Raw genomic sequence first — 69819 nt, 5'->3', positions numbered from 1 at the left:
CCTGAATGGGTGAATGAGTGAACAAGTGCATAAAAGGCCAAAGTAGGGCCATCTGTTTTAAACACAAAGGTTGTGGGTTCTGTCCCTGATTGTGCCAAAGAGCTTTATTCCTTTCCAGAATTAAATCTGTGCTCTGTGGCCCCATGAGGGGCTCTCTCTGTTGCTCATTCATTCATTCAGCAAATATTCATTGACCCCCACCCCCGACCATGGACCAGGCTCTGAGCTCTTAGAAGGGGCAGGACGCACCCGCCCAGCCCGTCACCACTATGGGAGATGGGGTTCCAGCACCAGAAGGCTGTTGGTGGCGAAGCAGCGTCCATGGTAGTGACAGCTGTCTTCTTGCTTTGAAAATCATTAATGGCCTGGTGTTTGCTCCCAGATGGCATTTTGAGTCTTGCCCAGTTGTGATGTTCTCAGTCTTGGATTGGATTTCTGGCAATTTCAAAATCTCCAGGATTGACTGATCAATCTATTCCTTCATCAACCGTTTGTGAACGGGGCTGTGGCTCCAAGCATTACTCAAATTCTTGCTGGAACACAACCCGGCCCCACACTTTCTCCACCCAGTGCCAGGCCTGCCGGGTGAACCCCAGATATTGTTGGGCTCTGCTGACGTCGTGGAAAATCTTAGCAGCTCATGCATAGGACGCGCACTTGTCAATTAGCTGGAGAGCTGGCTGCCGAAAGAAAAAGGTTTGCGGTTTCACGGTTTCACATTGTCCTTCCAAGAGAAAAAGGGTCCTCTCCTCTGGCCTCGGAGGAGCATTTTCCCAAGCGGGGCACTAGATAACCCGAGGCCAGGGCTGTACCAGGCGAGCCCCTGCCCCTCCCTGTTCCGATGTGGGAGGTGGAGGTCAGGGAGATGCGTCTATTCGTTCTGGGCACCTGGGCCCGGGCTGAGCTACCTGGGTTGGAGGGAGGGCCGGGGAAGCTCTCGCGGGCTTGGCTTGCTCACTCGTAGGGAGTAGAAATGACAAATGGCTCCCGCTGGGCACCCTGCCGGCCTTCCTGCCGGATCGTTTATCTCGGCGGCGAGTGATTTGCATACTGACGGGGTGGGAACTGCCTCTCTCGGCGCCCCTCCCCTGCTCACCCCTCCCCTCTCCTCCCCTGCTCCCACTCCAGCACAACTCAGGGCGAGCCGCCTGCCCCACGGCCACCTTGAGGGGCGCCCTAAAGCCCTCGATCGCCTGCTCGATTGGCACTGCCCGAGACCATCATTGTGTCTCCGAAAGGCTCCCGTTAAAACAGTCAAAGCTGCCTCTGAGGGGCAAGCAAGACCTTTCCCTGTTGTAGCGGCAGGGAACAGGGGCTCGTGATGAATGACACCGAGCCCTACCATTTGGGTGTCCTGATAAAAATTTGGTCAGGAGGAGGAAAGGGGAAGGCGAGGCCAGGTGCCCCCTCTGAACCCTTCCAGTCGCACGCTCTCAGCAGCTCTGAGCATTCCAGTCCCAGTTATGGGGGAGGCCTTGCCTGGGCAGACAGCCCGAGAGAGGCAGCATTTGAATCCAGGTCTGCTGACTCCAAAGCCCACAGGTCACAAGGAGCTACCTGTACCCAAGGGGCATCAGGGGAGACGGGGGTGGGGGGGCGTGGTGACCAGGGACTCACCACCATGTCAGCTCCGGAGGCAGTGACCAGGTGGGGGGCTGGCTGCAGGAGCTGGGCAGGGTGGCTGAGATCCAGGCCCCTTCCTTCCTCCCTCTGCTTCTCTTCTGCTTCCCCATGAGCCCATCCCTTCACCAGCGGGGCACACCACATGCCCAGAGACTTCCAGATCCTCCCAATTTGCAGGGCCAGTCACGCTGGGGGTGGTAACAGTCACGGGCCAGCCGTGTGGGGGAGTTCCTGATTGACAGTGTCCCTCTGGGGTAAGGCCGGTGTGGGGAGCTTCGAGGGGCTGGGGAGGGCTGTGCAGGGCTCTCTGGGAGGCCAGGCTCGGTGGGGCTGGGGTGGTCCAGGACAGAAGTTCCCCAAATCAGAGATGAGGCTGAACAGGGGATCCGGTTGGTACATAGGCCCGTTCTCTCAAGGTTGGTCTTTCCTGCAAATCCCTTGCAAGCCTTATCACAATGGGAAGCCTCCTTCTGCCCCATTGTCAGTAAGGGTTTCGGGGTGTTTTGTGGACCTTCTCCCCGGGTCCTCTGCCCTCAGGCTCTTTCTGAGACCACACACTACCCTGGGTGTATGGCTCAGCCCCCCTGGAATGGGGTGGGTGGGGGGAACTGGGTTGTCCAAGGAAGGCTTGGCTTTCCCTTTTCCTGGACGGTGAGCAATAGTGTGGGATCCAGGGCAGGTGGTGGGAACGGTCTGGTCCACGTGTGGCCAATGAGGACATGCAGCATCTGTAGGAATGTAAAAACAACAATAAAACCAGCAAAAGTTGGTCTGCTTTCTAGTCTGCCTTTTTTTTGGGGAGGGGGGGCCTGCTTTTTGTCAACATCATGCACTCGCAATTCCCAACAATGTCCCTGAAAAATGTTTTTGTTGGTCTCAGTTCTAAACAAAAAATGCTGTTTGCTGTTGGATTTTAATAACATGTATGTAAGCTTCAAATTAGCACGTTTTTATTACTTAACCTTTGATAAACCTCGCATTCTTTGTGGGAGTCAGTTTGGAAAACCCCCGTTGTGCTGCTGGCTGCCAGCACAGGGACGGCCACTTGGGTTCATTTGGGGAGGTAGCTGTGGTTCCTAAGGGTCCCGCATCATTCACGATGGTTCTAGGGGCAGTTTGTGGGTCCAGCACCCCCCCCCCCCAGAATGGCTTCATACAGCATTTGAACAGCAAGTTTGGAATAAACCATTGGCGGCCCTGGGTTTGCAGGGACGATGAGACAGAACTTGACTCAGAACTGACTTGACTCAGTCCTTCTGTGTGACTCCGTATGGTTTTTGTTTGTGTTTAAAATTTAAAACAGTGACACAGGGGCACCTGGGTGGCTCAGTTGGCGAAGCGTCTGCCTTCGGCTCAGGTCATGATCCCAGGGTCCTGGGATCGAGCCCAGTGAAGGGCTCTCTGCTCAGTGAGGAGCCTGCTTCTCTCTCTTCCTCTGCCTCTGCCGCTCCCCCTGCTTATGCTCTCTCTCGCTCTCTCTCTGTCAAATAAATAAATAAAATCTTAAAAAAAATAAAACAGTAACACAGTATGAACTGTGACGAGAAGTTATTTACGTTTGGCAAGTACCCGTTTCAGTTCACACGTGAGATACTGTACTGAATGTGAATGATCTTTTTAAGGTGAAAATTTATTCTTCTTTTAAAACACTTGTTTTAAATCACAAATCAGGAAAAGAATGACTAGTACATATTTTATTCCTGTATGAGTTTCCTGCAGCTGCTTTAACAAATTGCCCAATATCTCGTGGCTTACTACAATACACACCTGTTATCTTAGGGCTCTGGAAGCTGAGTCTGAAGTGGGCGTTCTCACCTGGTCAAAACCAGATGTTAGCTGGGCTGAGCTCCCTGCAGAGGCTTCAGAGGAGGGCCCCTTGCCTTAACCTTTTTCCCAGTTTCTAGGGGCTGCTGCATGCCTTGGCCCCTTCCTGCATCTTCAAAGCACTTAACTCTACTTTGTTCTTATAGTCTCCTCTCTCAAATCTGGGTCTGCCTCCCTCTTAGAAGGACCCAGGCAATTACTTTTAGGGCTCACCTGGATGATCCAGGATAATCTCCCCATTGTCACAAGATCCTTGACTTAATCACATTTGCAAACCCCCTCTTGCCATTTAAGGTAACATTTACAGATTCTAGGGATTAGGGTATATGGGGGGCTGTTTTTCAGCCTACCACAATTACCAAAAATCATTTTGTCGCAAGGCGTGGGGGTTAAAACATCACTCACTCTGCGTGTGAATCGAAGCCGGAGGCCTGACGTTGCTGAAAATGCTTGTGGAGGACAGGTTTTGTCATAGGTGTTGAGGGGGATGGAGATTGTATTTTGACACAAGTCAGGGATGTGTGTGTGTGTGTTTGTGTGCGTGTGCGCACCTGTTTAGGTGTGGATGGTCCACCGGCTTGATTGATTGGATGGTATGTGAAGGGCAAGTGCGGGGCTGTTTGCAGGGCTATGTCCATCCCACTCCAGGGTCAAGGATATTTGAGCTCAGCCCCTGTAGGACCTTTATGATTTATTCTGAGGAAGCGTTCTTCATGGTGTGTGGTATTTGCCGCCTGGCGTACGTAACATACTCAGCACTCTGATCCATGATTCAGCAACGAACACACAGACAATCCCTGTGCTTCCGGACTTTCTATCACACCTGTACGTGTTGGTTTAGTATCTGTCTCACCCACAGAAGGCAGGCTCCTTGAGGGCAGGCACTTTTGCTGGTAATTAGATACTGCCCAGGAAGACGGCCCAGCACGTGGCAGGCCTCGGCGAACAGTGATGAAACCAGCTCAGGTCCTGTTGGGTGCATCTCTGAGAGGCAAGAATTTGGAGTTATGGCTCTCCGAGTAAAAATGTCCCAGCAGATGACAGAAGTGGATTTCCTCCTTTCCATGTTTTTTTTTTATCGTGGTGATGCCATTGTTTTGCCTTCACTGTTTGCGTGAAGTCTTGGAATTCAGTGTCTGTTGTGGATCCAAGTTGAATTTCTGAACAACTACATATGGGAGGTGTCAAGATGATCCTTCGATGGTCATTCACCATTTGGCTGAGACACTTATTAGGTACCATGAAATCTAACAGGACAGAAACCTGCCCTGAGAAGGACTTTCCCCCAAATCACTGGATAAGAAAACCTTCCATTTGGCCCTCAATGTTTACCCTGCCTTCCGATGCCTCCCTTTCCCTAAGCCCTCGACAGGGCATGCTGCTCTGGCCCCCTTGGATCCCACCCAGCCCTGTTCTCCGTAGGGACAGGGAGGCAAGGGAACCAGAGAGGCAGACACTCAGCCTTACAGAGAACAGCATCTCCATCTTCAGGCAGACCCTGGTCCCCGGCAGAGTCAGCCTGCTGCTTGAGATTAGTTTGGACCTGGTTCTCTTCCTGGTTCTCCTTCGACCCTGCCGAAAGGCGTGGGGGCTTCATACTTTACTCCAGCTTTCTTGATTCAGTTCGGAATCTCAGAGCCAGCGCATCATGCCCCTTTAGGGAGGCGGACAATCTAGGTACTCCGCATACGGTTCCAGCCGCCCTCCAGTGGAACGCAAAGGAGGAGAGGCCCAGACGGAACGCCCGGGTTCCCGAAAGACAAGCCCGAGACAAGAGACAGCTGAAAGAAAATGATGTGAAGTAACCCACCCCCCACCCCGCCCCGAAATGGACATAAATTCAGGCTGAGATCGCATCCTGGTGTTCTGATGACGTGAACCACAAGAACAAAGCTGAGGGAGATTTTTAAATGTCATCACCAGGCTCCTCTGTGGAATTGCAGCTTTGTTATTTATTACGTACCGCCGGGAACATATCATTCCTTCTGTTCCGTGGTGCCGGAGCACTTGCAGCCCGGCCGCCCCGCTGGGCTCCTCCCCACGCCACCGTGTGAGTCCTGCCTCGTGGAGGTGCCAGCCGAGCGAGGAGAATTTTTTTTTTTGTTTTTAATCGATGTCATGTAGGAGCATGCCAGATCAGGAAGACAGAGGCAGGAAGGCTGAGGTGCGGGGGAGCGTGCGTGGTGCCAGCCCCTGTCTGCTGAGATCAGGATTTGGGGAGCCACGGCCCGTCCACAAGTGGCAGGGTGGGAATCTGCTTGTGTATTTGCGAACTAAACAAAACTCCCCAAACCCAAAAAACCAGAGTCCCAGTGTGTGCGGCCAGTTGGCGGAGGCTCCAGGCTCTCGCCGCCTCCCTGAGCCCAGCGTCCCTGAGCCCCCAGCTGCTCCTCCAAGTCCTTGGGGAAGAGAGGCGAGCGCGCGTTGCTGGCCCATCTGGGCAGCCACCGCCCGGCCATATTTCACCTTTACGCCTGCTGAGTTGCCTTCTGCTTTCAGAAAAGGGAAATCCAGACAACGGTATGAGCTCTCCAAGAAGTTTCAGTTCCACGTTTTCAGCCCGCGAGGCGGCACGCTGACAGATTTCACCCAGATGATGACATTTAGGGGATGAGTGAGGCCTCCTAAGGCCACCGCTTTCTAGCAAGGCTGTCGTGCCCGGCCACGGTTTCGGGGTTTCAGCTGGGGGCTCCTGCTTTTCCCAGAGAATCCTTTCTTCTTTCAAATTCGACCTTTTATTTTTTATTAAAAAAATTTTTTTTAATTATAAATTTTTTTTTTTTTAACAATTCGACCTTTTAAACAAAGCTTTGGCCCTTGGTCACACGAAGGCAGCCCTTACAGAGAAGCCTCACCACCATGTTACGTTGCACACCAAAGATGATGGAGCAGCCATGCAAACTCAATTCTGTAAGAAATATTCTGTTTAATTGATTTTCTAAAAAAATCTATTATGTTTCTGTGGGCCTGTCTATTGATCTGCAGCCCCGCAGAAGTAATGAAGAAGCTTTGTGATCAATAAGGCCAAAGTGTATCTTACCCTGAATCTGCTCTGCCCGCCCGCTGGGGATGCGACCGGCCGGATTCCCCAGACGGGCGTCCCGACGAGTGTGAGCAGCCTTCTCCATGACTGCTGAAATTTATTTCTATTGGCATCAACATAACAAATGAAACCCTGATGACTTTCCTTGCTCTGAAAGCCAAGAATATATCACACCAGACGTCGTGAAACACACAAGAACACAATTTGCAAAAAGAAAAAAGAAAAGAAAAACCCGGCATCTTTAACCTTAGCGCCTTAGCTCCTCCCCCACACTTAATTAGGATAATATTTTACTCCTCAGCTCTTAAGCTGGTTTTCTCTCGTATTCGCCGCCCGCCCTCCCCAGCCCCTTCGGATTGGTTTTATGAGTCTTAGAAGGTTTTTCTGTGTCCGTCGTGAATGCCAAGTTCAGGTAGGTGCAATTGCAGACTGATCATTCTGGGTAGAGCTGACATTGCTATCTTACCCTCTAAAAAATAATAATGTTGAAAGAAGACAAGGCACCTGCAGTAACTTACACACGAGCGGCGGTCGGTCGGAAATGCTGCAGACACCATCAGGCAATATTTTGCTACAGAAACAAGAGCTTCCTGAACCTGATAAGTAATCTTGGTTGCTGTTAATTTCAGAGTTTATCATTTGCATTTTGCCCTTAAAGCAGAGGACACTGCCTGAGGCAGATTCTGATCAGATGCTGTGCAAACTCAACCGACCGCTTTGAGTGGATTTAGGAATGGGCTCTCCTCAGGGCTAGCACTGTGCTTCCTGACCACCGCCCCCTCCAGAGAAGCTGGCAGGTGCAGCCGGATGGGGCGTTACGTGGTGCAAAAGCGATGCTATCAAGGTCAGCAGGGACCACATCATGAAGGGCTTTGCCCAGGGGCACTGGGGAGCCATGGAGAGATTATTATAAGGGGAGAGAAGTGACCAGATGTGTAACTTTACAGCCATTACCCGCTACAGGGCAGAATGGCTGTTCTCAGCCCCCTTCTGTGTGCACACACTGAATGAGGACGGTAATGATCATAGCTAGCACTTACAATGGACCAAGCTCTGCTCCCAGTTTTATATGTAGCCACTCATTTCACACAGCAACCCTCTCAGGGAGATACTGTTATTCTCTCACTTTACAGATAAAGACACAGACATACGCGGAGGGTCCCACACGACAGGTGAGCATCTCATGAACCACACCGCCCTGGTCAGGTGTGGCGTGGTATCCCTGCTCTCTCAGCTCCCCAGGAATGCCTGCTGGATAGGAAGCACCTGAGGGAGGATGCCTTTCATGGAGGGATCATAACCCTCACTTGGTTCAAATTTGGATTCAAAAAGCAAGTCATTTGGGGGAATGCAATTATTAGTAAATGATTGCATAAGCACATCTTCCAGCAGGTTAAGATGAACCAGTGTGTTCTGGCTCCAAAGCCCAGCTAGGAGCATGGCCCAGTGGAGGAGGAGGGTGTAGCCATCACGGGAGGGACAGCGCCTGCCTTGCGGTGGTGAGGGAGAGGGAGGAGCGGGGGGCTGTGCCCAGGGGTCCAGCCAGAGTGACCTGGGGGTTGGCAATGCCTCGCAGAGGCGGATGCCTGCCCGTGTGCAGGTACGTGTGTGTGCCGTCACCCCACACGTTCGCTGGGTGCCTCCTCTGCATTACACTCCTCTGTGCGAGGCACCGGGACATTGCAGTGACAGGCTGGGGACATGGCTTTCACAGCTGACATGCCAGTGGGGAGCTCACGTGTCCACAGCGGGGGACAGAGAAAGAGGAGCTGAGATGAGCAGAGCAGGAGGGATGATGATGATGAGTTCAAAGAGAAATCCTGCGGCTTCTCGCGGGCGCTCTGCGCACCCACACACGCCACGCATGGAAAGGCACGCACGTGAAGGACAGAAGGCCTTCTGCACCAAGCGCTGAGTAACCCTTACAACCAGCACAAGGGGAGGCACCCTTGGAGGCTGGCCAGTCCCCACTGGCCATTCAGACAGCTCCCGGGTTGGGACAAGTAGCTTTGAACGCCTGCGGGAGGGAGGGAAGAGCCTGGAATGGACGTGCGGACGGAAGGAAGGGCAGGTGTCTTCTCCCTTGCACACCTGCCTGGGTGTTGAGGTGACTTCTCAGGCAGGAGGCCTCTGCCCTCCAGCATCCCCCAGCTCTGCTCCAAGCCATGGAAAGGCCCGCAGTTCATCCCTGCTTCTGTCCAGATGACAAGGCTTGGGAGGTAATTTGTTAACACGGTAGCCCTAAGTGGCCCTAAGTGGCCTTCGGGGCCAGAGGTTATCACTGGCCAGTGCGGTACAATGCCCCCGGATGCTTTAAAACCACAGAAGGGAAGCTGGGCCAACCCAGACGTGCGAGGTCAGGGTCTGTAGGTGAGGCCTGGGTCTAGTTTGCAACCCCCACTCCCCCACCCGGCAGCTCTCCTGTGCGGCCGGAGCTGAGGCCCTGGGGTGAACGCTTCCCTGTGCTTTGAAGCCATGGTCCTCAGGTTTGGTTGGCAGCTCTCAGAACCAAAATGGAGGAGGCAGGTGGGAAGGTCAGGGAGAGAGAGGCAAGAGGGTTGGGGGCGGACACCTCAGGGACAAATTCTCTTTCCTTCCACTTTGGTGACAGAGGGCCACAGGCTGGGGACCTTTGGTGGATGAGAACCCTGTGTGTGCCTGGGCACAGGGAAGGTGCTCAGTGACTGTGTCGAGCGAGTGAGGACGGGTGGACAGGGGGTGGGAGGTGGGGACGGGACTGGTGGTTGGGAGGTGGATCGGGGGAGGGGTGGGGGTAGGGGTGGGGGAGGGGGGTTGGCTTCTTAGGCTCCTTCTGGGTGCTGCTTTCACGCGGTGTGTTTGTGTGGTGGAGGTGGCGCTGAGGAAGTGGGGTCTCATGTTCGCTTTGGCCCTGGTTTCACAGGAAATGCTCAAGAAAAATGAAGACCATGTCGGTATAAAATTAGAGTTTTGACGGAGAGCCAGCCTTGAACACAATTTGTCTCAGGTTCTTTAACTGAGAAGTTGAAAGGATCTCAGTGTCCAGAGGGAATCTTTAAGAGTTTCCTGTTCAGCTTTCCGGGTGAAATCCTATCCAAGCGTGGCTGGGCCCCAGCTCTTGAGTTCGGCTTTCTCCCCTGTGGGCTTCCTGGTCAGGACCCCCCGCATCTCCTTGGTCTTGGTCTTGGCCTCCGCGTGGGAACCCGGGGTGTCCTGCTCTGATGGTGAGCCCCTGCCCCCCACTTCCTTCCTCCTTTCCTGGCCGGGCCCCTTCCTCCTGAAAGCCCTCCTAGTCCACTGTCTGAATGCTGGTTCTCGAAGGCGGGAAAAGGAAGACAATACCGACAGAGTTCTGAGTTTTTCAAAATGCTGCAAGTAGCCCCTTTAAAGAGCCACCATCTATTCTGGGATTATATCCTTCCCACCTTTTGGGGTTAAGAAGTCCCTTATTTTATAAAATGACTGTGACGTGGGCTGGCACGTGCTTTAAATGTTGTGCTTACTCAGAGCATAACTTGGCCATCCATAGTCATTCCCTACTTTCCTGTCCTGAAATTTTGCCACATGGAGCCATCAGGGTCCAGGTGAGGATGCCACAGAGTGGGGCTTCCAGGCCAAGGGACAGAATTAGGGGGGAGGGCCAGAGAACCCCAGGAACCCTTTCTACCCGTCTGGGGCATGAGGAGGGCATTCGTTCGACAAATGTTGCTTGAGCACCTGCTGTATGAGAGACAGCGGGTGGGGTTCCGGGGAGATCAAGATAAATGACGTGGTCCCTGCCCTCAGGTGTGTGGGCGCAGCTGAGACGAAAAGTTACCAAGTGCCTTCAGAGGGTGGGCACTGCTCACATCACATGTCCCGCCAGCCAAGTCACGGTGTCGTTGGCTTAGTAACTGGAGCTCCTTTCTGCTAAATGGGACAACCCCTGGCTAGTTTCATTGGCCAGGACGGATATACGACTGTGTGGGTGTGTGTATATTTTACAGGTAAACCCAGATCACGAACATTTTAACCGTTTTGTCTGTGTGTGTGTTAGCTGCACGCCGGTGGTGAAGAACAGGCACGTAATGCTGCTCAGACGTGGGAATAGGTATGTCATTTTGCATCTTTAGGATTGGCAGCCATCCTGGTTTTTTTCTTATGGCTGGTCCTTGTGTGTGCATATCTGTGGATGTGTGTGGGGGGGAGGGAGTGAGGGGAGAATGGAGAGCCCCCCCGGGATAGAAAACACTTCCTAGCCGGGTCATATGATCCGTTCCCTTTTGGCCTGAGTTTCTAGCGAGAGCAGCCAAAAGAAAAATTAGAATAAAAGAGGGTTTCCTGGTAGAAAAGGAAACCATTTTTGGGACATGTCATGAAGTTTAAGGTTTGGTGCCCTGGGGCGCCTGGGTGGCTCAGTCGGTGAAACGTCCAACCCTTGATCTCAGCTCAGGTCTTCTTCTTCTTCTTCTTCTTCTTTTTTTTTTTTAAGATTTTATTCATTTATTTGGCACAGAGAGAGAAGCACAAGGAGGCAGAGGGAGAAACAGGCTCCTGGCTGAGCAAGGAGCCCAATGTGGAACTCGATCCCAGGACCCTGGGATCACGACCTGAGCCGAAGGCAGAGGCTAAATGACTGAGCCACCCAGGTGCCCCCTCAGCTCAGGTCTTGATCTCAGGGTTGTGGGTTCAAGCCCCGAGCTGGGCTCCAGGCTGGGTGTGGAGCCTACTTTAAAAAAAAAAAAAAAAAAAAGGAAGATTTGGTGCCCTGGTCCTGAGGTGGGATGAGGTTTGGGGTCTGGGCCCGCACACGTGGCGGTTGCTAGGTCACACGCTGGGGCGGAGGACACGGCTCTCCTGGGAGCTTGGGTGGGTGGGGGAGTGGATGTTGCCCAGCATTTCTGCTGCAGGGGTGTACTACACCATACTGACGGAGCCGCCACATCTGCCCCCCCTCCTGTGCCTGGTGGGCTCCGGCTCACCCTTTAGCTCTTGGCCTTCCCTGGCCCCCACAGCGGGAAGCCTGTCCTCCTTACCCTTGTCTGCGGCATCCCCTGTCCCCTTTGTGGCGCTTGTCACGATTCATTCCTCCGTACTTGTCAGTTTACTGGTTCGCCGACCCTCTCCTCAGCTGGACCGTGCGCCCACAGGCTGGCGTGTCGTAGGTGCTCAATAAATACTTCCCGAGTCAGTCCTTTCAGGGTCCTAGAAATGGTGACGAGTTTAGTTGCATCTTGCAGGTGAGGCAACAGACGTCAGGGGGGCCTGAGCCACCCGCCCGCGGCCACCCACGTGGGATGTGGTGGAGCTGGTACTTGACCCTGCATCTGCCTCGCTGCAAAACCTATGCTGTGCATGCAATGTCCTGACCCCACACATACGCCTCTCTCCTCTGACCTGGGGACACAGAGGGGTGCTGCAGAACAACCTGGACAACCCCCTACCTAGTCCCAAATACCGCCGGCCCAGCAGAGAAGATGCCCAGAGAGAGACTGCCAGAGCATCGAGCCCACTGCAGACAGCACCCCTTCAGCGACCCACCCAGCCAGAGGAGGACATGACTCTTCACTGTCTGTCCTGGCCACTAGCAGGATGGAACGAGCCAGGTCTTGCCCTGGAGACTCCCCTGGCTGCCTGCTGTCCCCTTCCTCCTTTGGCACAGTGGCCTGACCAGGTGGTCCTTGCCTTGCAGACTGGTGTCCACTTGAAGGGTCTCCTTATTTTGTGCTTAACGAGGACTCAGATGGCCCTTCAGCAGCACGGGTCTGGAGGCCTGAACTCCCGGCTGGGAGGGGACTGCTCGTCTCCAGAGGTTGTCCTTGTATTAACACAGAGCCTCTAGGGGCACCTGGTGGCTCAGTCGGTTAAGCGATTGCCTTCGGCTCAGGAGAATCCGGGGTCCTGGGACGGAGCCCCACCTCTGGCTCCCTGCCTGCTTCTCCCTCTCCTCCCTGCTCATGCTCTCTCTCTGTTGCTATCTCTGTCTCTCTCTCTCTCTCTGAAATAAATAAATAAAATCTTAAAACAAAAACAAACACAGAGCCTCTATTAGCAGGTGGGGCACAGCCCAGTCAGGGTGATTAAATCGCGCTCCTTGGGTCGGGGGGGGGGGGGGGGCTGCCCGGGTGGCACAGCTGGTTGTCAAGACTCTGTTTTCAGCTCAGGTCAGGATCTCAGGGTCCTGAGATCAAGCCCCATGTCCTCGGGCTCTGTGCTCAGCAGGGAGTCTGCTTGAGAGGATTTCTCTTCCTCTGCTTCTGCCCCTCCCCCCACTCGTGCGCGCATGCGTTCGCGCTCTCTCTCTGTCTCTCTCTCTCTGTCTCTCAAATAAATAAATAAATCTTTAAAAACAAAAAGCCCTCTCCCGGTTGCTGCCAGTGCCCTCCAGGTGGCAACCGGGGGACAAGAGCCCCCAGCCTCTCAACCACCTCTTTCTGGCGTCCCCAAGCCCAGCATCATTATTTCTGCGCCTGCAGGGAGACCCAGGGTTGTGGGGTTTAGGACTTGGGGGGGCGGGGGCGGGGGAAGGCATATGAGGAGCTCTGGGTGGCTGCTGGGTCCCAGGCACACATGTTAAAAAGAAAACAGTCTATGGGAAAACAGCGACAGAGCACAGAGGGGAAAGCCTTTGGCTGCCCAGGGGGGACCTGCCCCAGGACAACTTTGGGGGTGAGGCTCTGGGTGAGGAGAGATGAGGGAGGTCTTTTCAAGTCAACGGCCAAGAGCTGTCTCCATCCCAAGTCTCTGAGTGGTGCTGGGGGTGAGACCCGGGTGTGCGTGTTGGTTGTGTGGTCCCTGCCTCTGCTCCTGGTGTCCAGCTGCCCATTCAGGCCCGTGATGGTGTGAGAGCCTAGCGGCCAGGCTAGGGGCTATTGCTCTATGTATTTGATCTCATTTCAGCTTATCTCTGCACTTCATTTACACTCGGGTACCAGATGCTCAGAGAGGTTAAGACGCTTGCTTGGGGATGCACAGCTGGGGTTTGTACCCAGTTCTGTTCGCCTCCTGGGCTCCTGACTCTGTGCGGGATATTCCACGGCTGACCACATCAGCCCCCCAGTCTGCCGGCCTTGCTTCAAATTTTCATTCCTCCACTTACGAGAGCTGTGACTTAGGATCTCCCAGCATCCATCTTCAGCTCCAAAAAACAAGGGAAATACCAGCCAATTCTTCTTGAGGTTGTAGTGAGGATCAAAGATACAAACATACGTGAAAACCACGGTGGAGGGCACGCTTTTATCGGTCCAGCTGTTTGGGTTTGGGAATGAGTTCCCCATCAAAATTTTCTTTAAATAGAGGGGAGAGATCCAGACAAACATGAGCATCATCACTCCCTACTCATGCACACACATTCCCATCTATTCACACACATATACACATATTTATATACACGCATATTTATAGCCACCTACATATGTATGCATTCACACACATATCTAGTCACATCTATTTATACACATATATGCATATGTATATTCCTATCTATCTATGTATACACACACACATACACACATTCCTTTCGCTTTGCTTTTCTTGGCTGGAAAGTCGGAGGTTCCTTCCTCCTCCCTAGCAATGATGGCATCATAATGATTCCTGAAGCTACATTTTCCGTGAAGAGAAGGCAGCACGGTCCCTCCTGGTGCGAGAGGTGGCCTCTCTCCTCTGTTGTCACGAGCCAGTGGCTGATAGGAGCCTGGTCAGTCCACAGCCCCGGGCTCATCTTCCTTTCCTCCAGGAAGCAAAACAAATGCTTGATCTCTGACACCTCAAACCAGCAAATGCGGGGGGGGGGGGGGGCGGGCGGGGCTGGGAGACCCCCGATCCTGACCCTTACCTATAAGGCTTAAAAATATGGAAATGCAATTAGCAGCCTCTGCAGCCTAATGAGGCCTCTCTAAAATGCTGATAAAATACTACTCAAGGAAAATGCTTGAGAGCCTCTTCAAACTTTCCAAAATGTGAAGTGCGTCCTTATGGAGAAAACGCCAATCTAGTCTCCTTTCTTCAAGGTTCAAGATTAATTAGGGGCTTATTTAGTGCATGAATGACGAAACAAATGAACTCTTGGATCACAAAGCATTGAAACCAATTTTTTAATCATTTTTTTTTTTTACAATTACATTCCTATCATAAAAGTCTTCATTAGACGTTGTCACCGGCATGTATTGTGCTAGGGGAAGTATTATCACCATGGGCTTTTGACAAGACTGTGTTTCCTTCCCATTAAAAGAGGGCTCTTAGAACAAAAGCCTTTTCTTTCTTCCTAACAGCTAAGGGCTGTGACTTGGAAGGCTAGTCTAAGCTCCAGGGGAAATTCAACTCCCTGTGTGTTCTCCTCAACCTGAGTGCACCTGCTTTTTCTGTAGACAAGGCTTCTTCCCAAATAGGATGGACCAACAAGGTGCAGGGTACGCGTGCCTGGCTCCCCGGACTGTGTGTCCATTTACACAGCCCTTTGTGAAGACAAGACAGGCATGGAGAGCCAAGTGAATCCTGCATCCCTCTCTCTCCTCCTCCCTACAAACCTTTGAGTGGAAGCCAATCTGGACAGCCACCTGTTACCACCAACCCATCGGTTCCTTTCATTTGGTAAATGGTTATGGTGCACCTACCAGCGCTGTGCCCTGTTAGGGGCTGGGGATACAGCAGTGAGTCCTGGATGCCGCTTTGCCTGCCTCTCTCCGGTGGGGCCCCCAGCTCAACCGGCAGGGGCCAGCTGGCCGACTGGGTGCAGAGCCCTGGATGTGCGTCCTTGGTCTGCCACGTGGGGCTTTCCGGCCCTGGCCAGCTCTGAGCTGGATGACGCAGACACGAAACCAACAAAAGAAGTCTGAACCACACTCCCCACTGCCTTGAGTGCATGCCCCACCCAGGGCAGCTGCTGGAGATCCCGCCAACTCGACATGTTGGCTCAGAGAAGGCCACGACTGCCACCATTATAAACAGGTGGGGTGTGGGAGCCTGCTCAAGGGAGCACATAACTGTCAGCAGTTGGGACATGGTCCTTTGCCTAGCTCTGTGACCTTGAACTTGTTCCTTAACCTCTCTGGACTTCTGTATCCTCATTTGTAAGGTAGGAAAAGTACTTTGCAGCTCTGTCGTGTGGATTACATCTTTATTTATGCAAGCAGAGCTGTGTTTTATTGTGCACTTGCCATGGACAAAGCATTTGGTTAGATACTCTCATATCCAGGGCTTCATTTATTCATCCCAGGAGGAAAGGGAAGGGGGACTACCTTTACCTCTATTTTATATATGAGGAGGCTCTTGTTGAAGGTGGAGCATTTGTCCAGTATCATGCAGCCAACCGGTCCCGCTGGATTCAGACCCAGGTGTTTTGACTCCCGACCCCGTACTCATAATGACTGCCGTCCTTGCTGTTCAACACCTGGAACAGCGGCGGGTACATAGAAGGCTCTCAACAAGGTGTGGCTGCTGTCGATCCCAAGTGCTGATGCCGTAGATGAAGGTGATGTCGGCTGTGGAACCCGCCACAGGCCGACCATGACCAGAAACGATCCAGGTAACTTGCAGCTATCACGGCCATCAACCTTGGTCGAGAGCTCCGTGAGTGGGACGATGTGAGACCTTCCTCAGCAGGTCCCAGGTGCCCTGGGCCTGGGAACAGATGACAGATGGGGGCTGAGTGCACAGCCTCAGCTGGACTGACGTGTGGCTTTGAGGCGCATTCCCGGAGGAGCAGAGGTGCTCCCCCATTCCATTCTCTTCCTTGGGGCAGGGAGCAGTCCTAAGGCTGCTCCAAACTCAAGAGAATTCACCTTCGATACTGTACCCACCTTCAACCACTACCCCTTGCAGCTAAAGGCGGGGGGCATTCCGGCCTCACTGCACACTCAGGATGGGGCACTCCCTGGGCTTTGGGGGGGGGCGCATCTTTGGGCACCACCCTGGAACTGGAAAGGCTGGCTATGGAGAAGGAAGTAGCTGTGGCCTGAGCCCCAGGACACGTGGCAGCCCAAGGGTTGGTCAGGCCTGTTGTGGGTGGGCCGCCCCCTGCCTTCTGCAGAGCCCTACTTGCTGCCCCATCGCCAGAGCACCCTGTCCTTGATGGACATGAAGGCGACGTGGTCTTCAGAGCGCCTGGAGGGCTGCAGGGGCTCAGCTACCAGATGACCACAGGAGATGCGGAGAGAGCTCGGATTTGCAACCACTTTACACCTCATTTGCGTAGGACCACATCCTGCCAAGCCCATACCTCTTGCTCATCCTCTTGTGGGGGTGACGGTGGGGCGGCAGGCAGGGAGGAGGACAGGGCCCCTGCCCGGGGCTGCAGTGGCAGGATCGGCTGTCCTGAGGCCCAGCGTTCCCTGCAAGACCTGCCAGTGGGCAGGAAGTTCTTCCTTTTCTGGGGGAGAGCGGGTCATTTCTCTCTTAGCCAAGAGCTCACTGGGCTAGGCGAGTGGCCCTTGTGGCTTTTTTTTTTTTTTTAAGATTTTATTTATTTATTTGACAGAGAGAGACACAGCGAGAGAGGGAACACAAGCAGGGGGAGTGGGAGAGGGAGAAGCAGGCCTCCCGCTGAGCAGGGAGCCCGATGCCGGGCTCGATCCCAGGACCCCGGGATCATGACCTGGGCCGAAGGCAGACGCCTAACGACTGAGCCACCCAGGCGCCCCGCCCTTGTGGCTTAACGTCTATTTGGGTCACTTGGTTGCTGCTGCTGTCGGTAGCACGGTGGTCTGAGTGCTGTAGAAAAGGGGGAAATGCATTGTCCTAGGTTTGAATGAAATTCTTCCTTCTACAGAAAATTCTTTCATTACCGTCACCTCAGGTGACCGAAGGCTCTGCCGGGCCCCTTCCTGGGCCAGGCTGGCGGGCCTGCCCACACCCTCCCCGTGGCATGCCAGGCCAAACACTGGGTCTGGGGGCTTTGGGGAGCCCCCTGGAACCTACCCCAGAGGGTCTGAGGCCTTTACCCCTTCCAGGTTTGGAAGGCAGAGGGACTGGGACAGAACACAGGTCTGGTTTGACTGTGCCCACCCTGGGCCCCCACCCTGACACCGAATTCCAGAAGGTGGGAAATGACCATGGAAGCAGTAACTGTGCACGTCACCTCTCTTTCCTCCTTTGGAAACGGACAGTAACTAACCAGGATTATGACACAGGGCTTTTCTACCCAGCGGACCACAGTCCCTGCCGGGAGCTCCGTGGTCCTGGAAACCATGCTGGACAAGATCAAATCCCAACTCTGCCTCTTGTCCTGTGTGACTCTGGGCTAGTGCTGAACCCCTCTGCGTCTCAGCTTCCTGCTGCCTCCTAATCACGACACCATCCTGAAACTCATACATATGAGCAAATCTGAGGTCCAGGGGTCGGTGGCATCTGCCCTCCATGACCGGGATTCTCAGGGCATACACCTGCCCTTCCCCACCCCTCCTCGGTTTCACGGGTTCAGCTTTTAGGGTGAAGATCAGCCCTCACCCAGAGGCTCCAGCGGAGGTGGGTCCTAGGATCTGACCTCAGGGCGTGCCTGTCACTCATTCTCCCCCTGCTCTGCCCAAGGGGGAGGCCAGCCTGGGGCCTCAGCCATGCCTGGCACACCGCTACCGTACTGACGGCTCCGAAGGAGCCCACCCCACCGTCTTCTTCCCCACACCCGGGGAGGGAAGGAGGGCTGGGTTGGGGCGGGGGGACCGGGACCCGGGAAACACCAAGCAATAAAGGACTTTAAAATAGATTCACTTTAATTATATACTTCGGTAATTTGCTGCAGCTTCCCGTCCCTATTATTAAATTACACCAGTAACTCATCTAATGGATTTTCACTGAGAAAACATTCATTTTATTTTATTATGTTTTTGTGCTACGGTCTATAATGAAGGCAACAGGGTCTGGCCTTGTACCTGGCACGGGCTGGCTGGGGGTGCCGGGCGGGGAGGGGGCTCTGGGGGGCGGGGGGGGGCAGTTAGGATGCTGCCTGCTGGCTTGGGGCAGGTGAGCGGGGTGCTGTCAGCCCGGAGAAGTTGACGGTGGAAGGCTGGGGGCGGTGGGGTCTCTGCGGGAGGAGGCCTGGGGTTGGGGTATCCAGGAATCGGGGTGGGAGTGGGAGAAACGGGCTGCTGGGGATGGGTGAGGATGGGGGAATGGACAAGACAGACAGAACGGGGTCCCAGCTTCCCTCTGGGTCTGAACAGGCGCGGGCAGCCGGGAGGACTGGACTGATTCTCTCCCCCCTCTGCTTGCTGCTCCTTGGGGACGGGACAGGAGGAGAGGGTGTGGGAAAGAGCCCAGGAGCAGCCACAGGAGTCCCGAGCGCCTCGTTTTCTTTGGCACGGAAGGAGAGTCTCTGAAGAAATTCAGGGCCGCCTGCTCTGGCTCCGTCACCCTGAAGTCCAGTCCCGTGCTCAAGAGTGTGGCCGCCAGGGCCAGCGCTGGTGTGAAGCTCTCTCCCACAGGTGCGCTGAGAGTTTAGAACATTCCGGGCTTGGTGGGGCCATCCTTGCTTCTTCGCCTCTCTCTTCCCCGGACCCTCTGATCTGGAGCCTCAGCTGTCCCTCTGCCTGAATATCAAAAGAGAGAGCGAGAGGGTACGTACGTGCGTTGTCCCCACGCTCCTGAGAGGCATGGATTGGAGGTAAGCCACTGGTAATCGTCATCATCACCATCATCATCATCATCATCATCATCAAAACACGTTTTGAGCATTTGCTATTTGCTTGGGCTGTGTTCAGCACTTTCTAAGTACTTTGTTAAAATTATGGCTCTTGTGAGGTATCTGTCGTTCGTTATTAGTCCTCATCGACATACGAGGAAACTGAGGCAGAGGTCAGCTTATTAGACGTATTAGCGCTGAGTGCCTGGCGGAGAACTTGCCTAGACGTGACCCCGAAGCTCAGGCTGGTCACAGCTGGCTCTCAGAGGCTAGAGCACCAGGGCCACCCGGACAGGCCCCGTGTCTGGACGTTGGGAGGGCTGGGCTGGCGGCGGCGGGAACGGACTCTTTACAACGAGCGTCTCCGGTGGCCCCGTGCCCTCCCTGGCAGCTCCCCGTTACGCCTCGAGGCCTCGCGCTGTCCCACCCTGCTCCGGCTTCTTCCTCTCCTGCTCGGCCCCCTCTCTCCAGGCCTAGGCTTCTGGTGACCCGGCCAGGCCCTGCCCCCTCGGGGATGGGGACCTGGCCCAGACTCAGGTCTGAGGGCTGGGCCCAGATGCCCAGCGCCCAGTGGGGGCCCAGCCTGCCAGGCCCCACCCTCACTCTGCCCCACCTGCCAGGCCCACCTGTGTCCTTTCTACAGCAGCCCCCTGGGGTGCCACAGCTCTACCCGCAGCTCCCTCCACCTGTCACACGAAGGGCCTTGGCCTACCCCACTCTGTGCCCCTTGGCCCTGTGGTCCTCTGCGGCCCCTCTGGCCTGTGCCCAGTTATTCTCTAGGCTTACACCTCGGAGGCTTCCAAGCTGCCCAGGTTCTACTCAGCTCGTAAAAACCCTCTGATTCGGGGCTGCCCCGGGAGGGACACACCTGCCTCACCCCAGGCAGGAAGGCAGCTGCCCAGGTCACTGCCCCCACCCTCTCCAACCTGGTTCCAGCCCGGGCATCCTCCCCTCCCCCCCACCCCCCGGGCTGCCCCAAGCCCCTAGCCTTCAGGTCCCCTGAGATCTGCTAGGGAGGAGGTGCGAGGCGAAGATGCACGCTCACCTGCACATTGTCATGGGAACAAACCATCCCGCAGGGACCACCGTCACCTGTGCTGGGCACGTGGGAGAAGCAGAGGACAGAATGCCTCCCTCTCGAAGCTGCAAATGAAGACAGCCAGGCAGGTCAAAATAAGCGAGTGACATACCCCGGTGTCTTACCTAACGAATCCCTGGCAACTGAGCGTCCTCATAATAAACAAATGAACAAGTGCAATTCACCAGCCACTCAACGCTGGGTATGAGGCTGGTACTCCACCAGAGGCATGAGGATGTTTATGGGAAGCAGGTGGAAAATTGCTTGGGAGGACGCGTGTAATTAATGGATAAACTCAAGCACATTAAGGCAAATTAATTTGTCTCCAACCTTGAGTTTCTCAGCCAGGGATCTGGGGAGGAGCAGAGGAGGAGGAGAGTTCTGCTTGTTACCTCTCGATTTCCCATCCTGAGAGCACAGGTGTCTTTACCTGTTGCCCAGGTAACTCCAGGTCGCCTCCTCTGGGAGCACGGAGTGCACGGCGGCCAGGTAAGCTATGGGTAGGAACCGTATCTGTTTGCAGGTTGGAGGTTTTCAGCAGCTCTGTTGTTCCATCAGGAGCAGCTTTGAGCTCTACTCTTGGGCGCCCTTACTGGACACCCTCTGCATCGTCTGCATTGTTGTAGGCTACAGGTTATCTTCACCCCTTCGCCCACTTCTGACCCCACAGTACTTCTTCAGGATGCGCTCTCTTCACCACGCACTCACGTCCTTCGTGGGCTGAGTCCTGGTTCAGGAAGCTGGGGATGACGTGGGAGACCAGCACCCCAGCCGCTCCGAGCGGGCGCAGATGCTCGCCCTTCTCCTTAGAGAATGTTTCAGAAGCAGAGTGAGTCTTGATTAGGAAATTAAAATGAGTTTGTGCTTCCTCTTGCTGGGGAGCTTTTATTTCTGATCTGGTTTATTGACCACTTATTTCTAAATTACAGCCTTTACCTTCACCCAGTGGATGCGTTGCAGGTTTGGTTTCCCGGGAGGCAGACTGAGCCTGCAGGACGTTAATTAGAGAATGGACGCAGGGAAGGAAGCGGGAGGGGGCAGAGGGAGAGTCTGGCCCTCAGAGCTGTCCTGAGCTGGCTGAGCCCGCTGGCCCTTCATACGCTCCATCGATGGGACCTTGGCTGTGGCCCCCCCGAGGGAGGGCGAGGCCTTGCGGGGGGCCTCTGCAGCTGAAGCCATCCCCGTGTGCATGTGGCCAGCATTGACGGGGCATCTGGGCGGCACAGCCCAGCATCCACCACGTTGTGGCGCTGCTCTGGGCTGGCCTCACTGACTCCCCTGGGTGGCCTAGGACCCCAGCCTTGGCCTCCTTCTCATCACTATCCATGGCCTCGCCACTCCATCCAAGTTCCCTTTGTCTGCCTAGAGAACTCCTACTCACGCAGTGAGACCCAGACCAAATGTCCCCTCTGCGGAGATGGGGTCTCTGTCTTCTCTCTGGCCACTTGTGCTTCTTTCCCCTCTCAGGGCTCCATGGTGCCTCCTCCCTACCCCCTCCTAGGGTTTACCCTCATGCCTATAAAAATGATTTCCTGCAAGCCTGCCTCCCCTCCCCTGCAGACCCTGGGGTCAGAGAAATCTTTGATTTCTCTGTGCACCCTTGGCACGTAAGGCTGTGCCTTGGAACATGCCAGATGCTTAGGGGCTTCACTGAGCAAATGGCGGAGGGAGCGCAGCGGCCCTGCGGTGTCAGGCCCCAGGCAGAGCCCCCGCCTCCAGGACCCCCAGGACCCTCAGGGCCGCTTACCCCCCTTGGTGGGAAAGGCCCTGTCATCAGGGACACAGCTGTCCCTGGGGAAGGTAGACAGAGAGTCTCAGTCGCTCACTCCGACATCATCCCTTAGCCTTTTGTCCTGCTTGGAAAACCTCCCCGGATTCTTGGTGGCCTGAGCTCAGTCAGTTTGATGGATGGGTTGGGTCTGCGAGGAGCTCTTCCTCCTTGTTCCAAACCCTCTTCCTTCTGGGATGGGGCAGTTGGGGGGTGGAGGAGGAGGCAGCTGGTGAGGATTTTTAGCTCTCCCTCCCTGGGGCTGCCACCGGACCTTTAAAGTTTAAGTGTATATATGTGGCACCTACAGGAGGTGGCAGGCCTGACAGAACGGGAGAAGAGTGATTAATGCAGCTGTCCTCGCACCTTGGGCTGCGTTGCTGCCCTCGCCGGAGGGAAGCTTCACTGGCTTCCCAGGGCCATTGTGCAGCGCCTGCTTCACGGTCAAGCCCTCTTGGACCAAGAGGAGGGTGGGTGTTTGGGGTGAGCCTAGAGGGGAGCGGAGGATGCCCTCTTGGGAAGATGGGAGTGCCTCGTGCGGGGCCAGGATGCTCTCCATGCAGCGGCCGGCTGCTCAGCGGGGGCAGGTGGTGTAGCAGCAACGGGAGGGGGCTGGGGGGTGGTGGGAGCGGACCCCGACCCTCTGGATTGCGGGTGACCAGGACAGGGGTTTGTGAACCACTGAGTCTTGTCTCAGAAATGCATGTGCATCCTGCCCCCTGGTACAGCCCTGTGGGTTTTCATAGACCCATTAGTTTTTAGATCATTTGCCAGTTGAATTCTTGGACTTCCCTTACCTCCCACCCCCTAGATTTTTTTTTTAAAGATTTTTATTTATTTCTTTGAGAGAGAGAGAATGAGAGATAGAGAGCACGAGAGGGAAGAGGGTCAGAGGGAGAAGCAGACTCCCTGCTGAGCGGGGAGCCCGATGTGGGACTCGATCCCGGGACTCCAGGATCATGACCTGAGCCGAAGGCAGTCGCTCAACCAACTGAGCCACCCAGGCGCCCCACCCCCCAGATTTTTGACTAAAATGATTACCTCAGCAAGATGTGCCAGTGCATGTGTCCTGGGCCTTCTGGTGGCCCCTCAGCCCCCGCCTGTCGAGAGACCCGGACTTACAGGCGATCCCTGGGAGGTGGCACAGGAGGGCAGGGGCGCGGGCACACGGGTCAGGATGGCCTGTGGCTTCTCCCACCCCTCCAGGCCTGTGTGTCTTTTGGAGGTGGGCCAGGCATGTTTCCTGGGGTCAGGGACCGTGTCTGCCATTTGGGGGCTCCATGGTGTAGCATGGCGTCTGGCACAGCTCAGGTACACGTGGGAGATTGTGAGTAGTGATGGGAAGGTCGGCAGGTGACCCCCAGGACACAGTGAAGGGGAAGCCAGGTGTCAGAGGAACGACAGAACCCTGGGCCGGGAGTGATGAGGTCTTGTCTCACCTCTGGGCAGGGGCAGGCCTGCTGGGGAGAGGCGCTGGGACAAGGGCCATGTAGCCATGAGGCCCGACCCTCCAGCCTTTGGCATCTACCACCCTGTTGATTTTCCTAGTTACAAGCATCCTCAAAAGAATGCCTTGTGGTTCCCTGCCTCCTCATGAGGAAAGAGGGGAACCGCACTGAGCAGCACTCTTGTGTGCCATGACTGTTCTAGAAGCTTCTGGAAGCTTCCCTGTGACCTGCTCATCTGATCTGCAATGACCACCCTTGTCTTGGAGGGTGAGAAGTAGTATCTGTGAGGTCCTATAGCAGGTGCCTGGGAAAGGGTTGGCCTTCTTACTATCATTCTGAGTAGTGCTGGGAGGTGGGTGTTGAGAACCCCTGACTGAGGGCATGAAGTGCCGGCCCCCAGTAAGGGCTGCGCCGGGCCGGGCTCCCTCGGCCCTCAAGTCCTGCCTTCTCTGCTGGGTGGTAGTTGACCCAGTGTTGGTATAAAAGTGTTTTGGGACCCAATTCCAACGTGCATGTGGCTTTCCCCCTCATACCACCAAGTCATTCCCTGACACCAGCTTAGGGTCCTACAGTGAGACTCAGTTTTGACACCATCTGCCTGGAGATGATGTCAGATCCCCGGGGAATCAGTCCCACCAGACCGCCCCCCGCCCCTTTAGAGGTCAATCGAATGACCAGCTATAGTTTGGAGGTAAAAAACGACTCCCTCCTTGGGTTTGATTAATTTGCTCGAGTGGCTCCCAGAACTCGGGAAACCCTTTTCCTCAGTATCTCACGGTGTAACTCAGACCAGCCAGATGGAAGAGACGCACACGGCAATATGTGGAGGAGGGGGAAGGCCTCTCCAGGCTTGCCGCCCCTCCCAAATCTCCACGTGTCCATCAACCTGGAAGCTCTCGGAACCTGGTCCCTTGGGCTTCTATGGAGGCTTCCTTATGAAGGCATGATGGGTTATATCATGGACCTGATTATATCATGGTGATTGCCTGACCCTCCAGCCCCTCTCCCCTCCCGGAGATCAGAGGGTGGGACTGAGAGTTCCAACCCTCTATCACTATCGCGAGGCAGACAGCCCCCAACCTCAGCCACAGAGTCAACATAACAAAAGAGATCTTTATTGTTCTCACCACTTAGGAAATTCCCAGGGTTTTAGGAGCTCTGTGCCAGAAACAGGGATGAAAACCCAATCTATTTTTTATTATAAATCACAGTATTGCCTGGTGTTCCCGCGAGGACTCCCTGACAACGACCCCAACCCCGTGTCTTTCTGAGGATTGCTGGGGCTGCTCGCACAAATCCCTGAAGACTGGGGAGCTTAAAACAGCAGATGTTGACTCCCTCGCGGTTGTGGAGGCCAGAAGTCCCGAAATCGAGGTGTTGGCAAAGTTGGCTCCCTCTGAGGCTCTAGGGTAGAGACTGCCCCACACCTCTCTCCTGGCTTCTGCTGGTGGCTGGCCGGCCTGGCTGTTCCTTGGCTGCAGACACAGCAACCCAATTTCTGCCTCTGTTGTCACTTGAACTTCTCCCGCGAGTGTGTCTGCGTCTGAATTTCCCTCTCATGACACCGGTCGTTGGATTTAGGGCCCAATCCTTATGACCTCATCTTAACTAATTCCATCTGCAAAGACCCTATTCCCAGATAAGTTCACATTCACAGGTACTTGGGGTTAGAACTTGCCCATAACCTTTTGGGGGCTTCAACCCACCACATGTCAACCCACCACAGCACACCGTTCTTGTCGCTCTCCTGCCCCTTCCCACCTTTGACCCCCAAGCCCCACACTCGGGGAAGAAGCCAAGTGGCATGGGTCGTGGTGACAGCGATGTGGCTTCTGTGAGGACAGCCAGCCCACGCTAGCCTTGGTCAGATGACTGGTCTGGAATTTTCCACCATCCTGGAGACCAGGGAGCTGTCCCTTGGACTGTCAGGGTTGTGCGCAGGGAAGGAGCCCTGGACTGAGTGCTCAGAGCCCCTTTGTGGGAAGTCCAGTAGCCCAGAGGGCTCCTAGCAGGGACTGGACAAACGACCTTGGAAGATGGCCCCCCCAGTGGACGTTCCTGAGAGCAAGCATGTCATTAGGAGTTGCTTGAGAAAACAGCTCATCAGGAAGGGACTGCCCTGGCCAGCCTGTGTAGGCAGGGCAGGAAGGGGGTCCTCAGCCATGGTCCCCAGGCCTGCCCTCCTGAGCCCCCGACCCAAGGGCCCTTTGCGGTGAGTTTCTCTATAACCCCGTGGTGGGGGGTGTTGCTTGTCTCCTGATGAGAGGCAGACTGAAGAGGCACAGGAGCTTCTGTGTTGACTCTGGAAGACCTGAGTTTGAAGTTTACTTACTTATTTATTTTTTAGAGGGGGAAGGGCAGAGGGAGAGGGAGAATCCCAAGCAGGCTCCACACCCAGTGCAGAGCCTGACGTGGGGCTCGATCCCACAACCCTGAGATAATGACCTGAGCTGAAACCAAGAGTCGGACGCCTCACCGACTGCGCCACCCAGGAGCCCCTGAGGTTTATTTATTTTTAGGTCATCTCCACACCCAACATCGGGCTTGAGCTCCTGACCCCGAGATCAAGAGTTGCATAGTCTACCGACTGAGCCAGCTGGGAGCCACTCCGGCAGACCCGAGTTTGGATCTTGGTGCCACCTCTTACTAGCTGAGTGCTATGAACTGAATTGTGTGCCACCCCAAATTCCTACATTGAAGCCCTAACCTCCAATGTGGTATTTGGAGATGGGGCCTTTGGGAGGTCATGGGGTTTGGATGAGGTCATGAGGCTGGATCCCTCATGATGGAATTTGTGCCCTTATAAGAAGAGAAGAGACGCCAGACTCTCTCCTGCCACGGGAAGACACAGCAAGAAGGCCCTGGTCTGCGAGCCGGGGAGAAAGCCCTCACCAGGAACCCAATCTGCCCGCACCCTGATCTTGGGCTTCCGGCCTCCAGGGCTGTGGGAGATACATGTCTGTGTTCAAGGCCCCCGACCTGTGGTATTTTGTTAATGCAGCCCGAGCTGACTGAGACACCGAGTAGCCTTGAGCAAACTCCTTACTCTCTCTGAGCCTCAGTTTTCTCATCTGCAAAATGGGAACGACGAGCCCCGCCCCCCCTAGGGTTCAAGGACAGGGAGATGACAGCGTGTGCAGACTACCCATCTTGGCACCTGGTACAGGATGGGGGCTTGATGACTATTGGTGCTTCCCCTCCCACCACACCCTCCTCCTGGGCTGGGAGCAGGAGGTTAGTCTGCCCTGAAACGCTTTCCTTGGATCTGGAGGCTGATTCCCACTGCTGGGGAAGTGGAGAGGAAGAGCCGGCGACTGCAGAAGGTAGGGAAGTGAGAAGTGGCACTGGGGGAGGTGGTCCCAGCACGAGGCCCAGGCCCAAGGCCAGCCCAGGCAGGGCACCCACCCAGGAAGCTTGGATGGCGGCACATGCACCCGAACCCCAGGCCAGTTGGGGGCCTCAGATGTCCAGCCTCCGTATTTGGTCTCCAGGGTGACCCATAGCATGTCCTTATGTCACCCACATGGTGGGTGTGGACCAGGCTGCCCCGCATAGGCCCCTTCAGCCCCCACTGCCTGTAACCTGCTAAAGCGCCCACTTGCCTCTGTTTTCGGGGGAGCGTGGGAGGGGGCAGGGGAGCATCTGTGTGTTTGCAGGAGGGCGATCTGTACGGGGGGCGGGCTGTCTGGGGGAGAGACATGAACACATCTATGCACAGAGGCAGGACAGTACCACACAGGGGAAAGGCTGCAGGAGAGAAGAGCTAATTGGTGGCACGAGACCCCTGGAGGCGGCCCAGGTGGGGCCAGGGCAGGATCTGGGGAGTGAAGCAGGGATCTGGAGTCTCAGGTGGCAAGGAGAGGTGAAGGTGGTTCGAGGAGCTGAGGGTGAAGTCTCTGGGGGAATTCTAGCAGGGAGAAGAGAAGGCTCCCGGGGTTCCGATGCCTTCCGGCGGCATCGCCCGGTTGGCAAGTGGTCTGACCCTTCCTGACCCCTGTCTTCCAATCACCCTAACTGGGAGAGTAACTCCTCCCCTTTGAGACAACAGAGGAGAAAGCGCTCGGAGAATAATAGCACCGCTGGGCGTTTAAGATTTTACAACGTAGAGAGCACTGCGTGATTGTACTGTCAAACATTCATAACTCAGCTATTTTCAAATTCATAATAATGATCAATGCCCCTGGGACTATTAAAATGCCATCCTAAATGTTTACATTATTCTCTTGGGTGAGCGGAGCTTTGGAAAGGAAAAAAGAAAAAGGAAACTAGAAAACGCACAAACTGTTGAAAACAAGCAGGGCTGGTAGGAACTTCCTTCTCTCCCTGGGAGCCTCCCTGGGACCCGAGGGAGCCTGTCTCCCTGAGCCTGTCCCGGTCTCCAGCCACCTCCCCAAAGCGGCTCTGAGGTCAGCAACTCAGTGTACCCACATCTTTGAAATGAGCCTCTTGGGTGGGGGCCAGCAGGGGGGCAGTGTCTGCGTGTGCTTGTGCATGTGTGCACTTGGAAGGGGGAGGCAGGAACCTGCCGAATCTGGGGCCGGTCACACTTATCCCAAATCCGGGGATACGCTGACACGAGGCTGGGAGGGTTGACAATACTCCCATATTTCTTTATTTTAACAGCTTTTGCAATGCCAGCCCCGCGCCCCGGCCCTGCCCACGGTCACCCTCTGAGGACTGCTGGCTCAGGGGGCTTGTTAGAGCCGCGTTAACAAGCCACATGCAGCTCCAGTCTCGCTGTGAGGTGGGTCCCTCTGTCCAGCACCCCATTCCTCTCTCCAAGAATGAGGTCTCTTTATGGTGACTGTGTTGTCCAGTGGAGGTGATATTTCATCATGCCATCGCTGTGTTATAGCATTTAACTAGAGCTTTGTACTTCTCGGAGCAATTTCCACACATCCTGTCTGAACGAGCCTGCAAAGGACGCAGTGCTCTGCCATTGTTTCCATCCTCTGCTTTGTGGCAGCTCGGACGCTTGGTTCCAAAATTCTTCTTTCCCTCTCTATGTAGAATTTCACATCTGCGTCTTTGGCTAGGTGGCTTTGCGGTGCCCCCCGCTGAAGTGGGTGCACAGCTTGCCCCAGCCCATTGATGCTGGCTGTGGCCACACGTGGAGTGTTTGTGGGTGTGACCCAGGCAGTGTCTTCAGATGTGCATGTGTGACTGGGCCTTGTGTTTCTCCTATTCACCATGAGCAGAATGGGCTCCCTGTAGCTGCTGGTCCCCAAAGGAGATGCTTGGTCCTGGAAGTGCCCCTGCTGGCTTGTGCCCATGGATAAGAAAAAAGTTCAGTGCTTTCGGTTGTGAGTCACTGAGATTTGGGGGCTTGTCTGTTACACAGACAATACTGTCTGTTACACAGTATCATAGCAATAGCTGACTCATCCATGGGTCATTCATTCACTCAGCAAACACCAAGTGGCTGCCATTGGTTAGGAAGGCTGCTGGGTGCTGGAGATGGACAGACGGTGTCCCTACATAGTCCCAAGCCTCGAGGGGTCTACAGGATAATAGAGTCATGCCTTTCAAGTTGTGGGAAGACCAGAGAAATCCTGGGGGTGGTCTTTGGAGTTTGGGGTGGAAAGGATGGAAAGGGGAATCTGAGCAAGCAGGATGCCCCATTGCTCACCCAGAGCTACACTCCTCCTATCATCTGTGTTACCTATCGGGGTCCTGAGCAACTATTTCCCCAACTGTGCAGCCGCCGAACCTCAGGCCCCATGGGGGATCTAAGGGTGACCAGCAAAGTCTTTCTTTTTCCTCCCTTTCTGCAAATACCAGATCTGGATGACATGTGAGACCCCACCTAGCTCTTCACGTGCTCACATCTGAAGAGAGAGGGGTCAGGAGAGCAGTCCAGGGTCCCTCCTCTTTGTCCTGGGAGACACGAGCTGGGAGACGCCTGTTTTGCGGCTGTGAACACCTTCCGCATATCAGCTAAGTCTCACCTGGTCTGTGGGCTCTTCCCGAGCCGCACACGCTGGTGTCATGAGGAACGGCCACTTTCACTCCTGCAACTTTTCTTTTCCAGTGAGTGTCTGCAAGTGCCTTGAAGAGAATTAAAACATGAGCCTCCAAGATTGTCTACTTTTGGGGAGCTGTAAGCAAACAGCAAGTGCAACCCGTCGGTCCTGTGGAGTGCCCCTGACGTTGTTTTTCACGGTGTAACAGACCCAGCAGCCTCACGTAAAGTGGCGAAGACACTGAGCTCTGTAAGAATTACTCAATCAGGCTCACGGTTCTCCCATGGACACCCTAGTATTGCTTTTCACGCGTCCTACGTACAGGCAAGTTGCAAGTGCTCGAGCCTCGAGTCCTGCTCTGTGAAGAGGGGTAGTGGGACGCCCCTCGCAGCTCACGGGGGGCCCAAGTACAGCTCTGCGAGAACTATCGGGCCTTCCAAGAGGTTAGGGCGTTATTCATTTTTATATCCTCACCAAAAACCATGTTTAGTCACTTTTTCTCTAAATTTCCTCCAGCTTTCTGTTCGGTGTTTTCCAGATTGATGAAGCGCACAAAAGGCCCTCTGACCCTCTATTTTTGTGTTAAGGTATTACCGAAATCGTTCACAGGGAGGCCCATCCGGGGCAATCTGTTTGTCACCTTCCTTCCTTCATTCCGTCTCGGTCGGCTGGGCAGCAAGGCCAGGACGCCATTCTGGGTCTCTTCTGTCCATGGGTAGGGCGGGTGGGCACGGGGCTGGGGGCATGGTGGCAGGTCAGTCTGGGGTGGGGATTCCTGCCTGGCGGTGAGAGACGTAGTTCTGCCTTTCAGGGTGTGGAGAGTTCCAGGGGGAAGAGACTAAGGAGCAGAGCTGTGGGTCCCCTCCTTCTCTACCCCCACCCCCCGGAGAAGCGTTCAGAGATCCAGGCCCCGGAATCCTGGCTCCCAGAGCCTGCCCGGTCCCCACCAGCTCCCATGGTTTCTGTGGGCCTTCGCTCTGAGAAGGACTCCCTTAGTGGCTACTTTCTTCCAGTTCTTGTAGACATCCGTTCATCCATCCATTTGTCCATCCATCATTTAACAGAAAGGCCCACTTCCTGTCCCCAGCTTTGGGGACCGTTCCCAGCAGTGACAAAAGCCCAGCAGTGGGGCTGGACTGACATCCTGGTAAGGGAGGTGGGGGACACATTTTGTATCAGGGCTCACGCAGGCCTGCCTGAGATGCAGGTGCTCAGCTCCACGTGGGATCCGAGCTGGCCTGGGCTGCCGGGGAGAGCCAGCTCGGTGCCACGGGCCACTTATGGCATCTCCACACGTTCCTGTCTCCCGGTCCCCTGCAGGCTCAGGGATCTTCAGCTGTCCGCAGAAGTAGGGACCACGTAAAGCAATAAGGAGACCAGGAGACACCTCCTGCCCCAACCCTACTCTAGGGAGATATGAAGGCTGTCAGGCAAATTTGAGGCCAACTGACGTCCTTCGAGGGCGGGGGTCACTGCCCCAAGTGGGTTTGCTCATTCTATGGCAAGAGGCCAGCGTGGCACCCACCTTTGTGGTCCCAGGGCCAGGCCACATTAGTGGCCCTGGAGGCTTCCTCTTAGTCTTCACGTGTCACACACAGTCTTTTACTTCCAGCAGGGACTGGAGTCTCTCCTTCCTGACCCACCTGAGTTGGGGGGAATTGGGCACAAAGGCCAAAGGGACAGAAAGTCTGGAAAAAGAAAGCTAATGTCGAGGCTGGCACCCCAAAATGACACGTTGATGACCCTTGCCTGGCGTGGTTCATATCATCCCTCAAATCCTGCATGTCTCAGGGAGGTGAAGTGACTTGCCCGAGGTCACCCTGCTGGGGGAAGGGCAGTGCGGGTGGGCGGGTGCTGGCCCCGAGCCCCGGCTTGTCTGCGTCCGGAGCTGGGCGCCCGCCTCGCTGGGCAGGTGTTCTCTGTGCACAGCCGGCTGCCACCGTTGCTCTGCCCGCCCTGTGCAGCGGGAGGGCGCGAGCCCATTGCGGGCTGGTCTCCATGGCAACAGCTGATGAGTCTGCATCAGGAGGTGGCAGGGACGGGGCGGGATGGCGGGGGACAGGAGCTGGAGGGTGGGGGCAGGGCTGGGAGACGGGCCGCTCTCCCGGCAGCCCTTTGGAAGAGGCTCCCAGTCCCACCTCGGTCCCATCTGCTGGGGCCACTGGCTCCAGGGTGGCGTTCGGCTCTGCGCAGGGGAGACCTGCTCGTTCCATGTGTGCGTCACGGACGGGTACTGTGTGCTGGGCAATGGGTGCGCTCCAGGCTGTCTTCCTCTCTGAGATTACACACCCTGCGAGGCAGGTGATGGGGTAATCCCAGGCCACTGCGATCGGTGCTATGGTCGTGCATGTCTGGGGCATGATGTAGGCTCCCAGGGTGAGGAGAAGCCAGACTTGGGAACATGAGAAGTGTCCAGGAGAGGGGACTGTCTCCAAGACTTCCTGAAGGCTAGGGCAAGAGATCCCTGCAGAGGGAAGAGGCGGTGGGAGAGACAGAGAGAGAGAGACCGGGGTCTGCAGGCCTCGAGTGCCCAGAGTCTGGAGCTAGGTGAGGGAAGAGGTGTGGGGTGAAGAACCGGGCCTGTCTTGGGGTCTAGATTAGGAAGGAAGGGGGTCTGCTCCAGGCCAGGGCCTGGGTGAGGGATGCATTTGGTCTTCATAAGACCCTGAATTGGGCATGCCATGATTCCCAGACCACATCTGGGGGCCCTAGATAGGCCAGGTGGGTCTGCTAGGGCACAGCCAGGCTTCTGACTCAGGAGGCTCACCCAAGGAGCATTTCCTGACCTTGAGGGTGAAAGTGCCTGGAGCGGGCTGCCAGGACCCTTGGAGAGCCCAGAGGAGAAGGGCCTGCTGTGGGCCTCCCGTGGTGGTATCAGCTGTCTACTCACCTCTAGACGTGTCCAGGCCATTGCACACTCAGGGTGCAGATCCCAGAGCAGGGCCGGGACTGGGTGCCCTGGAGTCTCTCACACCCTCAGGTGCGACTGGGCTCAGTTCCAACCCCAGCTGACGCAGCGGGAAACACTGGCCACGTCCACAGGTGCATCTGGTCTGAGGAAGACTCTGGCCCCTCACTCCTTTTGCAGGGCCCTGTTTCTTGCATCCCAGCGGTCTAGAGGCAGCACTAGCCTGGACGGCTACAAGATGCTGGGCGGAAGTAAGCCAGCTAAGCTCGTCCCCAGAGGCCTCTGCATTTAGACAAATGAAGGCCCGGAGGGTTCTTTGGCTGAACACTAGAAAAACAGCTTACATCACCCAGCCTGAAGAAACAGGCAGGAAATCCCCTTGTTCCTGGGTGAGGAGAAGTGAGCCCGTATTGAGAGAAGGCTCCCTCGGGGGCCTGGGGGTGGGGCGCGCTGGCCTGGAGGGGCTGACTGCTGAAGGTGAGGGGGAAGTGGACTTAGGAGAAAGTGGGGGGAACACATCCTGGACCGGGAGGCACCTATGGCCTGCATGATCCGTTGGGCGGGCACCAGCAAGTCGCCGTGCACCTGCGGCGTGCTGGGTTCTGAGAAGGAGCCAGCAGCGAGTGCGCAGCTCCTACTTCCTGGGGCTTCCCGTTGGCTGCTCTGCTGCTGGGCAGTGGGGCTTTCTTGCTCTGGCTGTCTTTCTGCTCTGCTCTGCTCTCCTCTTCCCTCCCCCTGCCCCCTCGCACACACACGCGTGTGCCCAGACACAAACGCATGCTCATTTGCACACGTCCGCACTCCCACTCGCTTGAGCACCCCGCATTTACACACACCCGTGCACGTGCGTGCACCCGTGCACGCCCATCTGCAGCACGCACACGCATACACCCGCACACACCCTATAGCTGCGTCTCCAGCCGCCGTCCTCTCCCTGTGATTTCCCCACCTGTTGCCCCCTGCCGTGGGAAGGGGCGTGGCCTTGTCCTCCATCTGTCCCTTGTTTTTCTTCTCTCAGTACAGGGAGGCTTCGTGAGGACGGGCTGCCCTCTCCCCAGTGCTGCTGCTGAGCGGAAGGCACCAAGGCACAGAGACAGGGAGGAAACCACATCGTCACTCAGGGTGCCCGCAGCTCCTGCCCTGGCCGTGGGGGGCCGGGGCGCAGGGAGCCCGTGGCCCTGAGAGTCACCAGTCTGAGAGGCGGGGTGTGAGGTGGTGTGGACCGGGAGTATGGCAAGCTGTTTCTCCCAGTCCCTCTTCAGTCTCAAGGACAGAGCCAGGCCACCCTGCTCCAGGAGGAGGGAAAACCCATGTCCCCCGAGGCTGGGCCCCGCTGGTGAAGTGGGCTCCCCCGTTCGCCTCTCTCCCTTCTTGGGCTCACCCTCCGGGCCTCTACATGGCCTCCAGTGGACAAATGGCCTTGGCCTATCTCCTATAGGGCTTGCCCTCCGCGTGGAAGAGGCCACTGTGTCCCACGGATGTACGTGGCACCTCCTGGAATTGCGCAGAGTGGGGTGACCCTGAGGCAGCAGCTCAGCCCCGTTCCCACAGCCCACTCGGTTCTTCAGTCCCAGTGGAGGGGGCCCGGGCCTCTGGGGACAGGGGCCTCCCTGGGAGGTTCGGCCTCCCTGGATCTGACTGTGGGGGAAAATACCCATCTTCCAACCTTGTGTTCTGCCAGTGGGGGTGGGGATTACCCTGCCTGGCATGGGGGGCAGGCTCGTTCAGGGCCTGGCTGAACACAGAGCTCTGGCCTGTGCCTGTGTCCCCAGGTCTCTGCTCTGTACCTTCCGTGCGCCAGGCACTGTTCTAAGTTCCTTACCTATGGGACCTCTGCATGATTCGGGAAGACGGTGCTGCTGTCCGGCCCCCCCCCCAACCCCCGCCGTGGATGCGCAGGAAAACGGGGTCAGGCCGGGTCCCATGGTTAGTAAGTGGGAAGCTGACTCGATGTGATTTGAGCCCAGGCATGGGGCCATCCAGCCTCTCTCGTGCGCCTCAAGGCTTGCCTGTACCACCCCCTCCATTGTTTCTGGGGAAACAAACTCCATTAGCCCCCTCACCTTGTGGGCACTTTGGCCCAGACATCTGCCTTGCATGGTGGGCAGCCAGCCCCCTCTCCGGGAAGGCGGGACCTGGGGTCGCTCTTCTGTAGCTGGCGCCTTTGTAGACCAGGGTCCTGGTGTTTTCGTGTGGGTTAGTGAGGGTGCCAGGAGGGTCAGTCCAGAGGGCTGCCCAGTTGGGGGTCCCGGGGGAGTCCATGGCAGGTGCCCAGCTGGCTCTTTCAGAGGGCGGTGGGGCACGTGACCCGGTGCCAGGTGGAAAGGCGGGGACAGTGGCGGCTTGAGTCCCTGGGGAGAGAAGGAACACACCTCATGGAGCTTTTGACTCTCCGGGGCCCTAAGGTGATACATCAGATGCCCACAGGAACCTAGCAGCAGATGCTGGTCTCCAACGGTCCTGAGCCCACCTGGTGCCATGAGGCCAGATGCCCACCCTGACCCATCGCCCCCCTCTGCTGGCAGGAGGGGAGAGGGGAGGCCCGTCTCACAGCTGCTGGGCTTGGAGAGGAAGAGCCTCTGGCAGGTTAACACATCGCTGCACATCAGACATCCTTCCTGAGCCTCGTTTTCTGTCTTTTTCATGCTAACTTTCCCACCAGCAAAGAGCATTTTTAAAAAGAAGACAAAAAAGGGTGAGAGAACCAGATGAAAGGGAGAATGGAGCACCTGGAATCCTTTTCAGCAGCTTGCTGCTGCCGGGGGTCTGATCTGAATGGCAGGCAAGTGGAGGATGCCACAGGGGGCGAGAATTCGTGGCAAAGCTGCCTGTCTGCTGAGCCCAGTGCAGCGAGCGAGAGGTGGCGCGTGGCTGGTTGGCGGACATTCTGCCCACAGCCCAGTCCTGTGCCTGGCCCACAAAGGCGCTCAGTCGTTGAACGAATGAAAGAGAAAACATCACCAGATGGAGGGTGTTTAGACTCTTGGGGGGTGGGGGGTTTGCACACCTCCTTCTCCTAGGGGTTCTGAACCTGAGAAAGGCTCTGGGTTCCGCACTCATGAGCCACCTGCTGTGGAGGACCTGACCATCCACGGCAAGGGCGTCCGGGCATCTTCCCCTCCAAACCCAGCTGGGATCTGAGTCCGTGGATTTCTCCAGATCAGAGTTTGGTTGGTCTGGCTCCCAGAAATGTCTTCGGAGCCCCCAGGCAATGACCAAGATCACTTATTCTGGAGGAAAACCCTGGCTCTGCCCGAGCTCCCTGCACACACACACACACACACACACACACACACACACAAACGAACGCACACGCACGCTCGACTTTCTCGCTATCAGCATATTTGTCACACTTACTCCATTTTCTCCTCTGGCTCGGTGACACAAGGTGAGCTGAAGGAGAGCTGTTTGGGTGAGGATTATGAAGGCACGGGTGCCATGGAAACCACTGGAAAGCCCGAAAGCCGCCTCCATCCGGAGAGCCTGCTCGGCCACTATTGGTTGGCTGTGTGGACCCTCTCCTAGCACGATGTGCGATTTTATTTATTTTCCTCCTTTATGGGTCTCACGCCCCCTTTCCCCTGCTCTCCCAGGTTGTACACACCTCAGCTCAGGACCCTGCCTGCAGGTCAGTGGGATAAAGGTGCTCATGATTTTTTTTTTACACTTTATGATGTTTTCAGCCTCATTTTCTGGTGCTCGCTACCCCCATCCCGGAGGCAGCACTGATTTTCAGCTACAGATGTTGGAGGCGGAAAATGAGATTGTGATAAACAGAGAGGGTGCCAGGTCCTCCGGCAGATGCTCTGGAAATGGCCAGCATCTTTGGTCACAGAAGCAGCCCTCAATGTACCCGCAAATCTGAGGAGCCCTCACGGGGGCCGAAGGCTGGGCAGGCTCTCAGGACACTGCGCCACACTGGGGGGGGGGGGGTCTCTTCAAGTTGGTGCTGAGATCCAAAGCCCTGTGGGCAAACTTGATCTTCCTGAGCTGCTTTCATGTAACTGTGCTGTGTCCACTGAGAGAGGCTGTGAGCTCCTGGCCCCCCACCTCCTCCTCCCTTTGGATAGTCATAATAATAATCCCTTGCATTGGCCTTTCTGCTGACTGTTTCTAGATCCTTCATTTTGTTTATTTCCAGCCATAGCCCTGAAACATTGGCAGGTCAAGTATCATTAGCCCCACTTTTGAGAGGTGGAGACTGAGGCCCAGGAGTTTAAGTGGCAGGGCTGGGGATGGGACCCTGGCCAAGTCTCCGGCCGCAAGGGCTGCTTCCATCACCCTCGGCGTCTCTGGTAGATCCCTGCGGAGGCTGCGAGCCAGCTTTCGGGGGTGGGTTCATGGCCCGGGACCAGGAGGAAGGAAACTGTTAAGTAGTGAGGGGCAACGAACAGGTCCCCACCCTCTCCTCCTTTCATGGTTGGTCAGCTTCCTCGAGGAGGAGCTTCTAAACACTGTCTCTGTTCCCTGCGCGCGCGCGCACGCGTACACACACACACACACACACACACACACACACACACACCTGTTCATGCTTTACCCCTTTTGGTGAGGGGTCTATCCCCACCAAATCATTAACCTTGTTCTGGTGAAGGCTCTGAGGACATTTGTTTATCTGCTGGTCCTGTGAGTTGACTGGGCTCCGGGGAGGTCCTCTGGCCAGGCTGCCGTCCCAGGTAAGCCAAAGCCCACCGGAGCCCACAGGACGCGTGCTCACGGAGCCGGCATTTGATGCTGACCGGGGAGGCTGCACATGTCCCAGGCTGGGCTCCTCTCGGTACGGGGCTTGGTTCGGCCAGGAGTGTCCTCAGAGAGGTTATTTCAAGAAGGAGGAAGTAGGGGCGCCTGGGAGGCTCAGTTGGTTAAGCGACTGCCTTCGGCTCAGGTCATGATCCTGGAGTCCCGGGATCGAGTCCCGCATCGGGCTCCCTGCTCAGTGGGGGGTCTGCTTCTCCCTCCGACCCTGCCCCCTCTCATGTGCTCTCTCTCTCTCTCTCTCATTCTCTCCCTTTCAAATAAATAAATAAAATCTTTAAAAAAAAAGGAGGAAGTAGCAGAGGCCTGTCTTTTTTTTTTTAAAGATTTATTTATTTATTTATTTGAAAGAGAGAGAATGAGAGACAAAGAGAACACATGAGAGGGGGGAGGTTCGGAGGGAGAAGCAGACTCCCCGCTGAGCAGGGAGCCCGATGCGGGACTCGATCCCGGGACTCCAGGATCATGACCTGAGCCGAAGTCAGTCGCTCAACCAACTGAGCCACCCAGGCGCCCCAGAGGCCTGTCTTCTTAAAGACTAGACTCAGAACCGGTTCAGTGCATCCCGGTGGTCAGTGACGTCGTGGGTAGCAGGTCCGGTAGACCTTGGTAGACCATCTAAATGGCCTCTCTGGCCACGGGACGTGGCCGGCCCATGGCGTGCCTCTCTCCTCCTGTCCATTCCCTTCCAGGCCTCTGACCATTTCTCTTCATCGGCCCCCTCCCCCTTGCTTTGTCCTTGGCTCTTTCTTCTCTCGGCCCTCCGCATGACCTAGAGGTCACGTCCATCCCCTGATGCCAATACCTCACTGGGGCTGAGGACCTGAGAGCCAGCCCGGGGTCTTTAACCTTCTCCCCACGTTCCTGACCGGAGGCAGAATTAAGAATCCCCAAGTGCAATCTTGCTTGTCCTGCCCAGAGGAGGACTTGCCTTCTTTCCCCAGGCTCGTTTCTCCTTGTGCAGTCCCCACGTTGGTGAGCAGACCCCCCCCATCCATGGCGCTGGACTTCTGACCCCCCAGGTGCCCTCCCGCCAGTGCTCCTGGGTTATACAACACGCACCACCTGGGTAAGCAGGAAAAAACACCCAGAGGTCGTTTAAAACAAAATAAAAGGGAGGGGTGTGCGTGTCTCAAGGGTTTTGTTTCTTTAGAGGGAAAGCGGAGAGGTGGTTGTTTAAAGCAGAGATCTGGGAGCAGTCCCAGCTTAATTGGAAAACCGCATTTAGACTGACTGGAGAGGCCTCAGGAATGGCAAACAGCTTCTCCCTGCTTGGAGGAATTTTCTGGAAACCATAATGGCCGTTCTTCCCAACCACAGGCTGGTCTTTCTGGCAGAATGAGCGTGAGTATGTGGTCTGGGTGGCCAGGCTGGAGCCAGCCTGGATGCTTCCACAGTCTGGGCTTCTCCAGCACTGATGAACAGAAGCCGGGGTTCGGGAGTGCGTGTGCGCGCGCGCGTGTGTGTGTGTGGCGCCCAGGAGCTGAGGGTCACGGAAATTGCCCCACGGCGGGGAGCCCCGTGGGCTGTAGCTTGGCAAGGCCTCTCAGCAGCTCCCTGCTGCCCCAGGAGCCCCGTCCGACAAGAGAAAGGGTCTGGTGACTGCTGAGTGCTGTCCCGGGGTGGGCGCTTTGCAGCGTGTCCCAGTTAGTCCTAAGGGACATTCGGTTATGTTTTCCATTTGTCATAAGGAGAAACGGGCCAGGATGGTGAGGAATGTGCCCAAGATGTCACAGAGGAAGTGCTGGGTCCAGCCAGGTCTGATTCCACACCCAGCCCTGGGTGCTGCCTGGCTGGCGCAGCCCTGTGATGGGGGAGGCAGGGCCTGAAACCAGGCCTCAGAGGGCGGGCTGAGGCGCTGGGGTCCAGGATGGGGCTGGGCGCCGGGGGGATGGGGATGTCCTCTGCCGGTGTGGCTGCAGTGGGTCTCCCCACAGAGTGGTGCGGCCCCTCTTCCCTACCTGCTCTCAAGTAGTGGACCGGTCCGGATCAGGGCTTGGCTGCTGAGGCCAGGAGTGGGGCAGGAAAGGAGGGTGTGGACCCATCCTCCGTGAGGGTGATGACCCTGGTGGGAGGCGGGTGCCTGGTGGGGGCCTGGGAGGTTTGAGTCTGATTGGGTCTTTCTGAGCACTCCAACAGCGCTCTGCGGGTGCCTGGGGAGGGGGGAGTCGCCCCTTCTGGATATATCACAGAGATGCAGCCGTGGGAGGGAGGGTGCGGCTTTAGGAATCAGCGGTCAGGTACTTATTGAAATATCAGAGATATTGGGTGTGCCCGAGGCACTTACAGTTTTTACTTATTTGTGTAATTGTTTTACTTAAGCAATGACTACTTACTTACAAGGTGCAAAAATCATGCACAAGCAAGAGCAAGGTTTGCAAGAAATATGAGCTGGGTAATTAAAAAAAAAAAACCTTTTTTGTGCGTCTCTATAAGATAAAGACCATTTATTTATTTGGGAGGAAGATGGGGGTGAGGGGCAGAGAGAGAGAGAGACTTTTTTTTTAAAGTATTTATTTATTTGACAGAGAGACACAGCGAGAGAGGGAACACAAGCAGGGGGAGTGGGAGAGGGAGAAACAGGCTTCCCAGTGAGCAAGAAGCCCGAGGCAGGGCTTGGTCCCGGGTCCCTGGGATCATGACCCGAGTCGAAGGCAGACGCTTAATGACTGAGCCACCCAGGCGCCCCAAGAGAGAGACTCTTAAGCAGGCTCCATGCCCAGCATGGAGTGCCACTCCAAACTCCATCTCACGACCCTGAGATCACGAACTGAGCCAAAACCAAGAGTCGGATACTTAACTGGCCGAACCACCCAGGTGCCCCTGTGGTTATGATTTTTAAAGGGGTTTTTATCTGGGGCATCTGAGTGGCTCTGTTGGTTGAGCATCTGCTGGGGAGTCTGCTTCCTTCCTCTCTCTCTGCCCCGCCCCCCTGCTTGTGCACTTTCTCTCTCTCTCAAATAAATAAATATATCTTTTTTTTTTAAAGATTTTATTTATTTATTTGAGAGAGAGAGAGAATGAGAGATAGAAAGCATGAGAGGGAAGAGGGTCAGAGGGAGAAGCAGACTCCCTGCTGAGCAGGAAGCCCGATGTGGGACTCGATCCCGGGACTCCAGGATCATGACCTGAGCCGAAGGCAGTCGCTTAACCAACTGAGCCACCCAGGCGCCCTATAAATAAATATATCTTTAAAAATAATAAAAAAACATAAAATTTGTAACCACAATCCACGATCACAGCAGACAGGGCTTCTATGCTGCCATCCCACTGTTATATTACAGAGAGCCGTGACTTCCGTTTGACCCAGGAGGGATGCAGAGCCTTGAAAAAAACAGCAGCTTCCAGCAACACCTTTTAGTATCCTCACCAAGTGCCCCGACCTGGACTAAACCCTTCCCTTGTGTTAACTCCTTTATGTGTCCCCACAAACCTATGACACAGGCACCAAGGTTGTACCCATTTCATAGGTGGGGAAACTGAGGCATGGAGAAGTGACTTACCCATGGTGGTACTGTGTGGGATTCCTAGCAGAGTGTGAGATGAGGGAGGCTCGAGGCACCCAGAGAGCATGGCCCAGGTTGGATTTCCCGGGGCTATCACGGAGCCCTGGGAAGTGTCCAGCAAGGAGTTCCCTTGTCCTAGGGTTTTATAAAATGTGTATGAGGAAGATATTTTTATGTTCTCTCTTGAAAGAGTCCCCACATATGCATATGCGTCAAGCTCCATAAATCCTGGATCCTCCCTTTCCAAGTTGGGAGACCAAGCTCAGCTGTTTCAAATTAGGAGCTGTTTCAAGTCGGGAGACCAAGCTCAGCAGCTTGCCCACTCCTTAGGCAAGAATCTAAGAAGCAGGGGTGCCTGGGGGGCTCAGTCGTTAAGCGTCTGCCTTCGGCTCAGGGCATGATCTCAGGGTCCTGGGATCGAGCCCCGCATCGGGCTCCCTGCTCGGCAGGAGGCCTGCTTCTCCCTCTCCCACTCCCCTTGCTTGTGTTCCCTCTCTTGCTCTCTCTCTCTGTCAAATAAATAAATTCCTTCCTGAGCCCTTGACCTCGGGTGCCTGCCTCCACCTTGCCCTGGTGGGGCCAACCAGCTCTGATCCTGAGTTGCAGAGGGAGTCAGGTGTGCTGGCAGATGGCGATGCGGGGAGCGGGGGGCGGTGAGTCTGGCTCTCAGCGGTCTTTATTCTGTATCTCGCGGTGGCCCCAGGTTCATGATATGCTACCGGGCTTTGTTTGCCCCAGGCTTCTTCTTGATGTCAATAAGCCATTCATTCATTTATTCCACAAGCATGTACCAGTGCCCACCAGGTGCCTGGCACCCAGCTGAATGTGAGGGCCAAGGTGGCGAGCACTCCCGCCTTCAGGAGTTCATGTCCCGCAGCGGGAGGAGAACGGTGCGGCCAGTCCGGGAAGGGCAAAGAAGTATAGGAGCCTATGTGTGGGGGGCCCTGACCTACCTGGGGGGTGTGGAGGGCCTGGGTGATGCTCCTGACCCTCTGCAGCATTTGCTGACCTGTTCTGCCCACCTTGGATTTGTAGGCTGGGCACGGAACGTCTGCCGCTGGATAGAGAGGTAGTGTTTCTTTTAATTCTTGGTGATCAGATTGGCGGCCCAGACTTTGCCTCTGTCCTTTTAGGTCTCAGTCTCTGTGCTGGGGAAGAGATGAGGGCCTCAGTACTCTGGCCCCAGTGCTGTCCCTTGCCCAGCTGGCCCCAGCCTGCCCCAGTCGCCCCTGCCCCTGTCCCCCAGCGCCAGGCGGTGGTGGCTCAGCACTGGCTTGTGAGAGCAGCTTGCATGCTGGTTCCCTCAAAAAATCTGCCCTAAATTGCTTCTTAAAGTGTCTGTGACATTTCCCCTCCCACTAATCACTTGAAGACGTTTTTCCCCCGCTTAGTCTATTTCCCCCAGCCCCCCAGCACCTCCCCTCTGGCAACCGCCAGTTTGTGCTCTGTAGTTAGGAGTTTTTTGGTTTATCTCTCTTTTCCTTTGTTCATTTTTTTTTTAAGTTCCACATAAAAGTGAAATCATATAGTATTTGTCTTTCCCTGCCTGACTTATTCCACTTAACAGTATACCCTTTAGGTCCATCCATGTTGTTGCAAATGGCAAGATTTCCTTTTTTATGGCTGAGTCATATTCCATTGGGTATCTATACACCACATCTTCTTTATCCATCCGGCAGTAGATGGATGCTTGAGTGGCTTCCATATATTGGCTATTGTAGATAATACTGCACTAAACGCAGGGGTGCGCCTATCTTTTCAAATTAGTTTTTTTGATTTCTTTGAGTAAATACCCAATAGTAGAATTACTAGATCATACAGATTTGTTTTAATTTTTTGAGGAACCTCCATACTGCTTTCTACAGTGGCTGTGCCCGTCTGCATTCCCACCAACAGTGCACGAGGGCTCGTTTCTCCGCATCCTCGCCAACACTTGTATCTTGTGTTTTTTATTCTAGCCATTCTGACAGGTGTAAAGTGATATATCATTGTGGCTTTAAGTTGCATTTTCCTGACGATGAGTGATGTTGAGCATCTTTTCATGTGTCTGCTGGCCATCTGTACATCTTCTTTGGAAAAATGTCTACTCAGGTCTTCTGCCATTTTTTTTAAAACTGGATTATTTGTTTTTTGGTGGTGTTGAGTTGTATACGTTCTTTATATATTTTGGATATTAACCCCTTATCGGATATATCATTTGCAAATATCTTCTCCCATTCAGCAGGTTGCCTTTCTGTCTTGTTGATAGTTTCCTTCGCTGTGCACGTAAAGATATGTTTGAACAGAGAAGAGCTTGACCCACTTCCTGAAAGGCCCTTTATCCTCTGGGGATTGCCAGCAAACAGGAGGCTAGGGAGAACCTCTGAGCAGTAATTTACATCAAGGGACAGAGTGGGTGGCAGCCCAGGTGGGAACTCTGTCTCTTCTGTCACCATGGCCTGTAGCCCTTTTCCAGACCCACCAGATCACATGACAAGGTGGCAGCCATTTATCCAAAATGATGCCCTGCAGGGTGGTGGGGGCTGGTTATTGAGCCCAAGAGTGAAGGAGCCTTCTCTGATGATGTGTTGTAAACTCCCACTACCCTTGGACTGGCTCATTGTTAAGCAGCCGAGACTTCTCATTCATTCAGCCATCCATTCTTTCATTCACCCATCCATCCATCCATCCATCCATCCATCCATCCATCCATCCATCCAGCATTTACTCAACTGTACTGGGTGCCAGGGGCACCTTGAGCCCATAGGAAGATGGGGAGGCTCCCTGGAGGCACAGATGGTCCAGCTGGGTTCTGCAGGAGTAGAGGAGTTGCCTGGGAGAGGAAGCTCAGTGGTGGTGGTGGCCAGTGTGTTCAAGACCTAAGGCCTGAGAGCTGCCCTCGTGGTGGCTGGGAGAGGGCCGGGCAGGTGTAAGCTTTGGCAGAGCCATGTGGTTGGAGGGTGATGGGTGTGAGTGGGAGCCCCATGTTGTGACATGAACGAGGGGTTCCTGAGGATGGGCTCTGCAGGCTTGGTGGCTGGCTGCAGGGGTGAGGGGAGCAGAGACCTTGAAGGGGACCCCCATATCTGGTTTGAGTAGAGCACAGAGTCCATTCTGGAGGAAAGGGAGCCAACCGACTGATGCAGAGAAAACGTGCTTGTCCAGGTGAACATCTTTTCAAGGGATGTCCTCTACAACAGCGTGGAATGACATGGGCTATTTGGTGAGGAGACAGGGCTCCTCCTGCAACAAGGTGGTGGGTCTGGGGAGGAGCAGAACAGGGAGCGCGTGTCCTTTGCACTGTTCGATTCCTTTTGTTTCTGGCTCCGACACCCTCGGCGCTGGCCTTCCCGTCGGGTTTGTGGACACATTAATCATTAGATTTAATTAGTTGATCACACAGTCCCCTCCCAGACGCTAGAACCTTGGTGAAGTCCAGCCCAGTTGGACGAAGAGGGAAACGCGGTGGGATCTGTGGCAGCAGGGAGCTGGGATCATGTCAACCGCTTGCTGAAGCAAGATCCCGTGGGTGTGGATGACTTTGCTCCCACCAGCAGTTTGGAGGACAGCAATCAGGGCCCCCGTGGCCGTCCACGCCACTAGATGCGGTGAGCATGGAGGAGAGGACTTGCACGGGATCAGGATACCTGGGTCTGCTCTGCCTCCCGCCGGTTCCGTGACGCGAGTTGACTTTTCCACGCCTTCTTCTTCTCATCAGTCAACTGGGACACGGTGATGGGCTGGATTGTCCCCCAGTATCCACATGTGGAAGCCCTAATTCCCAGTGCCTCAGGATATTTGGAGACAAGCACCTTGATCTTGGACTTCCAGCCTTCCAGAACGGGGAGAAAAGAAGGATCTGTTGTTGAAGCCCTTGCGCCTGTGGTGCTTCCCAGTGGCTGCCTGAGCCGACCAACATGGGCCTTACTGGGCAGTTCGGTGTGGTGGGAGGGCCCCGCCAGGGATGGGAGGTCAGAAGGCCATGGGCAAGTCTCTTTCTTTCCCTTGTATTCCATTAAAGAGAGAATCTCCTTTGGAAAAGATACGTCTTTACTGCCTCTGCCTGCTAACACTTGGAAATCTCCCTTTTTAAAAGGGAGGTGAAATTCTCATGCCATAATATCAACCGTTAATTGTTTGAAAGCGGATACTTCTGTGGCATTTAGTGGGTCCACAGTGGTGTGCAGCCAGCCCCTCTGTCCAGCTCTGGGACACCGTCATCAGCCAGAAGGGAGCACCCATGCCCATTGCGCATCACTCCATTCAGGCCCGGCCCCCTCCCTCCCCGCCCCCCCCCGCCCCTCCCCGTTCCCCTATCATCCCTCCTGCTCCCTACTGTCACCCCACCCCCCACCCCCCACTGTCCTCCCCTACCCCCCAGACCCCCCACCACCCCCCCATCACCTCCACTGCCCCCCGCCATCCCCCCACTGTCCCATATGCCTAGTTTGCTTTGTCCCTATGGAGTTACTTATTCACAATATTTCATAGAAATGCAATTATATTATCTTTGAACTTTTACCTAGAATAATGTTTTCAAGGTTCATCCATGCTGTGGTGTATGTCAACGCTTCATTCCTTTTTACGGCTGAAAATGTCCCATTGTGCAGACGAATCACATTTTGCTTATTCTTTCTTCTGTCGACGGACGATTGGGCTGTTTCCACATTTTGGCTATGTGAACAGAGCTACTGTGAACACAGGGTACAATAATTGTTTGGAAATCAATTTTTAATTCTTTTGGGCATATACCTAAGAGTGGAATTCCTAGGTTATATAGTAATTCTATGATTAAATTTTTGAAGAATGGGCATCTCTCTTTTTAATCAAACAGGAGCAGGCTTCAGGATGCAAACCTTCAGCTGGTAAGAGCGCTCAGCTAGACTTCGATGACCTTGATTTTTTTTTTTAAGATTTTATTTATTTATTTGACAGAGACACAGCGAGAGAGGGAACACAAGCAGGGGGAGTGGGAGAGGGAGAAGCAGGCTTCCCACGGAGCAGGGAGCCCGATGTGGGGCTCGATCCCAGGACCCTGGGATCATGACCCGAGCCGAAGGCAGACACCCAACGACTGAGCCACCCAGGCGCCCCGATGACCTTGATTTTTAATGGTACTGATGTTTACAGAATCAGAGCATCATAGTGAATTTTCATATTGTAGTAGTGACATAAACTTTTCTTTTAAATTAAGTGTTACTTTAAACAGTGATTGGCAAGCAGCGGAAGGTGAGCCCCACACAGGTAGGTCATGCTGTCTGCTTTGTTCACGCTCTGACTCCGGCCTGGGCACATGTTAGGTCCTCCATGGGAGTGTGTCTAATGGATGGGTGGACATGACCTGCACAGGTTCACTGTTATACCTAACAGTACGGGTGTGGGGGGCATAAATCTGTCAGAAATGATGAACGTGCAGAGCAATGTCTGTGAAGCCTGGCACAGTAGCCACCAGAAAATGCCGCGGCTGGGACCCAGTCTCCCAAACTCATCTGCTCAGATTTTGGACAACTTCTGAGCCTTTCTGAGCCTTAGTTTCTTCATCTGAACAATGGGTTGCTGAGAGAATGGATTGCACTGAGGCACGCGACATACCCGAGCAAGTTCAGCTGCTGTCACTGATCATGCACAGCACCTGCAGGGAGGACCCCAGGATGGACTGCAGCAAGAAGGGTTGGGGAGGCCCCGCCATGCAGCCTGGACAGGGGAGGCTGGAAGCCGGGTCCGCAGAGGGCAGGGCTGTCCCACGGCCGCCGTGGGTGTGGTCGTGGGCTCCCCATGGCACAGGGGAAGTGACATCATAGCAACAGCATCTTGTATTTGGCCGGGGCTGGATGCTTTCCAAAAGGGTTTTCACCTCCCTGTTTTCCACCCAATCTGCCCCCAGCCTGACAGGCCAGCAAAGACAAAAATTGATTCCCCTTTCTAGAGGAGAAAGCCTGAGCCAGAGCTAAGTGAAGGGGCTCCCCGAAGTTCACATAGCTGGTCAGCTCGAGAGCAGGGATGAGTGAGCTGGGAATTGTCTTGGCTTCGCACGCCCATATCCAATATCCCCTGTCTCTCTTGTGGCTTCCAAACCTGCTGGCCCAGCAGTCTGGCCCGGGCCCGGCCTGGGGATCTGTATTTTAGGTGCCACCGTGGCATCTCACGCTGCCTCATTTTGCAGAGCTCTTGCTTGGATCCTGAAGCACCTGCAAAGTAGACACATTTGTTCGGATCTTGAGAAGACAGAACAATCCACCCCCGGTAGAGAACAGCTCAGGAGGAGGGTGGAGGCGGGATTCGAGTCAGGGGCAGAATACTGTATGATCCTTGCATGAAGACGGAGGTCCCTCCTCATAAGGCCTTGGCCCTAAGCCACCTCTCTCCCTTCTGCCCAGGACGCTGGATTCCAGACAACGCGCATTCCTCTGCGTGTCCCCACGCCATCAAGCTGGGCCCCTGCTCCCCGTCCCACAGACGCCGACCTCTCCGGCTGCCCCCAGTGTGGGCTGAGTTAAAGGGGCACAGATAACGGGGCTCAGCTGGGGATCTGGGCTTGTGTCCACAGGGAGGGGGAGAAAGCTGGCCCCTCCCAAGCCCAGCGCCAGCGACTTTGACATGAGGTGCTGAATGTCCTGCGTGGGACCGGAGCGCCTCAGGGGGCAGCAGTCTTTGGAATGACAGGGAATTCATTACCCCTTCCATCACTGGGCGCCTCCCCCAGTTCCTTTCTCTTGAAAAGACCCTGCCAGCCTTGCTGTTTATTTACGTGGTAATTTATTTTTCCTGCTGCTGGTCTGCGTGTTCCTTGGAAATTTCCCCAGCAGCTACTTAACCAACTACCCTTCAGGAGGGTCCCCCCACCTCTCAACACTCACACACGCCGTCGGGGCCCCAGACCCCCTCCCGGCAGGCCACCACCTGACACCCCACAGTACTTGATGTGACAGTCCTCTGGCCAGCCTCGTTTAGGTTTTGGAGGTGTCCCTATATCCATTGCTGGGCTGCTCACGACCGCCAGCTTCCCCTAACAGGCAGCCACTCTCCAAGGCCCCTCTGCTAACTGCAGTGGGGTGAGGAAGAGGAAGCTGCCTGTGTGCATAGAAGGTTCTCCTACGTGTCTGTGCTAGGACGACAGCTGCACGCCCCTGGGTGCGGGGACAGGACGTGGAGAGCAGGAAGGACAATGAGATCCCTGGACCTCTAGGAGCTTGAACGGAACGGACAGCTATGTTGGTACCCAGCTGGGTGGTGGGGGCACGGGCACGCGCAACCACGCTCTGTGGCTGTGGCTTCCCACACGAGCCAAGTGCAGGGTGGGCCACCAGCTAGCCCAGAGACCTGGGCTGAACCCTTCCTTCTCCGGACCTCAGTTTACTCACCTGGGAAAGAAGGGGCTGGCTTCCATCCCTGCTCCCAATCTCAGGAGCCCCAGAGACCGTGGATCTCATACCACTCGGCAGGTATATGTTCCCTTCTGTTTAGAGTCTGTTGGTGCTGCCTTGGAAATGAAGCCAAGGTCACCTTCCCAACTGGAGTCCTGGGTGGGTACATTGTCCAGGCTGGGCTGATCCCCAGCTCACCACTGTTTGCAAATGTAGGTTTTATTGTTATTCAAGTATGGTGGGCCAACAGACCAGGGGTCAACTGCCATTGGAAAGATTGTGACTCATAGATCCCAAGAGGAGGGGGCACGCCCTGCCCTGCAGGGCCACCGGGGACGCACCAGGGTCGGTCTCAGTCACGGGGCAGAGGGACAGAGGGGAAGGCAGGAGCCACAGGCTGTGCTGTGGTTTTCATGGGAAAGAATAGGCTTGGGATTGGCGAGTTGGAGTCATGTCAGTGGACTCCGGCGTGTACCCCAGAGCAGGTTGTTGTCTGGTCCCTGGCCCTGGGGTGATTAGGATGGGGGAATATTGGCCCCGAGTGCAGACAGGGCGGTTGGGGTGCAGGCTCTGGGTTGGTCTGTATACAAAAGATGGGCTCCCTGGGAGCAGAGTGGTCTGCTCTCTCTGGGAGGCCGCCAGCCCTGGGAGGGGCCCCGGGGGCCAGGGCAACGAGAATATAGAACAGCGAAGAGTTAATATGGGCACATAACAAAATGTGTGCTGCATGTAATTTGTGATTTTTAAAAAATTAATAGACTTTATTTTTTAGAGCAGTTTTAGAAAGATTGAGCATAAAGTACAGAGTTCCCGCATACCCTCCATTTCCAGCGCATGCGTGCGCACGCACACACACACAGGGTTTCTATTACCAACATCTTACACGAGGGTGGCACATTTGTTATAATTGAACCAGTGTTGATACATTATGATTAGTCAAGAGTCCACAGTTTACATTAGGGTTATCTTGGTGCTGTGCATTCATGGGCTCGGACAAATGTATAATGACGTGCATTTACCACCACAGTGTCATACAGAGTAGTTTCACTGCCCTAAAAACCCTCTGTGTGCTTCCCCTGCCTCCCTGCCCCCCCAACCCCCAGCCCCCAGCAGCCGCTGATCTCTTCACTGTCTCCGCAGGTCTGCCTTTTCCAGAACGTCATACAGCTGGAATCATACAGCCTTTTCAGACTGACTTCTTTCCCTTACTGATGTGCGTTTAAGGTTCCTCCGTGGCTTTTCATGGCTCGGTAGCTCATTTCTTTTTTTTTCCCGATAGCTCATTTCTTTATAGCACTGAATAATATTCCATTGTCTGGATGGACCAGAATTTATTTATTTATTTATTTATTTATTTAAAGATTTTATTTATTTATTTGAGAGAGAGAGAATGAGAGATAGAGAGCACGAGAGGGAAGAGGGTCAGAGGGAGGAGCAGACTCCCCGCCAAGCAGGGAGCCCGATGCGGGACTCGATCCCGGGACTCCAGGATCATGACCTGAGCCGAAGGCAGTCGCTTAACCAACTGAGCCACCCAGGCGCCCCGAGGATGGACCAGAATTTAAATATGATGTTTATCCATTACTATGATCTTGAAGGAAGGCAGTGGGCTCGGTTGTAAGGGCCGGGCTCACAGACGCGCGTAGACAGGCCCGGGGGTGGGGGGTGGGTACGAGGTAGGCGGTGAGGATCTCCGTGCTCCCACGGAGGCGGGAGCGACTCTGGGCTTCGGGGTCCGGGCCGTTGTTGGCGTTCTCCTCCTCATGGGGCTCGTGTAGACAGCCGGCTGTGCCCCGCTCTTTCTCAGGGAAGCCTTCCAGGGCCAGCCGGCACCTCCTCCCGCCACAGACCTGCAGGCAGGAGAATCAAGGAGGGGCAAGGGGATTTCCAGGTTGGACGGTCGGCTTCAAGTGTGAACACGGTCCACACGCTTACCTAATGATCTGTCGACAGCTTCGAGAAGTTAACCGCCCGAGAGAGAGGTGCTGCTGGGCCAGAGGGTCCGGGTCTCCCCGAGGCCCTGCCCATGGAACGCGGCCTCCCCTGGCAGCCGGGCCAGGCGTGCTGAGCTCCCTGGCCGGGACAGCAGGCTGTGGGCTGTGGCGAGCTGGGTGGGCTCCGTGGGCTCTGGCCCTCCTCAGAGTCCCTTCCTTTACTTTCCAGACTGGAATGAGGTCCACCCAGCGCCTGGGACGCGGTTTGCTGCCCTGAAGCAGGCTCCTGGCTGAGACAATCCCAGACAGGGCGTCTGCCCTCTCCTTTCTCCTCGGCCAAGGCCCCGTGCTGGCGGCCTGGCGAGTCCAGAACGTGTGCGCCTGTGCGCCTGAGTGTGTGTGATATGTATGTGCCACGTATGTGTGCGAAGAGGCTGCAGGTGCTGTGGACAGCCTCTCCCTCCCCTGAATGGATCTGGGACCCAGAGATCTATGGGGGAGTCCACAGGTCCGGCAAGGGCCGATGGGGAGCGGGGTGCCCAGGCCTGGCCGCCCCTCCCCAGTTTTCTGGCCCTCCTACCTGCAGTTTCTGAGGTGGCCCTAGCACCTGGAGTCTCAAACTGCTCAAGGCCACGAGAAGGCCACCGTGGAACACTGACAATGAGTCAGAGGAAAAGAGCACCCCTCTCATCTCGCCCGTGACGCTCAGATCCAGTGTAGAAATCACCCCTCGGCCAGCCTGGTTTGCACTGGACACCTCAGTGTCCTGGTTCCTCACACCCTCTCCCGGAGGCCACCCGGCGGCTGGCTGCCCTGCTGGCCAAGCGCGCAGAAAGAAGCAGGTGGAGGAGATGCTCTAAGGCCAGGAGTGAGGTTAGTCCTGGTACCTCTCCTTCCAAACCTGACTCACAGTTGTCCTCCACCAGGCAGCCCTGACTCCGCGCAAACCTGAGCCTTCCCTTCCCTGACCCCCTTGGCCGGCAAGAGGGGGCTCCACCCACCTGTGTCTGTCATGCTCTCTAGTGTTCTCCCGTGACGTCCCTGCCCAGGTGCCGTTGGCCGACCTTGTCCTCGGGGAAGGAGGGCGGGGAGCCCGTGAAGGTGGCTGACACCTGCCTCCAGGGCCTTGTTCCTTGAAGGCAGAGTGCTGCGGCAGGACGTACACTCAGCAGACAGGGGACACCTCCTGCCCTTGCTCCCCCTGCGGACGCCGTGGGCTCAGGTGAGATCAAGTCCCTGAAGGTGTGTCTGGCTAATGCACCTTCTGTTTCCCCACTGGTCCAAACAGAAGAAACGAGGGGCCTGGACCAGGTACCCAAGGTGCTTCCCATGTGCCTCTCCCACGACCTTGTGTTTCTGTGACATCCAGCCCCGTGCCCTGCATCCTCTGAGCTCTCCCTGCTGGGCCTGGAACCAGAGAGGGGGGCCGAGGACGGGTGTGTGGGAGGGAGCTATTTGCCCAGACCTTTGAGAGCCCCGTCCCCGAGGCCTCTGGGAGTGAGGGCAGGTCCAGGCCGCCCAGCGCTGGCGGGGAGAAGCCGCTTGCCCTAGGGACCCGGCTCTGGGCTGGTGCTGCCTGACCTCCACGCTGAGGGCCACAGAGGCTCAGCGAGGTCGGCGTCTGTCCCGACACCTGCCCCCTCCCTGACTCGGGCTCATGTCTCCTCCAGCAGAGTCGCGAGGTGGAGAAGAGAGATGGGCCAGCCACCACAGTGTGAAGACAACAGGAAGCTCGTGCGCATCTCTCAGGAGGCCTCGGGAGGGAGGGAGGGGCCTTTCAGATCGACTGATGGCCCATTTTACCCTCTGGTCAAACTAGCCTGGTGGAGAAGACCCAAGCCTGGCACTCGGAACCCCGAGAATCTTCTGCCACTACCTTGCTGTGTGTCTTGGGGCAAGTTGCTTACCCTCTCTGAGCTCATCAGTGAATGGAGACAGGGGGACTAGAGGGCTGGCAAGTGTAACCCTTCTTCCCAGGGAGGGGGAGTCCTTTCCAGGGGGATGTGGGCAGCCCCAGAAGGAAACTTCGACTTTAGTGCGTGTCCTGAGGAATGCATGTCTGAAGGTGGGGACCTGTGGGTGGAGGTGGGGAGGGATCGCACCCAGCCCAGCACGGGTGCCACGGCACCTGAGGATTTGGAGGGAGAAGCTGGTGGGTGGACCGGGCCAGAGCAGAGGCCTCGCATCAGCCCTGCTTGGTGGCAGGCTGAATCGCTGCTTCGTGGGTGGGGCTGGCAGTCAGCACCGACTCAAGTCACCTACCAGTTACCGTTTGCTGTGGGTAGAATCCTACTGTTCACTATTTAGTAAGCTGTAAATAAAAATGGTAATATCTTCATCATTGACCCCTTACTGTGTCGGGCAGCATGCTGATTGCCGTATGTGGGCTCCCCCACTCACCCTTTATGGTAACCCAAGGAGGCAGTATTGACATTATTGTCAGTCCATAGACTGAAGACAATGGAGCACAGAGAGGTTAAGTAACTTGCCTGAAGTCACACAGCTAATAAGTGGCAGAGCAGAATTTGAAGCCAGGCCTACCAGAGCTGTAGTTCTGGCTTTAGTAGAGGGCAACACTGTTTTTTAATGATAATAGTGAACAGCCTGGAGGACATGGGGCCTCTGCCCTTCCTGACCTCTCCAAGGACTTCCCAGGGGACAGCTTGGCCTCTATGTGTCCCGCAGCTCAGACGGTCAGAACTATCCTCCATTGCCCAGAGACTTCTCCTGTGGCCTGGCCAGGGGACGCTCGCCACCCTGCCCTCCACTGGCGCCCCACCGAATGAGAGGCGGTGACACGTGTCCACTGCCTGGGTCTTTGGTTACAAAAAGACTTTTTAACTTTACTCTAGAATCTGCTCAGGGTTTCTTTTGCAGAAGGGAACTGATTTGATTTTCCAAAATCAGATGTCAGCGCAGGCATTTTAGAGACAAGTTTCTGTGTAAAACAGGGGGTGCGGGTCAGTAGAGGGGGGTGGCGTGCCAGGGCGCTGGGAGTCAGGGGGCCTGAAGCAGGGCGGGGAAGAGCAGAGACTTGACCCATGAGTGGTCACCTTGTGTCATGTGCACTTGTGAGTGCATGCGTGAGTGTCTGACTAGTGTGCTTGTGCTTCAGTGTGTGTGTGGCTGTGTGCATGCTCCAGTGTGCGCGCGCACACGTGCACGTATGAGTGTGTGCTGTGCACACGTGTGTGCATGCCTCAGCGTGTATGAGTGTGTGCATAAGTCTGCATGCTCCAGTGTGTGCATGCTTCAGTGTGTGTGCATGCATGTGTGAGTGTGTGCTGTGCACACCTGTGTGCATGCTTCAGCGCGTATGAGTGTGTGCATATGTCTGCATGCTCCAGTGTGTGCATGCTTCAGTGTGTGCGTGCGTGCGTGTGCACGTGTGAGTGTGTGCACACGTGTGTGCATACGCCCGCATGCTCCAGTGTGTGTGCATGCTTCAGTGTGTGTGCGTGCATAGGTGTGTGCATGCCCCAGTGTGTGTGGCTGTGTGCACGTGTGTGCATGCTCCAGTGTGTGTGAGTGTGTGCACACGTCTGCATGCTCCAGTGTGTGGATGCTTCAGTGTGTGTGCGCACGCATGCGTGAGTGTGCACATGTGTGTGCATGCTTCAGTGTGTGGCTGTGTGTGCATGTGAGTGTGTGAGTGTGTGAGTGTGTGTGTGTGTGTGTGTGTGTATGGGTGGCTTTCTGTTGTCTCCACTGAGGTGGGGTCTTTGGCAGTGGCAGCATCCAAGGCCAGGCAGCCGTGTTCCTTCCGGCAGAACAAAGCACACGGGATCTTGGGATGCAGAAGCCAAAAAAACCAAGTAAATAAAACAAGCCGCGCGGGCTATAAATAGATGCAGGCTGCAGGAGCTCTCCGGCAGCCACCCGCTCCCTCTCCGAGCGGGAGCAGCAGTGTGGGCCCTGTTCTGCAGCCCCACATGGCCACCCTTGGCCCGGGGCCGGCGCGGGGAGAGGCCCGCCCCCGACCTTCGACCAGCGCCAGCGCCTGGCGTCCTTCTCAGACAAAACCCTGCCTCCGATTGGTGCCCGCGGCACCGATTCAGCCCGCATTGAAGCCTCTCCTTCCTTCCGCCGCCCGGAGGGCCTGGTCCCTGTGTGTGTGTTTCTACGGCTCAGGGCAGAAGGTGGTTTGCTCCTTTCTGCTGAAGGGTCACAGTCTCTATTCCCCGTTCAGACCCCAATCCTCCTCCTCAAGGCAGTGCTGACCCGTGGGGGTGGCCAGAGATGCGGGAATCCTGGGCGGCTGCGTGGCGGTGTTAAACTCTCCGGAAATGCCCTCTGGAGTCTGCATGAAGTGTGGTGCCTGCTTCTTCACCATCTGGCTCAGTGCTTTCCTTGTTGCCGTGTCAGAGAGTATCCCGAGCAAATGGTCCGTTCATCCATCCATCCATCCTTCCATCCACCCACTCCGTCCATCTGTCCTTCCAGCCTCTGGAAGCCACTGGACCACTGGTCAATTACTCTGGGAAGCACTGTGCTAACCAGTGAACTGTTTACCTGGTCTTTCTTTTCTTTTCTTTCTTTCTTTCTTTCTTTCTTTCTTTCTTTCTTTCTTTCTTTCTTTCTTTCTTTCTTTCTTTCTTTCTTTCTTTCTTTCTCTCTCTCTCTCTCTTTCTTCTTTTTTTCTTTCTCTTCTTTCTTTCTTTCTTTCTTCTTTTCTTTTTTTTTCCTTTTTTTTTAGAGAGGGTGGTAGGTGGAGGGGCAGAGGGACAAAGAGAGAGAATCTTAAGCAGACTCCACACCCAGCAGGGAGCCTGACGCGGGGCTCAATCTCACAACATTGAGATCATGACCTGAGGAGAAATCAAGAATCAGATGCTTAACTGGCTGAGCCCCCCAGGTGCTCCTCAATCCCACCGTGCTTGCTCTTTGATGGGGGCACAGACCCGCACCCAGGCAGAAGCCGTTGAGAAAGAGCCCACCCATGGCAGGAAAATACGGTTGCTATGGGAGCTCAGGGCAAGGGCTCTGTGCTACGGGATGCTTGTTTCTCGCCTCCCACTTGCAGACGGATGGAGTAGCAGTGAAGGGGACTGTGCTATTGGACCACACTGCTCACGGCGTGTGTGCATGGCCAGGTGATTCACAAGATCAGTGCAGTCGGGATGCTAAGGCACGCACCCGGGGCCACAGGCTACAGCCGCAGGAACTAACAGGGGTGGTGCCCTTCATCACTTTCTGAGCGCCTACTGGGTGCTGGGCACTGTGTCAATCCCTGCGCCCAGATCTTTTTACTAAATCCACTCCACGATTCTACTCTATAGAGGACTGGAGACTCCAAGGAATTAAAGCACTTGCGCTGGTCCGGGGTCAGATCCTGGGTCGGTGCAGGCTCTGGGCTGTGTGACGGTGGCTAAGCCTCTTCACCTCCCCAAACTGTATTTTCTCCGGCAAAAAGGAAGGCTCTGCCATGGAATCGAGGCTCCCCATCTTTCCAAGTCTGTGAACTGCATTTTAATGTCAAACGCTTTGAGGATCTTTTCATGTGCTGGTGCTTTTATTTTTAGGATTTGTTGGTCGAGAAAATTCACAATGACAAAAAGCTACTTTGAATTCGGTAGTGGTTTAAAAATCAATTTGTATCTGATTATTCACAACTGCATGTATATCCATCTGAAAAACAACCCTGATGCGGGTGTTATTTATGGAGTCTACACGGGCAGGTTGGGGGTGTGGATCTTGGTCTCTGTGTTAAGACCCTGCAGCCCCCGGGCGTCGGGCCACCTGCCCGCCCTTCCAGATCATTCGAACTTGAGCAAAGCCATCAACTCTTACTTCCCCACCCCTCCTGGATAGCAGTAAGAAAAGGTAAAATGAGACAGGGCGGTGAGCAGAGAGACCCCAGTGGAAGTTGTTGGTTGCAAACCAGACAGAAGGCCGAGGGTGAGAGGGTCACCCCGCCCCCGGGGATGCACTCCGCAGTGTGGCCGGGGCCTTGTGGCCACCGCCCTGTGCTCACAGGAGCAGAAGCGAGTGGTGGTCCTGCAGAGGCTTACACCGTGGAACCACTTCCCAAATGTCTTATAGACCCCAAGACAGAACGTGTAAAAGGCTGGGAAACAGGTCAGACCTTTCCTTTTTTTCATTGTTCCTTTCTGAGAGGAGATTTGGGTTGACTGCATACATCAGCATTCTGGCTTCCCCGGGGAATGAGAAACAGAGCTCTCCTCCTTCCCTCCCTCCCTCTGTGGCCTCCTCCTCCTCCCGGCTCCCCCTCCTTGCTGGCACTGAGGGCTCAGCCCATGATGCAACGGCAGGCAGAGGAGGCCCTGGAGGGGCTCCCCGAGTCTGGAGAGGCCGCCTCTGGCCAGCAGCCGGCCCTTGTCGGGGAGGGAGGCCAGGCTTGCCCGGTGGTTTCAGCCCTCGGAAAGCTGCTGGTGAGCTGGAGCTTGTCTTGCAAACTGTTTATCAGATTATTTTGGGGTCGCGTAAACATTTTGACAAAGGAGAATTGAAAGTACAGGGTTGCTTTTTTCTAGGTGCCATGTTAGCCCCCAGATGCTGTGACATAGCTGGCCAGCCCCCCACCCCGTCTAATACTCCTCGTGGTGCTTTCCTTCTCTGCTTTTCCTTCATGCACATCTCTCAGTTGGTAGTTATTGGTCCCTGAGAGTGTTCCGTCTGATGGGGGGGAGGGCAATATCTCGCCCTATCCGGGCAGCTCCCTGGAAGAGGTGATGCTTACAGTGAAAAGTGAAGGATGTGTAGGACAGAGGCAGAGGGACCGTGCCCAGGCCGGACAGGGAGAGGGTGTGGCTCCAAAGGACCCCAGGGCTCTGGGGACACACATGGGGAGGCGTGTCAGCAGTGAAGCTGGAGACATGCACAGAGGCCTGGGCACACAGAGTCTGTGGGGACAGGGACGCATCCTGGGGTGGCCATGGGGGGCCCTTAGAAGCTGTGAAGGCAGATTGTATGTGGACACTTGACCAGGTCACGGGGTGCCCACATGGCTGGTTAGATGGTATTCCTCAGTGTGTCTGTGAGGGTGTTTCTAGAAGGAGCTAGCGTAGGAGTCCACGGGCTGAGTAAGGCAGAGAGTCCTTCCCATGTGAGCGGGCATTGTCCAATCCACGAGGGCCCGAAGAGAACAAAAAGGTGGAAGAAGGGAGAATTCTCTGTTGAGCTGAGATATCTTCTCCTGCCTTTGGAATGGAATTCACACCGCTGGTTTTCCTGGGTCCCCGCTTGCACTTGTGGAGACCTCTTAGTCTCCATAACTATGAGCCAACTCCTTCATAATAAATCCCGTAACATCTCTCTCTCCCTCCTCTCCCCCACCCCCACCCCCACCTCCATCCCCACCTCCATCCCCCACCCCGACCCCCATCCCCATCTCCACCCCCCACTTCCACCCCCACCCCCACCTCCATCCCCCACCTCCATCCCCCACCCCCACCCCCACCTCCCTCCCCACCCCCACCTCCATCCCCACCCCCACCCCCACCTCCATCCCTCACCTCCATCCCCCACCCCCACCCCCACCTCCATCCCCACCTCCATCCCCCACCTCCATCCCCCACCCCCACCCCCACCTCCACCCCCACCTCCATCCCCCACCCCCACCTCCATCCCCACCTCCATCCCCCACCTCCATCCCCCACCCCCACCCCCACCTCCCTCCCCACCCCCACCTCCATCCCCACCCCCACCCCCACCTCCATCCCTCACCTCCATCCCCCACCCCCACCCCCACCCCCACCTCCATCCCCCACCCCCATCTCCCTCCCCACCCCCACCTCCATCCCCCACCCCCCCCTCCATCCCCCACCCCCATCTCCCCCCCCACCCCCACCTCCACCCCCACCTCCATCCCCCACCCCCACCTCCATCCCCACCTCCATCCCCCACCTCCATCCCCCACCCCCACCCCCACCTCCCTCCCCACCCCCACCTCCATCCCCACCCCCACCCCCACCTCCATCCCTCACCTCCATCCCCCACCCCCACCCCCACCCCCACCTCCATCCCCCACCCCCATCTCCCTCCCCACCCCCACCTCCATCCCCCACCCCCACCTCCATCCCCCACCTCCATCCCCCACCCCCACCCCCATCTCCCTCCCCACCTCCCTGCCCTCCCCACCTCCATCCCCATCGTTCCCCCACCTCCATGTCCAGTCTCTTCTGTTCGGTTTCCCTGGACAGCCCTAACTAATACAGACATTGTGCCCCACCCTGCTCTACACGGTCCCCCCGAGTCCCCATGATTATTTGCAGCACCTCAGAACTCCCGGCTTGCCCAGGCCTTCCTTCGGTGACAGTCAGCCCACCCGGTGACTAGGAAGCTCCTGACATCACGATAACGCCCTTGGCTCCAGGACCACCTTGCCCCCCTGCTTCTCCCAAGGGATCTGGGGCCGCAGAACTCATCTCCTTACTCTCCCTGGGCAGTCCTTCAAGTTTCTGAATGCTGTCCAGGGCCCCCTGTAAGTCTTCCATCTGCTCCTTGGGCCAGCTTCTCCTTCCCCCCCCGGTAGGATGCCCTAGGGAGCAGACACCTTTGGGGGTGACAGACCACTCTTTAACTGCCCACTCACCTACCCCATGTCGATCCCGTGTGATTCCCTACCCTGGTGCCTGGGTGAGGGGTGAACTGGCCCCAGACGGTGCCCACCAGCTTTTCTCTCTTGGGCATTGGAACTGATGCTATGAAATTACCACTGGGTTAAGCTGGGCTTTGGGGCAGAGCTGATGGTGGCCGGGAAGCAGGGAGCAGTATGCAGCCACCAGGCATAGGAGAGAGCAACGCTTTCCCTCCCTCTCCGTCCCCACCGCCGACTGGGGCAAACTCTGGTTTGTTAGTGTCTCTTTTGCAATCAGGCGGCCTAGGTGCAGGAGGACAGCCCGTCTTGGGGATCCCACAGCACACGGGACTTCTATCAGTGAGAGCTCGGGACAGGGCAGGTCCCCGGCTCCTGAGCCCAGACGGGGAGCCCTCCCATTTATGGTGCCCTTACTGGGCCTCCCTGCACAGGTGCCAACCCAGGCCCCAGATTACAGCCCAGGGTGCAAGGTGTGTTTCCTCCCCGTCCCTTCCCCAGCAGTCTGGAGCCTGGGGAGTTCCTCTAGTTTCTAAGAATATTCCTCTCCTCGGTGTTAATGATTCCCTTACGGCAGCCACCATCCCACTCAGCCAGGCTATGATTAGGATGATTACTATTCTTCTCGTTGTTGCAATTAACAATAATCATGAACACGACTGCTGCTGAAAGCCCGTGGAGCCCCTTCCCTGGGACTGCAGGGGCCCTGGTGCTCACGGGTATCATCCCAGCCCTCAGAGGCCTCAGAGGTCTCCAGCACTACGAGCCTGCATCACTTACCCCAGATCCCAGGGAGGCATGGACCATGGGGCAGGAAGGGACGGTCCATAACACCTGGAGCGCTTCTGTCCCTTCACAGGGAGGGCCATGGGTTCTAGAGAGGAGAGGGGCCGGTGAGTTAGCAGCAGTGCCCGGGCCAGACCTCCGGCTGCCTCCAGCCCTGGGCGGGACTTGGGGCTGACTCCAGCTCCGTACTGGCTGAGTTCGCTCCTGCTTCTGGTGCGCTCAGGGCTGGTGGCCCAGATTAGCCGCGAGGGCCAGCCCAAGACGAAGGTAAACCCTGGCCCAGCAGGAGCAGGTTGCTCTTGCCAGATCGCTTGTCCTCATCAGCCTCTTTGCTCGGGGTCTTGCTGAGGGTTCGGCTCATTGGCAGGGCCGGCTGGGAGCTGGGGTGAGACTCTGAGGGCAGAGCTTGTCTGACATGTTGGGCTGGGTGAGGAAGTGGGGATGGGCGTGCTGAGGACAAATCCGTCGGGATTGTCAGTTGTCATGCTCACTGGCGAAGTCAGCATGGAAGGTTCTGGAACGTGTACCCTTCTGTACGCTCGCTACTCCCAGAGCAGCCACCCACCCACTTGCTTCGCTTCCCCCCCTTGGCACATCCTAGAGACAGCAGGGCTGCATTTTCATCTGACACACTCAGGGGTTTGGATGACGGCACACGCTGGCTTGCTAACCTTTACGTGGCATTAAGGGACTCCCTCCGACCCTCCCCCTGCAAAGGCAGTAGGCTGCCTGGGCAACCCCCAGGACAGCCAGCCAACACCTGGCCAGGGCCGGGCATGATTTGGAGCTTGTGTCTGAGCAAATAGAACACTTGCCTGAGACAGGGCGCCCCTCCCCCCCCCCCGGTGGGGATGTGCTGAGGGTGGGGGCATGGCGCGGAGGCACCCCTCTTCTGCGGCCAGGGTCGGGGCCAGGCTGCACTTCCCAGCCCCTGCCCAAGGCCAGGCCTTGCTGGCCTGGCTGCCCCCCCACCCCCAGCCCAGAGCCCAGCCCATCCTTTACCCTGCAGCACACATCCTCCCTGGACCCTCAGGACCCTGTCGTGGCCCTCCAGAAGTGTTCAAGCCATGCCACGGGGCCACTGCCAGCCGCCTGCAGGGAGGGGGCAGAGGCACAGGCAGCAGCTGTGGGGCGGGGGTGCTGGGGTGTGGGGGGGAGGCTCAGGCCTGAGTCCGGCCACAGCTGCCACAGCAGGTGAGTGACTGGGGCAGGGGGAGCACAGCCAGCATCTCTCAGCAGAGCACACCGCCACTAGCCACACGCACACCCCTGCACCCCCACCCCCATCCACGTGTACTCCCCCCACATCCACGTATACCCCCATCCACGTGTACTCCCCCCGCATCCACGTATACCCCCATCCACGTGTACTCCCCCACATCCACATATACTACCCCCCACATCTGCGTATACTCCCCCCACATCCACGTGTACTCCCCCTCATGTCCACGTATACTCCCCCCCACATCCACATATACTCCCCCCACCCACATCCACATATACTCCCCTACACACATCCATGTATACTCCCCCACCCACATCCACATATACTCCCCCCCGACATCCACACACACACACACACACACACACACACACACACACACACACACACACCATGCCCCCCCATACCTCCACCCCCCACTACACTCACACCCCCATCCCCCACTACACTCACCCCAACTCTTACCCCCACACTCATACCATAACCCCCATACACACACTCACACATGCACCGACCCCCTACCCTTACCCCTCTACCCTTACTCCCCCACATCCACACATCCCCCACAACCAAATCCCCTCACCCCACACCTCGTACCTTCAAACCACCCCCATATCCACATCCACACACCCATATACCCCTATCCACATACATCCCCCACTCCCCTACACTCCCCATACCCCTCCTACACCCACACACACTTATCTACCCACCCACACACGCACACAACCACCCTCACCCCCCCACCACGTTTGGGAGAGGTCTATGGTAGTCCTGGCAGAGAGACGGGGGTGGGGGGGCAGAGGGAGGGAAGCAGGCGGGGAGCGGGAGAGACAGGCAGGGAGGGCAGCAGAAGGCACTGGAAGCAGAGAGGGAGAAAAGCTGAGAAAGAACAGAGAGAGAAGGCAGAGTAGGCCCCCCAGAGGGACCCTAGTTGCAGCCCCATTTCAAGGGCATTTGTCAGGTGAGACCCTCAAGTGCCTCTTTCCCATGCTCAGAAGGCAGATGAGGCCTCAGACTCAGGACCTCAAACATAGTCCCCAGGCCTGGCTGTGTGGCCCTTTCCCCAGATCAGCCACTAACGTGCCCAGCAAACCAACTTCCTACTAACTCTGGCAGAGACCAGAAAGAGAGACACACACATACGCACAGATGAGGCAGTCCAACCTTGATGCCCAGACCTTACAGGAACGTGTTCAGAAAAGAAAATTACAGGGTGACCTCTCTCGTGAACATGAGTCTAAGAGTCTTAAACCAAACATTAGCAGGTCAGACCCACCACTGGCAGGGTGAACACATCACGATCACACTGGGTTTATCCCCTGAATGGAGAGTCAGTTAAACAATTGGAAATTCAATCAGTGTAGCTCATTGTGTTAACAGAATAAAGGAGAAAAATCACCTCAATAGAATCTGAGAGGACACTTGCAGTCTCTATGTATTTGCACCTCTGTGTCTGTTTCCATGAGCATATCTATAGCTGTATTTAGTGGCCGGAATATATAAAGAACTTGATTGATACAAATCAATATGAAAAAGGCGAATGACAAGCATATAAAAAGCTGCTCAACTTCATGAATCATCATGGAAACACAAATTAAAACCACATCGAGACACCATTACATAGAAAACAGAGTGGCTAACTAACACGAGAAAGAAAGACGGATCCCCCAAGTACTGGTGAAGAGTGGCCAACTGAAACTTCTCCCACTGGTGTGGGGGGTAAATTGGTACAACCACTTTCAAAAACTGGCAAATGTCTACTAAAGCCAAATGCATGCCTGCCCTAAAACCCAGGAATCCCATTGCCAAGTGTACGCCCCAAAGAAACGTGTGCAAATGTTCACAAGACTGTTCACAACAGCACTGTTCATAATTGCCCAAACCTGAAAACCACCCGAACACCCAGCAGCAGGGGCTGGATCGGTGGGGCTCATTCCCGCGACGGGCAGCTAGACGGGTAATGAGATGAATAGCAGCCCCCTGAGCCGGCAGGGGATCTCGCACACACCGTGTTGGTGAGAGAGGGAGACATATAAGCATGCGTACTGTGTAACTCCATTTAAGCAGAGAGCGATCTCTGGTATAGAAGTCAGGATAGTGGTTGTCTAGGCAGGGGGTTGGTGACAGAAAGGGGCGGGAGGGGACCTCTGCGGAGTGGGCAATGTTCTCTTCTTGATCTGGGTGTCGATCACATGGGTGGGCTCCATTTGTGACAATTCATGGAGCTGGATACATGGTATCATGCTTTCTTTATGCATATTATACTTTAATAAAATGTTTCCTTTTAAAAGCTGATATGCCCAAGAGAAGCCTCCACAGGAACCGCGGAGAACGGGGTCTGGGGCCCAGCTGAGGGTGCCCACCGTGGGTTTGCCTTCACGCATTGGGAAGCCCACCCCAAAAGGGGACAGAGGTCACCTCACTTCCACGAGGCGGCCATGGTCATGGAATGTCAGTCACAGAGGACCTCAGAGGGTGCCATGTCTCCAAACCCTCACCCTTCAGAGGAGGAAACAGAGTCTGACTGCGGGGGCGGGGGGGCGCTTGTCCAAGGTTGCCTGACAGGCCCGGCCCAGTGCTCATTCTGGGAGCCCATTACCACGCGCCTGGTGGCTCTGCCTGGGGACAGCGGTGGTTTTCCTCCCTATTCTGCAGCCTCCACCCGTCCTTGCCGAGGGGTCCTGTGCACAGTCTGGGGTCCAGCTGACCTGCCCACCTGCAGGTCATTCTTGGCCTGTCAGAGCCACATTAGTGCCTGCAGGGCAGGGGAAAGGGCCGGTGGCCGCCCGCGGAGCACCTGGGCCCGAGACGTGCTCCCGCAGAGACCCTCAGAGGCTCAGAGGAAAAGGTCACCAGAACCCTGAGGAGGGAGTGGGCTCTTGATGAACAACTGTGAGCATGAAGGGGGTGAGTGGGGAATAAAGTTTGGAGGCCCTGCCACCTTCAGGACTGGGTAGGGAGGGACTCACCACCCCCCAAACCCGAGCAGAGTCCTGGGTCCACCCCCAGAGGATATCCTGTTCAGGCGGGTCGGGTGCCGGCCCAGGACTCTGCATTCTCCCCGTGCCCAAGGTGATTCTCAGGCAGGTGGGCTGTGTTCTCAACTGCAATCCCCTGTTTCCTCACCCCCGACCCCTGATCTGTGTACTCCTCAGCCCTGAAGCCCTGTGAGGCGTAGACAGGGCCAGCTTCCCTTGCTCTTATGTGCTCACTGCTGCCCTGCCCTCGGGCTGGAGGAGAGGAGAGTGAGCCAGGGGGCACTGGACCCCATAGCTGAGGGGCAGGAACTGTGGCCTTGACCCCTGTCTACCGTTAGCCCGTGCTGTGGCTGCACACGGGTCCTGCAGCCCCCAGGAAGCAGACTGCCAGAGGGACCCCGTCCTCCACTTTCTCCAAGTCCTCATCCAGGGGGCGGCTTCGGGCAGGCTTGTGGAATCTCTCCCCACCCCTGCTTCTCGGGGTTACATATGTACAAGCAGAAAGGACAGGAGACTCCCCTGGCAGGACCAGCATCACCATCTTCCCCAGCTCTCTGGCTGCGGAGGACTTGGAGTGAAACGCAATTAGAGTCTCTTACCGCCGGCTTCTGGGGACGGTGACATCATTATCTGACGGCAGTTCACCTTGACACGCAGAGCACAGGCAGGGAGTGGAATGATTCCCCAGCCCCGGAGAGGAGGGACCCATGGACAGCCTCTGAGTGTGCTGAGTGGAGGTAGGAGTAGCAGAAGGAAGGAGGAGCAGGAGGGCTAGGCAGGGTCTCGGGGCTGACGCGGGGCCAAGGAGAGAGGGGCGGGGAAGGACAACCTGGTACCAACGAATGACCTTAGGAGGTGACCTGGTGCGGGTCCTGTCCTCCCAGGGGTGGCCAGCTGGGTTTTACTTAGTCATTTTCTGAAAGGCAGTTTGTAGTAGTTTGGGGAAGGATGGCAAATATCTCCAAATAGTGTTCACTGGCCTGGCCTGATGGCAGGCCGTGGGAGAGCCCTATGGGGTCCTGGACTTGGAAGCCTGGCTGTGGTGACGAGCAAAGGAGGTGCATGCATGGAGGGGGCTCTGTAGAAACGTGGCTGTGGGGGGAAGGCGGGGGTGGGGGCAGCTGGTCGGCAACGCAGGGCTCCTGCGGTCGGGGAAGGTGGCCGTGGGGCCAGGCTCACGGGGCTGGCTGGACCACGTTCATGTGCCAACTTGGATGCTCATTGGTGGTGTGACCTGAGGCTCCAGGTCTGTTCTTTAAGTGAGATCCGCACAATATACAATTAAACATTTTAAAGTGAACAACTCAGTGGCATTTAGTGGATTCACAGTGCCATGCAACCACCACCTCCCCCCAGGTCCAAACATTTTCTTTGCCCTGGATAAGACCCTGTGTCCATTTGCACTCGTTCCCCCCCCCGCCCCCAACTCCCCCAGCCCCTGGCAACCACTAATGTGCTTTCTGTCTCTACAGATCGTCCTAATCTGGAGATTTGGTATGAATGACATCATCCAGTGTGTGGTCTTTTGTGGCTGGCTTCTTTCATCTAACACTCTGCTAGATGCTAGATGCCATGCTGTAGCAGGCGTCCACGCTCCACTCCTTTTTAAGGGCACAGTAATATTCCATCGCGTGGCTAGACCTCACTTGGTTTATCTGTTCCTTGGCCGATGGACATGGGGGTTGTTTCCATCTTTGGGCTATTGTGAGCAGCGCTGCTACGAACACGTGTGCCCACGTATTTGAGTCCCTGTTTTCCGGGTGGGTCTCCACCTAGGAATGGAATCCTGAGTCATGTGGTAATTTTGTGACTGGCTGTCTAAGGAACCATGAAACTGTTTTTCCGTGGTGGCTGAAACATTTTGCATTTCCATCAGCAGTGTGGGAGGGCTCTGATTTCTCCCCAGCGCACCACTCGCGAGGTCCTTTAACAAAACAAAACTATAGCCATCCTAGTGGGTGTGACGTGGTATCTTCTTGGGGTTTGGATTTGCATTCCCTTGTGCCTAATGATGCTGAGCATTTCTTCATGTCCTGTTTTGGTCATCTGCCTATTTTCTCTGCAGAAATGTCTATTTGAGTCCTTTGCTCATTTTCTGAGGAGCTTCTGAAGCAGAGTTGTGTGCCTCTTGAAGCCTTAGTTTGCTTATCTGTAGAATGGGGACCATGATCGTGCCTCCTGCGCATGAGGAGGAGCTGGCCTGGTTTCCCGAGACTGTTCTGTTTTCAGCAGTCCCCTGCAGCCCCTCAGGCGTGGGCAGCCTGGGGATGGGCTGAGGTGGGGCGTGGAAAGCATGTGGCAGAGCGTCTGCTCAGTAAATATCAGCTGTTATCACTTTTAATCATTTTTAGTGCATACTACAGTAGAGCAGTCTGAAATGTAAAAATCCAAAGGCAGAAGTTAAAGTCACCCCATGAAAAGTTTCAGGCGGTTTAAACATTTTTTTGATGTTAGAACCTTGGGCATTGTTAGTATATGGAGGAGAAGGGAGCAGTAAAAATCCCAAGAATTTAATTAGTAATATGTATCGAGCCATCATCACATACCAGCTGTAGAAGGAGGAGCTGAGGGCCTGGGAAAAAGAGAACACTGATGGGGGAGGCCCCTTTGGAGGCAGCAGAGACGAAAGGGCTGGGATCATGGTGATGTGGGTGACGAAGAAGTGTCCAAGGAAGGAAGATGGGCTTGGGGGTCCTGCCTCTCCTTGTGGCATCTCTGTTTCTGGAGAACCTCAGGCATAGCCTTGGCCCATGGCACAGGCCACACGTGGAGTCTCCTGGGACCCCTCTAATCTTGCTGTCTCTCCTTTCAGGGGTCAGGCTGGGCCTACCACCTGAGATTCCCAGTAGGCGCTAGAGTCCCTTCTACTCAATCATCCACTCAACACTTCCCAGGCGCCCCGATGGGTTAGAGCCTGTGCTGAAAGGGGACATGGGACCCTCGTGAGCGGCTCAGGAGCAAACAGAGCCTGGAGGCGGGGTCCAGCTGTCAGTTCTGGGAAGGCCCCGGTGCCCCCGGGAGCACCCTGGGATGTGGTCCTTCCTGGTGTGAGAGGCCACGTTCTGGAATGCAGAGCAGATGCATAGCAAGTAACGACAGTTCCTGGATCCCTGTTCCAGCCTGCTGAGGCCTGCTGCTAGCATTTCCAACTCAGGGGGTGGGTGGGATGGGCCACCTCTGGCTTGCCTGGCCAGGGATCAGGACAGCTCATAGAACGTGGAGAAGCAACCTTGGGTACAATCTCCTAGGACGCAGTGTCCAGGTCTGCTTGGTGTCCTCCATGTCCAAAGACAGAGGCAGAGGGATGTGAAGAAATAAGGGGCCTGGCTCCAGGTAGTGGGTCTGCCACTTACCAGCTGTGTGACCTTGAACAGGTCATTATTTCTCCAGTGATAGGATTGGACTGGATCCTCTGTAAGTGACACGTTCCCAAGGGTCCTCAGGAAGAAGGTGACGGTCTGTCTTCTAAAACCTGTGGGTGAGCAACTCCCACGCAGAGCTACTTCTGCATCAGGCACTGCCAGCAAGCCACTAAGAAGCCCTGTTGAATTAATCTGTGTTCTAGAGTCTCTTAGCATGTATTTACTAAATACCTTTAATGGACCTGGAACTCTCCGGCAACCCTGCTCTCTGAGGGTACAGATGGCTCCTGCCCGCCTGGAGCTCAGTTTCTACCAGAGTAGACTTTTTCTTTTTTTTTTTTTTCTTTCTTTAATTTTTTTTTTAAAGATTTTATTTATTTATTTGACAGAGAGACACAGTGAGAGAGAGAGCACAAGCAGGGGGAGCGGGAGAGGGAGAAGCAGGCTTCCTGCTGGGCAGGGAGCCCGATACGGGGCTCAATCCCAGGACCCTGGGATCATGACCCGAGCCGAAGGCAGACGCTAAACGACTGAGCCACCCAGGCACCCCAGAGTAGACTTTTTCTGTGTCTTTCCAGACTGCAGGGCCTTGGTCAATGAGCAGAAGTCATAGGGGGATAGGTTTGGGTTGATACTAGGAAGAACTTTTTTTTTTTTTTTTTTGAAGTAGGCTCCATGCCCAATGTGGGGCTTGAACTCCCGGCCTTGAGATCGTGACTGAAATCAAGAGTTGGACACTTAATCGACTGAGCCATCCAGGTGCCCGCTAGTAAGGACTTTCTAATCATCCAAGGGACATCAGAATGGAGCAGGCTACCTTGAGGATAGTGAGCAGCCTGTCCCTGGAGTTGTTCGGAAAGCGATGGAAGTCATAGAAGACGTGGTGGACAGACTCTAAGCCAATTCCCACGATCCCACCTGCTGGTGCTCACAGCCTTATGTGTAGGCAGGGCCTGTGGCTTGCTTCTTCTAATGGACAGAATATAGCAAAGTGATGGGATGTCATTTCCATGGTTGTGTTACGTAAGATTGTGACATCTGTCTTATGTCTAACCAGGAGACTTTCTCTCTTGCTGGTGTTGGGCAAATGGCTGTGTTGGGGTGGCCCACATGGCAAGGAGCTGAAGGCAAGCCCTGGTCAGCTACCAGCTAGGGACTGAAGGTCATCTCTGGAAAACAGCTAGCAGGAAGCTGAGGCCCTCAGTCCAACAGGCCACAAACAACTCAATTCTGCCAACAACCCCAGGAGTTTTGAAGCAGACCCTTCCCCAGTTGAGCCTCAGATAAGCCTGCAGCCCTGACCTCACTGGCTGCTTTTGCGTGAGATGGAAACCTAGGACCCAGCCAAGCCACGCTGGACTCTTGACCCACAGAGATGGGGCATAGTAAACGCATGCTGTCTTATGCTGCGAGGTTGTGGTGATATTGTTATATAGCAGTAGGTAAGCAACTCAGGCTGTTGTAAAGGAGAGGCCAGCCTGGCTCTACTGGAGGGCCCTTTCTAACCTGGAGACTCTGTAGCCATGCCCTACTCATCTCCATCTCTTGCGTTATGCTCAGTTCAGTTTCTTGCACCGATTAGGGACCCAGTGCACATTTGTTAGGTGACACGTTGTCTTAGTACTGGCTTCTGCATCAGAGAAGCTGGAGGCCTGGCCCATGAGGAGGAAGTGCCCGAGCAACACTGGTGGAAGGCATGGGCCTGGATTCTGCGGCCACTCCAGCTGCCCCTCTTGCAGTGTGACCTTGGGCCCGGCTGGCCGGGCTTCGGGCACCTTATTGACGAAACATCAGATCTACCCACTCATGGTTTATGCAGGTCAGATGAGCTTATGTGACAGCCTGTTAAGAGGCTCACTGAGGTAAGGAGTTAGTATTTGTTATGAAATATCACAAGCATTCCTGCTGGGTGACTCACGAGGCTTGGGGACTTGGAGAGTTTCCCTTCCAAATAAGGCTCAGACGGAGCTTCTTGTTTGAGTCTGGAGCCTCCGGAAGCTGGTCTGAAGACCTCGCCCATCCTACCTGCGCCTCCTCCTCTCTCATTAGAGAACCCACCTGAAGAGATGGGTCTCTGTGGGAACTGGTGGATGGCCTCCTGCCGTCTATGAGGGCCTCCCCTCGGCTCTGAGCAGGTGGAAGGGTATCTTGACCTCGCCTTCATGAGCGCAAGTGGCGAGCACAGGCTGGTTCGCGGGTAAAGAGAAAGACAGGAAGATGGAGAGAACAGTAATCAGGAGGCACAAGCCAATCTTTTTTTTATTTTAAAGATTTTATTTATTTATTAGAAAGAGAGAGAGAGTGCACAAGTGGTGGTGGGGGTGCAGAGGGAGAGGGAGAAGCAGGCTTTCCGCGGAGCAGGGAGCCCGACGTGGGGCTCCAACACAGGACCCCGAGATCATGACCTGAGCTGAAGGTAGACGCTTAGCCGACCGAGCCACCCAGGTGCCCTACAAACCAATCTTCTTGCCAGAACTTCTCACATTTATTCACCACCCTTTGTAGCAAGTCACTGTTAAAATAAAAACTTCAGTTTCATTTTCTGTGGCAAATCTGCCTTAAAATCTGCCAGTGCTCTTTTCTGTTCCTGAGTTGAAGTCCTCATGGCTTTTCAGAGGCTTCGGGCAAGAGCCAGCAGGGCTCAGGGAGCCATCAGGTGCTTGCCCTGGTGGCTGGGGGGGCAGTGAGGGAGACAGATCCCTCTGCTGGCCTTTTCTGGGTCAGTCGGGGAGAGAAGCATCCGGTACCTGCGGACCCATTGCCAATGACAGCCTAGAGGGCCAGGCTGGAGGTCCAGGCGGTGTGGACTCCATGGGAGATGGTGTTGTGATTCAGTAGGGTGTCTGCTGCCGGAGGGGGGAGCGATGTGTGGGGGCCACATGTGCGGACCCTCGCCCAATCCGACCCCTCATTTTACAGGAAAGGGACTGAGACACGGGCTCTGGAACTCGGTTCGTCCAGCTATGCCCCTCCCAGCCCTGTGCCCTTGAGCATGTTACTTTGTGCCTCCTTGGCTCTGTTCCCTTAGCAGCTTGGCAAATAAGCACCACATCCATGTGTGTGCTTGTATATACACATCATGTACACGGTACGTGTATATTATACATAACACATAATACAAACATGCATAACTATGTAAGTATATAT

General features: G+C 55.6%; 1 protein-coding gene across 3 annotated transcripts; it reads right to left on the bottom strand.

Moving 5' to 3' along the window:
* Positions 1-27952: 27952 nt before the first annotated feature.
* Positions 27953-34745, bottom strand: LOC113939045 (testis-expressed protein 13D-like). 3 transcript variants are annotated; one of them, XM_035724406.1, is made up of 5 exons: positions 34697-34745; positions 34290-34577; positions 33176-33289; positions 29304-29403; positions 27953-28617 (listed from the first exon to the last, which is right to left on the bottom strand). In XM_035724406.1, the coding sequence occupies exons 1-5, from the start codon at positions 34730-34732 to the stop codon at positions 28541-28543; spliced, it is 615 nt and encodes a 204-aa protein (XP_035580299.1). In that variant the 5' UTR covers positions 34733-34745; the 3' UTR covers positions 27953-28540. The 3 variants fall into 3 exon arrangements, 2 of the variants coding, with proteins under 2 accessions (XP_035580299.1, XP_035580300.1); XM_035724407.1 differs by having other exon boundaries at positions 27953-28613; XR_003525118.2 differs by lacking the exons at positions 34290-34577; positions 34697-34745 and adding an exon at positions 32209-32508 and having other exon boundaries at positions 27953-29403; positions 33176-33287.
* Positions 34746-69819: the final 35074 nt, after the last annotated feature.

This window comes from Zalophus californianus, chromosome 16 (assembly GCF_009762305.2).
Source record: "Zalophus californianus isolate mZalCal1 chromosome 16, mZalCal1.pri.v2, whole genome shotgun sequence".
NCBI lineage: Eukaryota > Metazoa > Chordata > Mammalia > Carnivora > Otariidae > Zalophus > Zalophus californianus.
Note: the sequence above shows the minus strand (reverse complement) of the source record. Positions and strands in the feature narration are given on the sequence as shown.

What these genes read in the sequence shown, in the direction of transcription:
- LOC113939045 (XM_035724406.1), bottom strand. Translation starts at nt 34,732, where the DNA reads ATGGGTCAGGGTGGGCATCTGGCCTCATGGCACCAG. An exon ending in ATCTGGCCTCATGGCACCAG is followed by an intron (nt 34,578 to 34,696) that starts GTGGGCTCAGGA and finishes TTCTCTCCCCAG; the next exon opens with GGACTCAAGCCGCCACTGTC. An exon ending in TGGGCCAAAGTGCCCACAAG is followed by an intron (nt 33,290 to 34,289) that starts GTGAGGGGGCTA and finishes TCCGCTCAGCAG; the next exon opens with CAGCACTGGGGAGAGGGCAG.